The sequence below is a fragment of the Arvicanthis niloticus genome, chromosome 13 (genome assembly GCF_011762505.2).
Source record: "Arvicanthis niloticus isolate mArvNil1 chromosome 13, mArvNil1.pat.X, whole genome shotgun sequence".
In the NCBI taxonomy this organism is placed as follows: domain Eukaryota; kingdom Metazoa; phylum Chordata; class Mammalia; order Rodentia; family Muridae; genus Arvicanthis; species Arvicanthis niloticus.
In genome coordinates this window covers 72628237-72699175 of record NC_047670.1, presented here as the reverse complement: position 1 = coordinate 72699175, position 70939 = coordinate 72628237, and the positions used below count along the sequence as shown (strand labels likewise).

Sequence of the window (70939 nt, the reverse complement as noted above, 5' to 3'; positions counted from 1 at the left end):
TCTGGCAGCATTTGTAATATGCTACTCTTGTGCTGGTTAGTTTTATGTCAAGTTGACATATAAGAGTTGTCTGAGGGGCTGAAGAGATGGCTCAGGAGTTAAGAGCACTGACTGCTCTTCCAGAGGTCCTGAGTTCAATTCCCAGCAACCACATGGTGGCTCACAACCATCTGTGATGGGATCCAATGCCGCCTTCTGGCATGTCTGAAGAGAGCAACCATGCACTCATATAAATAAAATAAATGTTTAAAAAAAAAAAAGAGAAGAAGAGTCGTCTGAAAGGAGAAAATTCAACTGGGAAAATGTCTCTGTAAGATCTGCTGTAAGGCATTTTCTTAGTGATTTATTGGGAAGGGTTCGTTGTGGGAGAGGCCATCTCTGGGCTGGTGGCCCTGGGTTCTTTAAGAAAGCAGGCTGATGTTGATGTAGCAGAGGACGGCCTTGTCAGGCATCAGTGGGAGGAGAGGTCCTTGGTCCTGTGAAGGCTTGATGCCTCAGTGTAGGAGAATTCGAGCGTGGGGAGTGGGTGGGAGAACACCCTCATAGAAGCAGGGGAGGGGGAGTGTAATGGGGGTCTTAGGGGGTGGGGGAACTGGGAAAGAGGATAATCATTAAAAAATGTAAATAAAGAAAATATAAAAGAAAAGAAAGAAAGCAGGCTGAACAATTCATGTGAAGTAAGCCAGTAAGTAGCACTCCTCCATGGCTGCTGCATCAGCTCCTGCCTTCAGGATCACGCCCTGCTTGAGCTTCAGTCCTAACATCCTTCAGTGATGAACTGTGCTATGGAAGTGTAAGCCAAATAAACCCTTTCCTCCCCAGATTGGTTTTGTTTTTTGTTTTTTGTTTTTTTTTTTTGGCAGAAAGAGAGAGTGTTAAGGAGGCAATTTTACTGGGACAGTTTTACAGAGATAGGTTAGAGGTGAAAACAGAATGAGCCAGAGAATGAGAAGGAGCCAGAAGATTAGAACAAATTGCCAGAGTTAGTTTGAGGACAAGCAGAGCAATTCAGTGAGAAGCCAAGAGAAGCCAGATTGAATCAGTCGGCTCGAGGAGGAGTTTTGAGCCAGGAGAGCTGAATTGAGCCAGATAAGCAGAGTTCAGAAGGAGTTCAGCAGTAAGCCTCCAAGATGCCAATTACATCTGGTAATGGAATAAAAGTTACTTTTACAATGGTATAGCTGGATGTTGAGGCAGACAGATTCCCATCTTCCCCAGGAACTGCCACACCGATTTCCACAGTGTCTCTACAAGTTTGTTCTCCCATCAGCATTGGAGGACTGTTCCCCTAACTCTGCATCCTTGCTAGCATGAGCTGTCATTTGTGCTATTGATCTTAGCCATTCTAAGGTGTATAAGTTGAAATCACAATGTAGTTTTGATTTGTATCTGCCAGCTGTGACCACATGGACAAAATCTGCCTTCGGGAAATCCAGCCAAACTAGCATGCATCAGGAGACATTCATGAAGTCCTACCCTAGCGCAGGAGCCATTAACAACTGACAGAAGCTAGGGAGTTGTGGTGGTTTCAATGAGAATGGCGCCCATAGATTGATGTGTTTGAATACTTGGTCCCTAGTTAGTGGGATGGTTTGGGAAGGATTAGGAGGTGTGGTCTCGGTGAAGGAGGTGCATCATGGGGGCAGATTTTGAGACTTAAAAAACTTCCTGTCATCTGCAGTGTTCTCTTTGCTTCCTGTTTGTGGTTCAAGATGAGAACTTCATTTGTTCTTGTTGCTATGCCTTTATTCTGCCATCATGGACTCCAACCCTGCCCCAGTGCCCTGCTGAGACGGTAATCCCAATTAAACTCTTTATTTTATAAGTTGCCTCGGTTATGGTGTCTTATTAAAGCAGTAGAAATGTTTCTAAGACAAGGGAGGGAGAATCAGTTTTCTTTAGGGATGCAGCCCCCAATTCACTACCCAGGCACCGGTAGATGGTTCTACATCCATGTATTTGTAGGAAGCACTAAGTGGACTCACTAGGTTAAAAAAAGGGCAATGAAGTTGGGAGGTGAAGGTGAAGGCAGAGGAGACAGTAAAGGGCAGAGTTTGATCAAAGCACACCGTCTTTCTGTATGAAATTATCAAACAATATTTTTTTACTCAATATCTTGATATTTTAGCATATATTTACATTTCTCTGTTACTTAGTTAAGGTGATTCCTAAGTATTTTCATTGTTTTTAATGTACTGTAAGTGGTATTTCATTTTTCTTATGGACGGTGTCACTGTTAAGTGGAACCAAATTTAGTATATCGAGTTTGAATCCTGAAAGCTAATTAAATTTGTTACTATTTTCTAGTCTTCCTAGGAAGCCTTCAGTGTTTTCTACGTGTGAGGTCACAGTTCCTGAAAACAGATAATTTTACTTCTTCCCTTATGATTTACATGTGCCTTTTATTTCCCTCCAGTTGCTTTTTCTTCTCCATTCCTGTGGTGAACTGAAGCCACATGAGGGAGCATCTGTCTCATTTGTTGAAAACAAAGGGGAATGTCAGTTTTCACTGAGTGTGAACTTTGCTGTCCCTTCTAAAAATATGACCCGTTTTGTGTAACGGTAATTTACTTTTTAACTTCTTTTGCTCATATTTTTTAAAATTTCTCATATGAAGCTCTTGGATTTTGCTGAACACTTTTTATACATCTATTTTGTAGCCTGTACTTGTGGGATGAAATCTAAAAAAATTCATGACTAAGACTAATGCTGTGTGGTTTCCACACTGTTTTATAGATTTAGGCCTCGTATCTATGTGTCTAGTCTGCATTGACTTTGTTTTTGACTTAAAAATATTTGTTTATCTTTTTATTTGTGTGTCTGTGTGTATGTGGTGTGGTGCGTGTGTTATGTGTGTGTGGTGTGTGTTATGTGTGTGTGTGATGTGTGTGTATTGTGTGGTGTGTGTGTATCTCTGTGTGTGGTGTATGTGTGTGTGGTGTGTAATATGTGGTGTGTGGTATGTGTGTGTATATATGTGGTGTGTGTGTAGTGTATGGTGTGTAGTGTGTGTATCTCTGTGTGTGGTATATATGTGTGTGTGGTGTGTGGTATGTGGTGTGTGCATGTATGTATGTATGTGGTGTGTGGCGTGTGTGTGTGTGTAGTGTGTGGTGTGTATGTAGTGTGTATGTGGTATATGTGTATGTATGTGGTGTGTGTGTATGTGGTATATGTGTATGTATGTGGTGTGTGTATATGTATGTATGTGGTATATGTGTATGTATGTGGTGTGTGTATATGTATGTATGTGGTGTGTGTGTATGTGGTGTGTGTATATGTATGTATGTGGTGTGTGTGTATGTGGTGTATGTGTGTATGTCTGTTATGTGACTGGGCATTACCATAGCACATGTGTAGAGGTCAGAGGACAACCTGCAAGAGCTGATTGACCTTGGCTAGATCTTGTGTGGGCAACCATGGCAAGGCTGCTGGGAGATCATGAGTGTAGCCATCCTGTCATGTCCAGAAGACACTGTTTCCCTAGTCCTCACTGACTTCTGGCTCTTGGGATCTTTCTAGCATTTCTTCAGAGATCTTTTCTGGGCCTTGGGAAATGATGTAACATAGAAGTCCCACTTAGCACCGAGGACTCCTTAGATACTTGTTCTGTGCTTAGATTAGTTGTGAGTGTCTGTGTTAACTACTGTCTACTGTCCAAATGAACATCTCTGATGAGGTCAGAAGGCATAGCTTTGTCTCTAGTGCCTATGAGCTCCCAAGCCATGGGTTCTCGGCCAGATCTAGAGTACCAACCATGTGTTAGCGTCATCTCTAGTGCCTATGAGCTCCTGCACTGTGTGTTCTTGGTCAGATCTACAGTACCAACCACGTGTTCTTCTTGTAGATCACATCTTAAACATAATTAGAAAGTGGTTGGTTGCCCCCATAGCATAGTGCCCATGGAGTCTCCTGACATCATGTCCAACTCTTTATCTCTGTGCTGGAGGTCCAGACACAGGCTTTTATGCTTGCTCTATGAGTTCTCACCCACGGAGCCATTTTCCTACCCCTAAGCTTTAGTTCTTTCTCTCTTTCTTTTCTTTTCTTTTCTTTTCTTTCTTTTCTTCTTTCTTTCTTTCTTTCTTTCTTCCTTTCTTTCTTTCCTTTTCTCTCTCTTTTTCTTCTCTGTCCTCCTCCTCCTCCTTCTTCTTTTTCTTCTCTGTCCTCCTCCTCCTCCTCCTCCTCTTCTTCTCCCTCCTCCTCCTCTTCTTCATCCTCCTCCTCTTCTTCACTTTGAGTGTAATGGTTTTGGGTGAAAGTAAAACCAAAGTTAATTTCAAATAATAATTCCAACCACTTGCTAATGAACTAGAATAAAGGTGGAAAATCCAGGCCCAGAAAAGTCCACTGGTTTTTGTCCTTAAACATTTGGTTTTGGTCCACCACTTTCAAGGCCCAGTTCTATGCCCAGCAGTAGATGACCAACACAAAACAAACACAGTGATATATCTGGAGGCTCTTTTTTGTCTCATAATGCTTTGTCTGAGGATTCACCCCCTCCTCATTTTTTCTTACCCTGCAGGTCTTTGCTTATGTATCATAGTTTCCAATTTTGTGTTTTTATGGGATTTCTACATTTGCCAGTGTGTGTGCATCTCCCTCTGTATCTTCTATTTCTTCTGCTTTTTCTTTGACTCTTTGTTTCTCTTTTTGTTTGTTTATTCTGTCCTCTTCAGGTTTCTTCTTTTTTGTTTTATCTTACTTTATTTATTTTTCTTTTTTCTTTAGATGCCTGTTGTTTTCTGGAGAGAGAGAGAGAGAGAGAGAGAGAGAGAGAGAGAGAGAGAGAATGTAAACACGTAAATTTGGGTAGGTAGAAATGTTGGGAAAAATCTGGAATGAGTTGGGGGAAGAAGGACCATAATCAGAATAGACTGTATGAACAGACCCGTTTTTCAATAAAAAAAGAAATTTGGGTGGAAGAAAAACCCAGATAAAAAACATTTGGTTTGGTTAGAATGATGTCACTAAAGTAGAGATTCTTGGCTTTTTCTCGCTTGCATTTTTAATCCTTACTTTGAATGATGGATTTTTCTTTTTTTTTTCAAAAGAAGACCTGATTTTTAGTTAGGCTACTCCTGTGGATCTCTGACTATCGATGTTATCTATGTATGCAGCTACCATGCACTCATCATCTTCTCTGAAACCTCGAAGGTTGCTGTCAGGAATAGGAGAAAACCTAAACATTTTAAATGTCGTATCAGCACATCTCAGAATTGGAGCCTCTATCTATTAAGTACATCTGAGGCACACGAACTTTGTAGTTGTCTGCTTCAGACTCCAACCAGAAAACACACACAGGAAGCTAGATGAAGCTTACTTCTAGAATTATCTAATTAATTAGATTAATAATTAATAAATAGTTAACAATGAAATAGAATTAATAATCTTATATAGATTTCAAGATAATATTTATTGTAAAATAAAACGAATCCCAAGTTTTCCTTTCCCAGCCTCGGCTTCTGGAATGATGACTCTGAGACTAACTATTTATTAACAAATGCTTTGGCTATAGTCTTGGCTCATTCCCTGACTAGCTTGAAACTTATTTAACCCATTCAAACTGTTCTATCTCCTACTTGGTTAGTTACTGCTCCTCAGTCCTGACCTTCTTCCTTCCTGTTTCTCTCAGCTTCTCCCTCAAATCTCTCCTTATTGTCTCCCGAGTTCAGCTACTTGCTGGTTTAACTCTGTCTCCCCCGAGTTCCCAGGTGAGTCTTCCTTCTATTCTCTCACTATTTCCCAGAATCCTCTTTCCTCCTACCATTGTTCCACTTCCTATTTCCTGCCTCAGCTCATTGGCCATTGGCTTTTTTCTTTATTGACGGGTGTTGCTTATAAGAGATCCTCTCTACAATTTATACCTTAAGAAAAGCTTTGGAGAGTCAAATGGAAACCAAAGGATTGTGAGATTAGTGGCAATAGAATAGTTCCTTTTTTTTTTTTTGTTTTTCTCTGTCCCATACTATGTGGCTCTTCTGATATGAGACAGAGATTTTTGATTTTCCCTTAACAAGCATGTGTGGCTTTAGAGAGAGAGCCATGCTCCAACCCCAAAGCCAGCTTTAATTTTTTTTTTTTTTTTTGAGACAGGGTTTCTCTGTGTAGTCCTGGCTGTCCTGGAACTCACGCTGTAGACCAGGCTGGCCTCGAACTCAGAAATCCACCTGCCTCTGCCTCCAAAGTGCTGGGATTAAAGACTTGCGCCACCACTGCTCGGCCAGCTTTTAATTTTTAGTTGAATTGGGAAACATAAAGACCATTTATCACTTATGTCTACAGAGGGCAGCAGAGAAGAGCCAGAGGTGGTGATATCACTTGGTCAATTTACTCTTTTTCTTGGGACATTTTTTCTTGATGATCCGTCCTTTTTCTTCAGATGTTTCACTTGTCCGGGGTCTCTAGATTCCTTAGTTGGACGCTTTTATTCTCCCGGAAAGATAAAAGCAAACCCCTAAAAATTTAAGTTAATAAAGAGCTATATAATCTATCAACCAATGGGCTCTTACAACCTGGAGTCCCACAGCCTTCTTTATTGCCTCAGTGATGGCCTTTGATAGTAATTTATTTAAAAGATTGTGCTTCCACAATCCCTTTGCATAAGCATGATAGCAAAAGGCTTGTTTTTCAGTACCTACCTATAATAATAGTTGTCCAATAAGGAGATATTGTTGAAAAGCCTTACCACAAAAAATATTGTCTTACCTTGAGCCAATATTTTATAGAACAGCCACTAACATACAATTCATAAACAGTTTCCTCAGCCTAAATTTTACCATTACATAGATGCTGCCTTACTGGCTAATTCAGATGCAGATAGCTTAGAAAAAAATATTTGATGAAGTAAAGAGAGATTTGCCAGTAAGGCGGTGGTGGCGCGCGCCTTCAATCCCAGCACTTGGGAGGCAGAAGCAAGCAGTTCGAGGCCAGCTTGGTCTACAGAGTGAGTTCCAGAACAGTCAGGGCTACACAAAGAAACCCTGTCTCACCCCCCCCCCCCCCAAAAAAGAAAAGAAAAGAAAAAGAAAAATTTGCCTTGCTGGGAATTTACGAATTGTTCTTGAAATATACAAAGAGGAGATTGTGTTAATTATCTAGGATATAAGGTAGGTTTACAGAAAAATATGACCACAGAAAGTACAAATCAGGAGAAATCTATTACAAATTCTTAATGGTTTTCAAAAATTGCTGGGAGATATTAACTAGCTATGGTCTGAATTGTATTAACTACTCAAGAGCTAAGTAATTTATTTCAAACCTTACAAAATAATAAGAATTTGAATAAACCAAAAAAATTTTTTATCAGCTGAGACTGAGAGAGAGTTAGCTCCAGTAGAGAAGAAATTACAGGATGCACATGTGAACTCTGATCCAAAGCTGGATTGGATTTTAGTTAATTTGCCCTCTACTCATTCTCCCACAGGAATTCTTAGGCAGAGAGAAGATAATATCTTAGAATGGATATTTGTAGCACACAGAGTAAAAGATTAAAGACCTATGCAGAAAAGGTTTCTGTATTGACTCTGAAAGGAAAAATGAGACTTCATCAACTAGCAGGAACAGACCCAGCAGAAATTGTGGTACCCTCATAAATGCTGAAATTGCCTCATTATGGGCAGAAAATGAACACTAGCAAAGAGCTTGCAGTAAATTTTGGGAGAGATTAACAACAAATATCCCAAAAGCAAAAAAAAAAAAAAAAAAAAAAAAAAAAAAAAAAATCAGTTTAGAACTAATTGGATTCTCCCTCTTATAGTACAGGAGCAGCTAAATGTTCAACACGCAAAGAATCTACCAAACATGGAACTCCCCTGTGTCTGTGTAGTAAAAGGGACACCAATTTCTGGAGCCCCTACATTCTATACTGATGCAAATAAACCAGGAAAGTCAGGTTATAAGTCAGGAAAAAGAAGTAAAGTGGCTCAAAATCTTTAAAATGGTTAACTGACAAACGTGTGTGGGTGGAAAAATGGCCTTTGACATCAGAAAGTGAGAGATACTAGAACAGCTGGTACAGAAGCAGCTAAACGTTCAACACACTGATGAATCTACCAACCCATGGAATTCCCCTGTCTTTGTTATAAAAAATAAATTAGGAAAATGTTTGCAATAAACAGAAAGCTCTTAGGTTAAAGGCATGTCACGGGGCCGAGCCACACAGGTTTTTCCAGTAAATAACACAATCTTGCGTTCACCGTGAGATCAAACGTCCTGCAACGCCATCTTTGCTGAGCACTGTGTGACACATTAATTCATGTGTCAATGTGGTGAAGATTTAGTTGTTCTGCTGAATGTCAGTTGGCCTGAATCTGTTTTATAAATATTGTTAAAATTTTCGCTAACAGACTTTAATGAAACACATGGTTCTTCACAATCTGATTTGGCCTTATTGTGATTTTTATATCATGGAGCTTATGGCTTTGTAGTTTTTAGAGGTAAAATTTTTAATTATTTCTTTCATTTTGATATTATAATTACATTGCTCCCTGCTTTCCTTTCCTCTGACCAAATCCTCTCATTTATTTTCCCTCGTTTTCTTTCAAATTCATGGCTTTTAAATTACTTGTTACATGTATATATACACATATATGTACATACATATAGATTCTTAAATATGATCTGTTCAGTCTGGATAATGTTACTTGTATGTAATTTTTCAGGTCTGATCACTTGGTATTGGATAACCAGTTGATGTGGTCTTCCCCAGGGAAGACTATTTTTCTGGCTCTCAGAATTACAGTTGCCTGTAGTTCTTTGTGTGGAGCGGAGCCCTCACGGCCGCTCCCTCACCCATGTGTTTTCTGAAGGTAAATATTTTTATGCATAAAAGAATGACTTGAGTTTATATTAAGCAGCTCAGGTCAAAATAATTGTTAACTTTAGTAATAATAAGAATTAGATAATAGGGGCTAGAGAGATGGCTCAGCGGTTAAGAGCACTGACTGCTCTTCCAGAGGTCCTGAGTTCAATTCCCAGCAACCACATGGTGGCTCACAACCATCTGTAATGGGGTCTGATGCCCTCTTCTGGTGTGTCTGAAGATAGTGACAGTGTACTCATATACATAGAATAAATAAATAAAATATTAAAAAAAAAGAATTAGATAATAATATGAACATTTGATTCCCAATAAGAATCAGGAGGAAGAAGACCTGGATTCCATTCCAACACTCACATCCAGGGGCTCACAACCTCCCATAACTCCAACTCTGGGGGGACCTATGCAATATGGTTTCTGTGGAACTGCATTCATGTTCTTACCCCTACCCAATGCACACATACATACTCATAGTTTAAAAAGTGAAGAATATTTAAAAAAGAATTTATCAGGTGAGTATATGACTATTTCATCTAACCTACTGATTTTAAGAATCAAATCAGTAATACATTCAACCTGGTCGTGGACTTCATGCAGAATAGTCATTTTTCAGTACACTTTTGGACTAAATGAATTAATATTTTATTTGGAATTACTATTTAATATAGCCATTTGAGAATATTGATTTTTTTTTTCAGATTTTGAACACTAATTACTTTATCCCTGAAATGTCTAAGGTTCTTTGTTATTCTATTCTAGAAAAATATAAGTAGCATTAAACGTTTAGTAACGGTAACCTGAAAAATTGGCAGTGTGTCTGCTCTTTTGAATGTTGTATTATTTTTACTTTACTGTTTTATTTTATCTGTGAAAGGTCCTTGTTGTGAAACTCAGTTAGTGATGAACTCATGATCCTCCTGCCTCAGCTTCCTTTGAGCTGAGGTTGTAGGTGTTCACACCACACCCAGCTTCTTTGACCCCCATCTCCCTTCTAATGGCTCACGTTCACTCTCTATCTGTCTCTGTTTTCTTTCCTCTATCTCTCAGGGAGACAGGGAGGCAGGGTCTTGCTGCTGTACTCCACGCTAGTTTCCGAACCTGGAGTCCTCCTGCCTCAGTCTTTCAAGTGCCAAGAGTACAGGTTTGCACTACACCTGGCTAATGTTTATTTTTATCTCAGTGGTTTATAATTAGTTTCCCCATCTTTTTTCTTGAATACCATCGATAATAATATGCCAATTAACTGTTATAATTAAAAAAAATAACTGGCACCCAGATTTATTTTTAATACTTTGTTAATTTCACTTTTAATTATGTCTCTTGTTCTGTTTTTTATTACCTGTAGTTTGTTCTTTTTTGGTGTATGTGTAAAGTGAATGTTCACTTGTATGTGGCTATGTGTACTTCTGTCTACGTGTGCGAGGGGCCCAGAGTTCAATTTGGGTGTAATTCTTTATGGGCTGTCTACCTTGTTTTTTGAGGTAGGGTCTTCTCACTGTGATTTGGGGCCCCCTTGACTGGTTAGACTGGCCATTGAGCTTTAGTGGTTCACCTGTTTCCAATTCCCTAGAGCTAGGATTATAACTGTGCACTGCTATGCCAAGCTTTTTATGTGGGATTGAACTCAGGTTTTTGTGCTTGTAAACATGTTACAGACAAAGTTATCTCCAGGTATTCCCCTGACTTTTGAAATAGAATCTCAAGCAGCTGAGAATGGCCTTGAACTTGCTACCTAGGTCTGTCTTGGCTTTGACAATATAATCCTCTTGTGCTCTTGAGGGGCGGGATAACAGGTGTGTGTCATTGTGACATCTTGGGGATCAAACCTAAGGCCTCACAAATGCTAGGTAGGTACTCTACCAACTGAGCCACTCGCTGGGCTCAGGTTTTGCTATCTTTCCAAAGTTTGGAATTGAACATGTAGACATTTTAAGTTTTGTTTATTAATAGGTACTTAATTATACATTTTGTCTTTCCTGAAAACTTTGTTGCATGCTTTAGCATGCAGCATTCCTATGTCCACAATAGTCTACATACAGTTTTGAGCTTTTGTTGACATAGGGATTTTATTCCTTTTTAGTAAAGTTGTCATTAGAAAATTCACAAAGTCTTCACGGTTAGATTCAGAATATCTCGAGGTGACCATATTACATGCCCCCCCTCCCCGTCTCTCTCTCTGTACTTCTTTCCCCCTCCTCCTCCTCCTCTTCCTCCTCCTCCTCCTTTTTGATGGGGCCAAGGGAACTCTGAACCTAGGCCTGTGTACTTACTAGTCAAGTATTCTACCACTGTGCCATGTTCCCAGCGTCTGTCCGTCCACCTCTTTTGTGTTGCTGTTGTATTATTCTACTCCGTGGAAAACTAACTTCACGTTCTCTTCCAGCCAACAGACTATATAGACTTTCCAAATAAAAGTCCAAAATCAAGAAAAGCCCACTATACCTTGGAATGATGAGATTAGATGTTCAGGCAAGCCCCAGAAGAACGACACCCCCCCCCGCCCCCAATTTGACACTGTGTAACTAAAGGATGTATGATAAAAGGATATAATTAGACAATTTTGCATAGTTTACTACCTAAAGCAAATACTTTCTCAGGGTCCTCCTCACAGCAGCCTTCACCTCCTGGTTCTTCAGGCTATAGATGAGGGGATTCAGCATGGGCGTGACTGCGCTGTACTGCAAAGACAAGAGCAAGTCCAGGGAAGACCCAGAAGGGGGCATGAGATAGCAAAGAAAGCCGGATCCAAAGAACAAGGTCACCGCGGCGAGGTGGGAGGAGCAGGTGGAGAAGGCTTTGCTCCTCCCGGTGGTGGAGGTGATGCCCAAGATGGCGGAGACAATACGGGCATAGGAGAAGAAGATGGGGATAAAGGTTCCCAGCCCGTGCAATAAGCTGGAACAAAGCAGGACATCGACCGTGATGGAGATATCGGAACAGGACAGGGGGAAAAGGGCAGGCAGCTCACAGGTGTAGTGGTGAATGGTTTGAGCCTCACAGAAGTCCAGGTTCACAGCCAGGAGAACGATGATGGTTGCGTTGAGAGAGGCCACGCCCCATGAGACTAACACAAGCCTTACACACAACTCATTTCTCATCACCTGGCCATAGAGGAGGGGATGGCAGATGGCAGCATAGCGGTCATAAGCCATGACGGACAGCAGGCAGGCTTCAGTACCAGAAGAAAAAAACACCAAGAAGACCTGAGCCAGGCAGCCCTCTACAGAGATGCTTTTCTTCGCAGACAGGAGGTCCTTCAGCAGCTTCGGTACCGTGACGGATGAGAAGCAGAGATCTACAAACGACAGGTTGCTCAAGAAAAAGTACATGGGAGTGTGGAGGTGGGAGTCAGCCGTGATCACCAGCAGCAGCATCAGGTTCCCGGTCATGGTGAGGATGTAAACCCCCAGGAACAACACGAAAAGAAGAGCCTGGATCAGAGGGTCGTCAGAGAGCCCGGTGAGAACAAACTCCGAGATGACGCTGTGGTTGCTCCAGGCCATTTGTGATCATTTCCTTGGAATAAAGTGGAAAGCGGGGTGAGGTTTCCAATGCTTCTTTCCTCCTGCCATCTATAGGATCATCTTGTCTGTTCCAGCATGTCCCCCTGCCTTGTCTGAACCCGAGCAATGTCATGTGCATACACCCGGGGATGAGTTTCAGCACTCTTTGCTCGTGGTTCAGAGAATTCGATTGCTGCTCCGCTGGGTTTACCAGACATGTAATACGGTTCCTTGTACATTTTACTCTTCACTACGTGCTCTAGTGTAGCTCAGAGCTTCTCATTGTCATCATATCTAAAGAACACTGTACCACACAGGACAGTAGCTCTTCCAAACGCCCCACTCTCCTCTTCCCGGATCAGGAGAAGCCACAGACTCTTACTTACCAGCACATGAAATTTTGTTAACGTTAAAAAAAAAATTGTGTCCGGAGAACTTTCTTACTCTTGTTTGTTCTCATAACAATTCTGGGAAGTTTTTGAAGCCTGGAGAGTTAGTTTTATTGTACCAGTTGCAAAATATGACAATGAGTGGTAGAGACAGGAAAAAATATTCCATCCTTGTTTTTCTAATTCTTAGTCTAGTATTTTAGGTGTGTTCTCCATGAATAAAGACCGATTTTCCTACCACAATATTCTGGAATTTCCCTCGCTCAACCTAGCGTAGTTTTTCAGTCATCTCCGTCTCCTATTCCATTTTTTTAAGCTTGAGAAAAATTTTATTAGAATTTAAAAAGAAAAACTCTAGGACAGCAAGCTGTTTATCCCCGCAGCTCCCTAGAGGAGGGAGATGGAGGACGGCGGCCATGCTGTTTGAGTTAGGTATGGAGGGTAGCCACCCTGTGGACAAGCAGCCAACAGGGAGGAAAGATTTAGAGAAGATGGAAACCCCCAGTGTTAAAGATTGCCTGGTCCCTGGCCAGCATCAGAAGGAAAAAAAAGAGAAGAAAGAGGATTAAGTCAGACCTTTATGATTCAGGATTTTGAAAGGCGGGTGGACAGACTGACATTCGTTGTGGCTCTGGTTTGTTTTGTTTTTCCCTACCCTGCCTTTCCTTGCCCCGCCCTGCCCTGCCCCACCCAGCCTCCCTCCCTCCCTTCCTCGCTCTCTCTTTTTCCTCCCTCCTTCTCTTCTCTCTTCTCTCCTCTTCCTCTTCCTCCTCTCCTCTCCTCTCCTCTCCTCTCCTCTCCTCTCCTCTCCTCTCCTCTCCTCTCCTCTCCTCTCCTCTTCTCTCTCTCTCTCTCTCTCTCTCTCTCTCTCCTTTCTTTCAGACAAGTTTTGAAAGTTTCCAAGCAGTCTTTGAGCTCAGTATTTAGCCAAGGGTGACCTTGATCTCCCGATTCTCAGGCATTAATGCGGGACTTACAGTCACATGCCTGGCTGGACTCAGGTCTTCCTTTGAATAATAGGAAGCTTTTCTCTTATGCCTTGGCTCACATCGTCCATTTCAATGTCCTTTTATATTGTAGCGATCCAAACTAATATGTGCCTTTCAGTATCAACACATATCTTGTTATTTCTTCCCCAAATATAGCTTACGTTCTGCTCCCACGAGCAGATCCACCAGCCAAAGCTGAAGAGCGGCTTGGATCTCGGTCAAGGTTACCTGTGAGCGTGAGACTGCAGCTGGATCCAGAGACACCACAGCTTGGACACTTGTAGTCGCAGCTTCTGATGACCCTGCGTGAATAAGTTTATGAGCGATATTGAAAGCAAATGCTATACTTCACGTTTACGTAAGCAATGTGAGGTGATACATTTGTTCTATTGTTTTTAAGGATCTGGATATTTTAAAATTATTTGTGGGTAGAGCATACCTGATGATTACTAGTCTACTTTTAGTCACAAGGAGAAGCCGACGCAGGGTCTTTGGGGAGTGTGAAGAGTAATGTAGCATTTCTGGAGTATTTTTTTTTCTTATAACATGTTTGGTATGGGTGAAGGAATAATTTTTTTTTTTTTTTACATCATATGAATTTTAGAAGCATCACAAAGAAAAGATCCAGCCTTCCTCAACATCTTAAAGGGCATCTCAAACTGATCCCAGAGCTAATTTGTTTTATTGTAACTATGTTTGTGTGCATGTGTGTGTGTGTGCGCACACATATGTGAGTGTGCATGTAAAGGTCAGAAGTCACTAAGGGATGTCTTCCTCTACTGTTCTCTGATTTTTTGTTTTGTTTTGTTTGTTTTTGAGGCAGGATCTGTCACTGGACCCTGAACTCTCTGATTCAGTCAGAATGGCTGGCAAGTAAGACTGGGCATCTTCCTGTCTCCATCTCCCTAGCATTAGTTTTATGGCATGCACCACTGGCCTGGGATTTTAAATGGGTGCTTGGGATCAAACATGGGTCCCCCTGTTCACACAGCAAGCACTTTACTGAAGTAGCCATTTCCCCAGCACCTTGATTTTAGGGATTTTAAAAATTTCAAACAAATTTTACTCTACAATATATTCTGGCCAAGGTTTTTCCTTCTGCATCTCCTCCCAGATCCTCTCCTCCCCTCCTATCAGAATCCACGCCGTCTTTCTCACTCTCTCTAGAAAGCAATCAGGTAAACAAACAATCAAACTAGAATAAAACAAAGCAAACAACAGAGGAAAACAAAAAGAAAAAAAGCATAAGAAGCACATATGTATGTATCCACATACACACACATACACGCACACATATACACACATACACACATACACACACAACATGTGCACACACACTCACATATACACACACACACTCACACACACACACACACATACACGCACACATATACGCATATACACACATACACACATACACTCACACACACATACACACACAACATGCACACACACACTCACATACACATACACACACATACACACATACACACATACACACATATACATACACACATATACATACACACACATACACATACATAGACACACACACACACACTCAAACCCATAAAAATGCTCCCTGTCTCTCTCCCTCTCTCTCTCAAACAAACCCATAAAAGTGCACACACACACACACACACACACGCACACACACATACACTTTCTCTCAAACAAATCAATAAAAATGCACACACACACACAAATCCAAAAAATACAGACACACAGACACTCAAACCTATAAACATCACACACACACACACACACACACACTTTCTCTCAAACAAATCCATAAAAATCCAGACACATACTCACATACACAAACCCATAAAAACACAGACATACACATACTTGTACAAAACCCTTAGAAACACACAATCAAAACCATAATAAATAAGCAAAAGACCAATAAGTTTTTTTTTTTTTTTTTTTTTTAAAGAATGCCCAAGCAGGGTACTCTAAGAAAACGTCTCCAAAGGGACCGCTGAGTTCACCTTGTGCTGGCTGTTGGGGAACCACCAGGTTGCTGAGGAATGAACCAGCCCGTTCACATTCTAGGGATTTTATAATGACCATGTACTCACTATTTTGAGTAAAAGACTTTAGCCTAATTTTATACTGACACTTAAGACTCAAGACAGATTTACACAAAGATGAGTGAGAGCTAAAGACTGATGTTCAGTAAGAGATGATTAAGAGTAAAAGTTAGGAAAAGAGGAATTCAGAAGGGCCCTCAATAGTCTCTGGCCCACTGGTTGTTTGGAGATGTATTTGGAATAAGAAAGTAGGTGAAGTGTAACAATGTAACTTAGGGCATCTTTGCAGCTGGGAGCAAAATGTAGGATTTATTTAGGATGAAGGTATCTCCACCCATCTCCTATGCTCATTGTACTATTCACACCGTCTTAGTGGTTAATATATCCATGGTGATTTTAATCACAAAAAACCTTACTAGCGGGTTGCACACAAGCGCGGGGAGAAGCAATCAATAGTTTATAATATTCTTTTTTTGCATCCTAGAGGGAGGTTTTCTGCAATCTTTTGGAGTCGTAAAGTATGGATGGACTTAGGCAAAAGCTTTAAGATGTCTCTTCCCTGTGTCATGCAGTGAGGGGAGGGAGACCTTTCTGAGAAGCCTTCTAAAGCATTTGGGACTGTGATGTGTTTAGAAACAGACCACAGGGGCTAACTCAGGGAAGGAGAGGGCCAACCAAGGACTGAGATGTTTCCGTCTCTGGCTGCGGGAGGTAGGATAGACAGAGCAGGAGATTCAGTATCTAGTGCTATTGGGATGAATCAGGGTTGGAGGAAAAGATGGTTAGCAAAATTAAAACTCAGTTATTATATTTCAGAAAGAAAAATTAGGAGGAGCATCGGCTACCCGACATACATTACCACGCTTCTGGAGTCTTGGAGGAGGAAGCTTCTTCACACCCTGGCTCTCCTATGAAAGTCAATTCACTGTACACAAAGTCTTCTAGGAGAGAGAGAGAGAGAGAGAGAGAGAGAGAGAGAGAGAGAGAGAGAGAGAGGAAGGAGGAGAAAAGGGAGAGGGAAAGAGAGAAAAAGGGAGGGAGGGAGGGAGGGAGGGAGAGAGAGAGAGAGAGAGAGAGAGAGAGAGAGAGAGAGAGAGAGAGAGCGAGAGAGAGAGAGAGAGAGGAGAGAGAGCCTTGTCACAAGAGCATTGCTCTGGGAGAAGCAGTTATTTTCCTGCTGCCAATAAGTGTTGGGTTTAGAATTCCCTAGAAACACATGAAATGCTACAACATTAAGTTTTTCTCCTGGAGCAGATAATCCTGGAGTGAACCCTAGAATGGGGTCACTCTTCAGGGCAAAACACTAAGGAAAACTACTAAAGAGGCTGGTATTTCCTACAGGCACTCATGCCATGAAGATTTCATCACATGATCTCAGATCAAGTGAGCTGCCATCTCTCTGTGCTATTCTGAGTATTTATTCCCTTCATGATGTTCTGAATGCTGTTATTTTAAGAGTGTTAGTTGAGGAACTCTCTAGAAGAGCCAATCAGAAGGTCACCTGTGCTCACAACTATAGGTTGTGTTTGGCACCCAGGGGATGCTGGGCCCATCTCCCTGAAGTCTCAGACTGAAGCCAATGTCTGGACTCACTAATTACACAGTTCCTCATTAACCAGAGGGGAAAGCAGTGGGAAGAAGAATAGGAGTATTTGAACTCTCTGAATTATGACAACGATTTATAGCCTGGAAGAGAACTGATGGGAATTAGAGAGGAATAAGAAGGCATTTTTTTTTTTTGAAATTTATTCTCAATCAAGTTTATTTTCTTCCTGACCACACGGGAACTGAAATGCTCTTTAAGGATATCAAAGTGAGCTGAGCTAAGACAAATTACTGAACTCTATGCTCTTTTCTTATGCAACAACCATCATATAGACTTTCTTATTTATTTGGTTATTATTATTATCATTATTATCATTACTAGTATCCAATTCCTCTTATTAAAAAGAAAGTATGTTAAGCTCTATGAAAGTAAAACTTTTCCTGTTTTGTTTCAACATATTTGTAGTTTGGTTTATATAAGAAAAACCAAGTTAAGGTTATTGGATAAAAAGGACAAATTCAAATTATACATATCTATCTCTTTAACAAGGGGCATTAGTTTATCCTATCTATTTCAATAGCTATGTTATTGTATCTCACTATGTGGTGGGTAAATGGTGCCTGCCAAACAGTATGCCCAAGTCCTAATCCACAGAACTTGGAAAAGTTGTGGGAAATTTTATTAAATTAAACTAAAGATGCCGTGACAAGATCATCTTGGATTACCCTGTAAGCCCTAAATATAATGTCAGATGTTCTCACAAAGAAGTAGGCTGAGAAGATACTAGAAAGGGGATAGTGTGGCGGTGAAGGTAGAGATGGAGGGATGTAACCAGTTATCAACAGTTACCAGAAGCTGAAGAGGCACAGAACATACAGTACCTAGGGACCCTCAGTGGGAGTGAAAGCTGCTGATACCATGCTTTTGAACTCCAGGACCACAAGAGAATATATTTACATTGTTTCAAGAGAATAATACATTTACATTGTTTCAAGAGAATACATTTACATTGTTTCAAGTAACTGAGATTCTGCTAATTTGTTATGGTGGCTCCAGAAACTAATACAGAAAATTTTGCTATCAGATGTGAGGTGCTAATGTAAACTATTAGAAGCATTAGAACTGAGTAATGGTTAGATATGAGAAGAATTCTGAACCACAAGATAGAAAAGACTTGAATTTTTTAAAAAAGAATCTGAAATATGGATGATCAGAGAAATTCTTGTGAGGGTCAGTTTGAAAAGATAGCTTCTATTGTGTTAGAGAATTTATGTTTAATTTTGAACACTGTTGGTAGGAATATAAATATTAAAGTTGCTGCATGAGACATATTCCCCCCCCCAACTGGACACTGGAAAAAAAAGAAAATCTTTATATACAGTTCCATAAAGTTTAGATGCATTGTGTTCTACAGTTGGTAGAAAAACTGTAACAGTAAGTAATGAATTTGTCTACTTTACTAAGGAGATTCTAAGAGAGATGTTGAAGATAGGTCCTGGCTTCTTGTTGCTGATTGTTGTGGCTTACATATTTGTGTCTCCTTCAAAATTTGTACTGAGGCAATTCCAAATGCAACAGTTTCAACAGTTGGGGCTTTTAGCAAGCTGTTACAGTGTGTAGGATCATCTGTCAGCCTCACTAAAGATCTGGGAGAGCTAGCTAGGTCAGTTCTCGCTTTTATCCCCTTTTGTTATCTGAGGACAGAGTATTTCTTTAAATTCTTCTCTCATACATTACATCCCAACCACAGTTTCCCCTCCCTTCTCTCCCCCCAGTACACCCATCCCATCTCTCTGATGCCCCAGATTCACTTCTGTTCCATTTCACTTAAAAAAAAAAAAAAAAAAAGCCCTCCCAAGGGATATCAACTGAACATAGTATAGTCATAGTCTAGGCATGCACACTCATGTCAAAGCAGGACAAGACAGCCTAGTAGGAGGTAAAAGGGTCCCAAAAGCAGGCAAAAGAATTAGAGACACCCCCACTCCCACTGTTAGGAGTCCCACGAGGCCAGCATGTTACAAAACCATAACCTATATGCAGAGGACCTACCTCAGACCTATACAGGGTTCATATTGTCACATCTGTCTCTGTGAGCTCCTGTAGCCCTTCATAGTTGATTCTGTGGGACATGTTCTCATGGTGAAGGACAGAGCACTTTTTCCTCTTGGAAAAAACAGTATTCAAGGTGCCATGTTGGAATCAAAGAGCATACTGTTACCAGCTACTAAACTGGTTGGCATCTTTGACTTTTCATCTTTCAAAGATATCAGCAATAAACTTAGCATTGATTATAAATTACCCGTTACAAGGTATTTTTTTTAAATATTTTTTTATTATTTAGAGCAACTTTTAAATTTAAATACATTTTCATCATGTTTTAGTTAGGGTTTTACTGTTGTGAAGAGACACCATGACCAAGGCAACTCTTATAAAGACAACATTTAATTGGGGCTGGCTTACAGGTTCAGAGGTTCAGCCCATCATCATCAAGGCTCAAAGCACGCTAGCATCTGGCAGGCATGGTGCAGGAGGAGCTGAGAGTTCTATGTCTTGATCCAAAGGCAGCCAGGAGAAGACTGTCCTTCAGGCATCTAGGAGGAGAGTTTTTTTGTTTTGTTTTTTTAAGATTTATTTATTTATTATATACACAATGTTCTGCTTGCATATATGTCTGCATGTCAGAAGAGGGCCCCAGATCTCATTATAGATGGTTGTGAGCCACCGTGTGGTTGCTGGGAATTGAACTCAGGACTTCTGGAAGAACAGTCAGTGTTCTCAACCTCTGAGCCATCTCTCCAGCCCCTAGGAGGAGGGTCTTAAAGCCCATTCCCAAAGTGACATACTTCCTCCAACAAGGCCACACCTCCTAAAAGTGTCACTCCCTGGACCAATCATATTTAAAGCACTACAGATCATATTCTTTCCCTTCCCCAAGTTTGTTCAGATCCTCTCCTCCTTTCCACTTACCCAACTTCAAGTTCTTTCTCAAAAACCAAACAAACCAAAATCCCACTACAACAATAAAAGCACCCAAACATAGAAAGCAAAACACACCATTACCTCAAAAGAAAACAAAGAAACAAAAGCCCACCAAATAAAAGCCGCTCACCTCCCCACACACAGGGTGGAGTCCAGTATTTGTTGTTCAACTACTCAACTATTTCTGAACATGACATTTGCCCTGGAGTGGTTGATATGCCCTGCGTAATTCCACCGGAGAAAACTGATTTCTCCCTCTCCCAGTAGATATAAATAACAATTCTGTTGTCAACTTTTATCCTAGTGGCTAGGTTTACATTCATTCATTAAAATACATACATATATGTATGTATTATATATATATATTTATATATAATATATATTATATAATATATAATATATTATATATTATTTATATATATAATATATAATATATATTATATAATATATATTATTTATATATTATATATATTTATATATATAATATATATATATATATATATATATATATATATTATATATATATATATATCGCGAGATAACATAAAACAAAAACCAGCCGGGCAGTGATGGCGCACGCCTTTAGTCCCAGCACTTGGGAGCCAGAGGCAGGCAGATTTCTGAGTTCGAGGCTAGCCTGGTCTACAGAGTGAATTCCAGGACAGCCAGAGCTACACAGAGAAACCCTGTCAAGAAAAACAAACAAACAACTCCCCCCCCCCCCAAAAAAAAAACCATTGCATTGAAGTCAGACAAGACAGAAGAAAGTTCGAGAGGGCACAAGCGTCAGGAACCCACTTGTTTGCGTGCTCAAGGCATTCCATAAAAACACTAAACTGGAAGCCATAATGTAAGCACAGAGGACCTGTGCCGCCCCGAGCGCTGATCGTGTTGATTTAGAGGGTCTTGCTTTCTTGCTTTTCTCCATGTCTTTTGGCTCTTACATCTTTCCACTTCCCTTTCTGTGGAGTTTCCTGAGCTGTGAGGGGAAGGACTTGATGGTGACTTTCCTTTGGGATGTTCCAGGGTCTCTCACTCTCTGTGTAATGTGTGGCTGTGGGTCTCTTTATTTGCTCCCATCTGCTGCAGGAGGAAGCTTTTCTGATGAGTGTTGACAAGGCTCAGATCTATGAGTACAGTGAAGCAGCATTAGGAACAATTTTATCACTGCATTTTATTTTTCTTTAGACCAGTATTATTTGGTTTTACCCTAGGCCCTTGGTCTATCTAGTCTCAGGTGTTGGTCACCCAAGCAGTATCAGGTATGGGTTCTAGCTCCTGGAGTGGGCTTTAAGTCAGATTAGTTATTGGTTGGTTACTCCCAAAAGTCTCTGTTTAGATCTGCACTCCATTTTTAAATTGGATTATTTGTTTTCTTGAAATCTCATTTCTTGAGTTCATTATGTATTTTGGATAGTCAGTGATGACCAACCTATAATCCAAAGAACCACAGAGGATGGGTATATGGTAAGGGGCCAGAGGAAACAGGTAGATCTTGTAAGAAAAGAGAAATAGACTTTTTCAGATGTGTAGTTGGTAGAACTTTTTCCCCTTTCTGTAGGCCGCTGATCTGTCCTGCTGGCAGCACGCTTTGCTGTGCGGGAGCTTTTCAGTTTCCTAAGGTCCCATGTATTGATGGTTGATCTTCGTGCCTGTGCTACTTGTGTTCTGTCCAGAAAGTCTTTTCCTGGGTGAATGAGTTCAAGGCTATCCTCCACTTTCTCTTCTAGCAGATTCAGTGTATCTGGGTTTATTTTGAGGTTTTTGATCCATTTGGAGTTGAATTTTGTGCAGGGTGAGAAGTATGAAATCTATTTGCATCCTTCTACATGGAGCCATTAGTTTGACCAGCAGCAAGTGTTGACTATTCTGTCTTTGTATTTCCAGTGTGTATTTCTGGCATATATATATATATATATATATATATATATATATATATATATATATATATATCAGCTGTCCATAGGTGTGAATTTATGTCAGGGTCTTCAGTTGGATTCCACTGATCAATGAGAGCTGGTTTAATGGTAATGCCATGCTGTTTTTATTACTATAGCTTTGTAGTAAAACTTGAAGTTGGTGATGAGATATCTTCAGCAATTCTTTTATTATTCAGGATTGTTTTAGGTATCCTGTTTTGTTTGTTTGTTTGATTGGTGTGTGTGTGTGTTTCTATATGAAGCTGAAAATTGTCCTTTCAAGGTCTGTGAAGAATTGTTTTAGAATTTTGATGGGGATTGCATTAATCTGTAGATTCAAAATGGTAGGATCCAAAATTACTAGGTTAATTCTATTAATCCATGAGCTTGGGAGATCTTCCATCTTTTGATATCCTCTTTAATTTTTGCAATGACTTGAAAAAATCATACAAGTCTTTGACTTGTTTGGTAAGTGTTACCCCAAGATATTTTTGTATTATTAGAAACTATTGTGAAAAACATTGTTTCTCTGATTTCTTTCTCAGTCTGTTTCTTGTTTGTCTATTGGAGGGCTACTGGTTTTTCTGAGTTAGTTTATACCCAGCTACTTAGCTAAAAGTGTTTTATTAGCTCTATGAGTTTTCTGGTGGAATTCTTGGGGGTCACTTATGCATATTATAATATCATCTGAAAATAAAGATATTTCGACTTCTTGCATTCCAATTTGTATCCTTTTTTTTCCTCCTTCAGTTTTCTTATTGTTTTAGCTGAGACTTCAAGTACTATATTGGATAAGTATGATGAGGGTGGACAACCTTATTTTGTTCTTGAGTTTAGTGGAATTGCTTTGAGTTTCTCTCCATTTAAATTGATGTTGGCTATGAGCTCACTGTAAACTGCCTTAATTATATTGAAGTATGTCCCTTGTATTCATAATCTCTCCAGGACTTTTATCATGAAGAAGGATTGGATTTTTGTCAAAGGCCTTTTCTGCTAATGAGATGACCACGTGGCTTTTGTCTTTCAGTTTGTTTATATGGTGGATTACATGTATTGATTTTCATATATTGAACCATCTCCTCATCTCTGGGATGTGTAAGACCCCCACGAAGGGAGGACCTCATCCAAGCCTCAGGAATTCGTGGCCACCCAGTAACTCACAAGACACTGAACTCGATGCAAACAGCAAGAGGTATATTTCGATCAGCATGCTGAGATCAAGACCTGTAACCCATGCAGGGGCAGTGGGGTTTGACCCTGAGTTTGGAGGCAGAGGGAATTTAAAGGCAAAAACTACAACCCAGGGGGAAACCACAACCCAGGGGGAGTGAAGTGGGGGTTATTGGAAAGTACCTATGGAAAGTCCCAGTCTATTATTCAGTTTGTGACAGGGTTCAAGGAACAGTCAGGGAGAACATTTTGTATAGGCTATTCTCAAGAGCTTATTCATACTCAACCATCTATCTTGTGGTCAGCCAAGTTCCTGAAACACAGAGCTCACAAACAAGCTGACCTGCACTCTTGGTTCTGCTCAGCCTGTTAGGAGTTTTTGAAAAATTTTAACCCTTTCAGATGCAGCCTAGTTGATCATGGTGAATGATCTTTTTCATGTGTTCTTGGATTCAGTTATTGATCATTTTTGCATTTGTGTTCATAAGGAAAATTGGTCTGTAATTATCTTTGTTGGGTCTTTATGTGGCTTCATTAAATGGATTGGGCAATGTTACTTCTGTTTCTACCTTGTAAAATAATTTGAGTATTGTGATTGAATCTTCTTTGAAATTCTGGTAGAATTCTGTCCTAAAACCATCTGGTGCTGGGCTTTTTTTTTTTTTTTTTTTTTGATTGGGAGACTTTTAATGACTGCCTCTGTTTCACTAGGGGTTACAGATCTTTTTAAATTACTTATCTGATCTTGATTTAGTTTTGGTGAGTGGTATGTATAGAGAAAATTATTCATTTTTTAAAAAATATTTATTTATTCACTTTACATCCTGATTGCAGCCTCCTCTCCTCCCAGTCCCCCTTCACAGAGCCCCTCTCCCCATTTTCATAGGAGAAAGGGAAGGACCTCCTTTGGTAACCAACCCACCCTGGGATATCAAGTTATTGCAGGACTAGGCACATCCTCTTCCACTGAGGCCAGACAAGGCAGCCCAGTTAGGGGAAGGGAATCCACAGACAGGCAACATAGTAAGGGACATATCCTACTCCAGTTGTTTGGGAACCTATTTGAAGACCAAGCTGAACATCTGGTATATATGTTTAGATCCCCCAATTTAATGGAATACATTTTTAAAAAGTATGTTCTTATGATTATCTGGATTTCTTCAGTGTCTGTTGTCATGCCTCCCTTTTCATTTCTGATTTTGTAAATTTAGATATTATCTTGCCATCTTTTAGTTATTTTTGATAAGGGCCTGTCAATCTTAATGATTTTCTCAAAGAAGAAACTCTTTGTTTCATCAATTCATTTTTAAAGATTTATTTATTTATTTTATGCATATAAGTACATCACCATTGCTCTCCTCAGACATACCAGAAAAGAGCACCAGATCCCATTACAGATGGTTGTGAGCCACCATGTAGTTGCTGGGAACTGAACTCAGGGCCTCTGGAAGAGCAGTTGGTGCTCCTAACCACTGAACTCTCTCTCCAGCTCCCAATTCTTTGTGTTTTTAAAAAAAATCTATATGATTGGTTTCAGTCCTGAGCTTGATTATTTCTTGCCATCCATCCCTTTTGGATGTGAGGTTTTGCTGTTGTTGTTCTGAAGCTCTTAGGTGTGTTGTTAATTTGCTAATGTGAGCTCTCTCCAGTTTTTTTAGTGCCATGAACCTGGCTTTTAGAGCCGCCTTTGTCGTGTCCTGTAAGTTTGGGTGCATTGTGTGTTCATTTTCATTCAATTCTAGAAAGTCTTTGATTTCTTCCTTAATTTATGTCTCAGCTCATATGTTCCTTCAATGGAGCATTGTTCAGTTTCCATGAGTTGTACGTGTTCTGTTGTTTCTGCTGTTGTTGATACCCAGTATTAGACCATGGTTGTCAGACAGGAGGCAGGGTGTTATTTCAATTTTCTTGTGTCTACTGAGACTTGCTTTGTGTCTGAGTATGTGGTCAATTTTGGAGAAAGTTCCATTAGGTGCTGAGAAAAAAGTATATTCTTTTGTGTGTGTGTGGAATGTTCCGTAGATATCTGTTAGGTCCATTTGGTTTATAGCATCACTTAGCTCCAGTGTTTCTCTGTCTAATTGGTGTCTGGATGACCTGTCATTGGTGAAAGTCTGGTAGTGAAGTCTCCCCTTATCAGTGTGTGAGGGTCAATATGTGATTTAATCTCTAGTAGTCTCTCCCCCCCACTTCCTCTCTTCCCCCCCCCTTACAAACATAGGTGACCCTGTGTTTGGTGCACAGATGTTAAGAATTGCAGTGTGCTCTTGGTGGGTTTCCTTTGGTGAGTATATATTACCCTTCCCTATGCCTTCTGATTAGTTTTAGTTTGAAATCTATTTTGTCAGATATTAAAATGACACCAGCTTGTTTTCTAGGTTCATTTGCTAGGAATCTCTTTTTCTAACCTTTTATCCTAAGGTGATGTCTTTGATATTAAGGTGTATTTCTTGGGTGCAGTAGAAGGATGGATTCTGTTTTCTCATCCATTCTGTTAGCCTGGATGACTAACAAAAAGCTTTCATTTGGGGGAACTGAGAAAGCTGTTGACAGATATTAATGACCAGTGATTGTTATAATGATCTTTCTTGGCATTTCTGTCAAAGTGGTCTGATTCTGGGAAGCTTTTCTTTGTTTCTGAGTTATGATAGATAATTTTGCTGGGAATGTTAGTTTAATTTGGAATTTGTCTGCTTTCAGAACTTGGTATATATAGCATAATAAACCTTGTTTTTAAAGTGTCTGTTGAGAAAAGTTGTTTTTATTCTGATAGGTCTTTTATATGTGACTTGTGTTTGGTTGTCAATATACTTCCTTCTGTGTGTTTGTGGCTGAACTGTTATGATGGATGAAGAATCTTTTCTGTTAGATGTTATAAATGCTCCCTGTATCTTGGTTAGTATATCTTTCTATAATTTGGAAAGTTTGTCTAGAGGAGGAGGAAGACGAGGAGGAAGAGGAAGATGAGGATGAGGAGATATACTCAAAAGAGGAACAGGTAGGGCAAACAAGAGGGAGCTGAGGGAGTCTTGCCTGAAGGTTGACTGAAAAGCGAGAGGCAAAGAAATAGAAGCAAGAGACACATGTCAGTCTCAGTTCTCAGGAGGGTTAGGTACTGAGATCCCCAAACCAGGCCAGTCTGTGTTCTCTGGGAACAGAAAGTGAGAAGTGTACAGGGAAGAAAAAGACACAGGACAGGAACTGGGCAGGATTGAGTAGCCTTGCTAGATTGGACAGGAAATACAGGAAGAACAAAGGTGAAGGGAGAGAGCTGGGTTGGGGGATGGAGCAGGAATTCCATGTGACTGGATCCAGTCTGCAGTCTGAGTGCTCCCTGGTCCTAGAAGTGTGTGTCGTGTGTGTGTGTGTGTGTGTGTGTGTGTGTGTGTGTGTGAGAGAGAGAGAGAGAGAGAGAGAGAGAGAGAGAATGAGAGAGAGAATGAGAGAGAGAATGAGAGAGAGAGAGAGACAGAGACAGAGAGAGAGACAGAGACAGAGAGAGAGACAGAGAGACAGAGAGAGAGACAGAGAGAGATGCCTGGGCAATCTGTCCACCTCTGGACCGTCCTTTGGGAGACTGGGTTTCGGATGTGGCTGGCTGGTAGACAATTCTTCAAAGATGGCTCCCAGATGCTTATCCTGCTTCTGAAGGGTCCCTCAGTCTCCGGTTGCTAGTGCTGGCCCTGCCCTGTGCAAGCTGTCATTGTCTGGCGTTTTGCTTGGAACTGGTGTTTAAGTTTCCCTGAAGACTGGCTGCCATCAGGTTGTGTATGAAAAGATCTCCTTTTTGCAGCCTGGCAATCTGTTGGCGTGTGCTAACAGATTTAGAATGGGCTCTCGCCAAATGCTCTGAGCTTCCTGAAAGTTCAGTTCACAGAGGGTCACTGTCTGCTGAGCCGCCAGTTCAGCAGGGAGTTCTTTTCAAATGTCAGGCAGATGTCCTGTAGCCAAGTGTCCTGTGCAAACCCTGCCTTACTTCTGCCGCTTACTCCTTGTTGGAATCCTCTCTCTTTTCCTGCTTTTAAAAATGTCCAAGGCTGGACATACCATGCTGATTTTATGAGCTTATCTTGAAAAAAAAAACCCTGGTTTTGTTTTGGTTTTTTTTTGTTTTTTTTTTTTTGTTTTTGTTTTTTTTTTTTGCAAATATTATGTTTATTCCTTCTTTTTCCTCCCTCTGAACCATCCCGTATACCCCTTCCCACTCTCCTTCAAATTCATGGCCTCTTCTTCATTGCACATATGTTTATATGTCGACCTGCCTCAGCTCCGCCTCCGGGTACCTCCTCTTGAGGAGTTGGAACACTGGGAGTTTAGAGAACACCCTTTTTCGGGGGTGGGGTGCTGGGTTGAAGGGAAGCGTGCCCCCTCCCCCACCCATATACATATATGCACATATATTCCTAAATATAGCCTGTTTGGTTCTATAATGCTATCTGAGTGTACGTTTTCAGGCCTGACCATTCAGTACTCAACAATCAATTGGTGTGTCCTTCCACAGGGACAGCACCTCTCTGGCTCACAGCTCTCCTCCGTTGCCTTTAATCCTTTAAGGGCTTTCCCCCACCCACTTTGGGATGTCCACTGGAGTCATCCTTGCCCAGTCCATGTTCAGGAAGTCCTGTTGGTTTATGGCTGTAGCTTCTGACATCCCTAGGAGCCACAGTCTCACAGCAGGGTCCCTGATGTCTGAGCTGTCTGTCCATCTGGCTCATCTTTCAGCAAGTGTTCTGGATCGGAGCTACTTTGTCTGAGAGGGGGACTATCCCACATCAAACTAGCCCCTCTGGAGCAGCCTCTGGATTTCCTCTCCCGCTTTGTAAAATTCTCTCTAAATATTTGTATTAAAGATAGAATTTTTCATGCACTACCCTTCTGTTTTGACAGCTTTTATCCTCCTTAAAGGAACAGATGCAGACTGTATCTGGGTGTGGTCAATTGTCTTCCTTTTCAAGTCTGTACCCTTTATCACTTCCCTGGCTGTAAGGATTTTAATACATTTTTCAACACTTTCTGCTCCTTTTCAGTCTTTTGCAGAATTATCATCATATATCTTATTTTACACGCATGTGTTCATGTATGTATGTTTTTGTACAGTGGGTATGTATGTGTCAATACGTTGTTCCACAGATTACTGTTGGTTTACATTACCCATATGATTACAGTTTCATTTCTTCAGTCACTCTTGGACTTTGATACTTCCAACAGAAACCTTTCCCTCACACGTGCTGAAATCTTCAGCATCTCTGAATGTTGTGCAAGTGTGCTGGTGCCAAATGCTATTTTACCTGAAAATACATCTTTTCCATTTTTTAGAAGATACACTTCTAATAGCTGCTTTTATTGTCAAGTTAAGTCACACAGCTGCAGATTATTTTAGTTAGAAATTTATGAAAGCTTATGTCTAAGTATTTCATTTGAAACAGTATTCAGAAGGTGCTAGGACCTCCACACACCCCCCCAAAAAAATCACAAATTAGAAACTCAATCCAATGTTCAAGCTAGACTTTGTTAACTGAGCTGTATACACAGTGCTGGACTTTTGAAGGGAAAGAGATACAGAGCCAGGCAGAGTTGGGGGCATTGAAAACACTGAGACAAGTCAGCCTGGCTCCAGAGAGGGCTCAAGTAATTTTCCCTGCTGGGTTACACTACTCGAATTACTGCTGAATCAGGAAACATGTTAGATGCTCAAAATAAATGAGAGTTAAGATGAGAAGGATATTGCCACATGATTTGGATTATATGTCAAAATTATATTTAGAAATTTTGGAGAGTTTTAGCAAAGTAACTCAGTCATCTATGATCGTGAAAATAATTTATCGCCAGCCGGTGGTGGCGCATGCCTTTAATCCCAGCACTTGGGAGGCAGAGGCAGGCAGATTTCTGAATTGGAGGCCAGCCTGGTCTACAGAGTGAGTTCCAGGACAGCCAGGGCTATACAGAGAAACCCTGTCTCGAAAAACCAACCAACCAAACAAAAAAACTCTGAGCTTTTGGTGGATATCACCAGGAAACCAATAAATTATAAATGATACTATTTTGTCACAAATATTAGTTTTTCCACATATTTATAAGGATTTGCTGCTTGAGCCAAGGATAGGTTTGTTCAGTGGCTAATGGGAATTTTATTACAGTCCCATATATGTGATTCTAAACTAATTCTCTAGAATAGTAGCATGAACAGTAAGAAATGGTTCTTATTTTTGCACCTGTAAAACTGAAGCATTTTCTCCACTCAGATTCCTTCTTTGCAGACATGTTGATTTAATACAGTGTCTACGATGGAAACATATATGGCTGCATATAAACTCGTGGAAGGTCTCAGAGGTTACAGGTGAAGATGAGGCAAAGAAACAGGTTCTACTTACAGGTCAAAGCAGTTCCCAGGTGTACCCCGAAGACTTCCTGAATGCACATAGGCAACTTTTCCCATGGTCCTCCTTTGTAGCTGCGTGCACGATCTGCCTGGGAGCTAAACCAGAATGTGGTGTCTTCCCCACATACACCTAGATCACTACTGTGGGTGTAATGGGAAAGTTCTGGTGCCTTCCATTCTTCTCACCCCCAGCTCTTTTGAATAGACACGAGCCCTCAGACTTTCATACAACACAAAGCATGATGGAACCCAGCCCTGGACATGGAACCTGTGATGGACAGACACTCAGACCTTGGAACCCAGCATGCAGGCAACAGTACCCGCCAGAACAAGAACAAAGACCTAATCTATCAAAGTGCATAGTTCTGGGAAAGCCCCTAAAGGTACTGACCTTGCTCTTTTGGCTTCTGTAGTTCTGCTCCTGGCTAACCGTTCTTGCTAACTGGATTGTGTCAACCTAGGATGTAGTTTTTGCGCTTCAGAGTTCACCCTGAGAAAGGCTTGGGCTACACTGGGAGCCTGAATATCCAGTGTAGTCACCCGTTGGCTAACAAAGATTTCCTATTGGCCTAAACCTGTGTCTGAGTAGTCTTCTCTGGTGGACACCCCACAACGAGTGGTGGCTAGAATCTCTTTGATATTCGAAGGTCTGGTAGCCGTACCTGACATGACTTATATTCTTCAGCTCACTCAAATCAAGGTATTGTCACGTCTCCAACAAGAAAATAGGGGTCAGGAAGAGATGTAATGCTTCTCCTCAGAAATGCCTCAGCTTCTGGAACAGCATGTGCATTGGCAGCTTCAGCTGTGATCTTGGCTTTGGCTCTGGGTGCACTGACTTTGTTCAGCTGCTTCCTGGTGGCAGCAGGGATTGCTGTAGCACAGTCTGCTTCTAAAATGCTTCCTTTGTAGAGTTTAGCACTGAGGAAGCCAGTACTGATACATGTTGTAAACTGAGGTCTTCTAGTTCCTTTGGGCCAGTGCCATCAGGGTTTCACAGATTCCCATTAGATTCACCAACACTGGAGCTATGAACATATCCCATAATGCATAGGCCTATTTCACCGAGCCTCTGAATAAGAAATATGTTCTCTTTAAACTCTGGCATTCCTATAATGCTCACATAGGAAGGTCTGTTGAGGAAGTTTTTACCTCATGGAAAACCTTACAGCCAATAGCAGAGATACATCCCTGAATGCAACCCTGATTGAGGTGTTTATCAGTAAAAGCCATGTGCACTGATATCAAGGTACCCTGTGGGGATGGCATAGGTATCACCAATCCAGGCTATTTCACCTGTGTATGAGAAGGCACATCAACCCTAGGCCAATAAAGCCTGTTTTTGCTAGTTCCATGGTGAACCTCCTTGGGATCTGTTCTAATCTATTATCATATAGTTTTGGGGGGCTGATCTTAACACCAGCTTTATCTTCCACAACTGCAATAAACACAACAAGTCCACATGTCATCAGAGACACAAAGGTTTTGACTTCATTCATACTCACGCCATTGCTATATCAGATACCCTCCTCATAGGATGTACATATCTGGGAGTGCTGGACCCGATGGACCACAGTAATCTCTGAGGAACCTTTATCAGGAAGATGAGGAAGGAGAGGCATAGCACATGGTTTTGAGCTACTGTGGCCACCAGTACAGACACAAACACACACACACACACACACACACACACACACACACACACACAGCATACGCACACTGAGAGAGAGAGAGAGAGAGAGAGAGAGAGAGAGAGAGAGAGAGAGAGAGAGAGAGAACCATCTTTTAAGTGTCAGGTGTCTAGCTGTCAGTCTGGTTTCCCTAGCCCTAAAGGCAGTAGTTATTTCCCATGACCTCAGTATCACCAGACAGGCCCCTTATTTTGTATCTATCTATCTATCTATCTATCTATCTATCTATCTATCTATCATCTTTCTGTCCATCATCTATGTCTGTCTATTATCTATCATTTATCTAATCTGTTTATCTATCATCTATCTATCTATCATCTATCATCTATCTGTCTGTCTATCTATCTATATATATATATTTTCTGTCTGTGTATCTATTATCTGTTTGTCTATCTGTCTATTTATTTTCTTTATTTCTTTTTTCTCTCTTTTCCTTTCCTCTATTATCTATCTGTCCATATGTCTGTCTGTCTGTCTGTCTGTCTATCTATCTATCTATCTATCTATCTATCTATCTATCTATCTATCTATCTCAGCTCCTGTTTACTTTGTTCATATGAAATTGCATTTTTCTGTCCCATAGTCTATTCTGAGCCTTTAAACATGTTGGACTTCATTGTTTTCTAAAAGATTTTCATCATTGCATGTTGTATTCACTGACAGGTTTCTCAGCTTCTTTTCTTTTTGCTCCCAATCTGCTTGCTTTTTAGCTATTATACTTTATTTTTCCTGTATTTTTAGATATCAGGTCTCTAGAGAAATCCTCTATTTTGCTCTTTCTTAAACAAACCAGAGTCTAACTCCAAAATGAATCAGGTATATAGGCTACTGTAGTTTGTTTGTTTGTTTCTTTCTTTCTGGTCATTTGATTCTATTTTTAGGAATATTTTAAATTTTTAAATGCAACAGAAACACTGACTGATATTCTCTTACTGCAGAGAGACTAGTTTTGGATAGACCTCTGAGGCAGACAACCCTTTAACATCATCACTAGAGCATCTGTACTCACTGGATAATGAGTTTTATTATGGCGTTTGTATATTCATAGCGTGTACTTGTATCACGTCACCCTGTGACAGACTTTTTCTCCCCTCTACCCACTGCTGTTTCCTTCCTCCTCCTCTTCTCCTCCTCCTCCTCCTCTTCCTCCTCCTCCTTCTTCTTTTTTCCGTTGTCCTTTGACTTTCTGCTTTTAGAAATAGGATCAGAGCATATTTTAAATACTGTTAAAACTAATATGAAAACAGAATTTCTACATCCGGTGTTTGTTTTCAGCAAAACCCCAGCAGCTACCATTGACCGTTATGCAACTTCCCCTATTAATTCTATTTTAATCAGTGAGTTAAAATCTGCACTTAAACTAATACCAGGTCAGTATATAAGGAAGTGAACAATTCAAGAACTTACTATATTGCTCTAGTGAGTTATTGTTGTATTGGCTGTGAGACAAATTCTTACTCCTGGGATTATATGCTATGCCTCTGAGTTATTTATTATGCTGTGTTTATTTGTTCAGAGTCTGTTTAGAGAAGAAATAAAAGCTGTCTTTCCTGACATATGACATACGTATCTATATTTACAAAATTCTAACTGGTATACGGAATTCCGTTGGACTAGGCGGTCCTCCCATGGGTGGTGTGACTATGTTGGAACGGTACCTTGAGACTATTCAGCTCATGGCATGTTAGACATGAAGGCTTCCTTCATCCCTTACTCCTGATGCCCATTTTCTTCGCATAAGAGGTCACTGAACCCCACAAAGATAAGAGACAATGAATGAGCTTACAAGCTGTATCTCGGGTCTTCTCCCAGTGCAGAGCTGTGACTTACCAGCTCAGTCTTCACCTCCCACAACCCAGGGAGGACCAAGCAGAACGTTGTTCTACATCGCATTTATTTCTTTCACTGTTCATCTGCTGGATTCTTTGCTTGGCAGTTAGGATGTGCCTGGCTCCCAGGTGATGTCCAAGTTCACAGTTGCTGCTGGTGGATTCTGGCAATGATGATGTCTGTCTCATAGCCTTTGAGTATCAGGCAACTGAGCCGGGTCCTGAAAGATAATTTACCAGTCAGTGCCATGGAAGGTGTGCTCCTGGTGATGTGACCAGCTTCAGACTTCTATCCAGACACCCAAGGGGAGTGAGCTCTTACTATAGATGGTGCCTGAGCAGGCCCTGCACCAAAGAGAATGATTTCTGCTTCAGTATTAGAATCAAAAGTGGGTATCTGAGAGAACAAAAGCTTTTCGACTAATTCTTTTTGAAAGATGCAATCTTATTTTTGGGTATTAGAATTTTCGTATATGTGTATCATTGGGGAAACAGGATAAAATATTTGAAAGGGGACACTTAAGAAAATATAGTCACTCTAAGACTCAGGCAGATGAAGCCATTTTTTTTCCATCACCCATAACACAGGCTGTATCTTGAGGGAGATTCTCTATAAGCCCTAGAGTAGGCTGTGGAGAGGGCAAGCATCTGAGGACATCTTCTGCATATGGGGTTAGGGCAAGCATCCGAGGACATCTTCTGCATATGGGGTTAGGAGTCAGATGTACCTGAGGTAAAGACAGTTTAAGAGGGTTGAGGAAATGGCTTGTTGGTTAAATAGTGTCTGTGGGAGCTCATATACAACTGTATTATGAGAAAGAATCTGAAGGCTGCTGAGTGCCTTTAGATCTTCATGTTTTTACCCATAGACAGACACTACTCTCACCTTTAATCAGAGAAGTATCTCTGCAGGGCACGGTGGTGAATGCAAAGACACATGGCCACTCAGGGTGCTCAAATAGTGTGTGACAGTTGAGTGCTCAACCTAAGCAGGACATTTACACCACACCCCGATGAGGCTTAGGGAACATGGAAGGGAAGGAAAGGGAGGAATGTAGGGGCTGGAAAGGGGGAAGGGCTGTGAAGCACCATCTTATGGGTCCATTTGACACAGCCAATTCGGCCATGACTTCATGGCAGTGATGGCTGCCGACAGTGAACTTACACAAGACTGGTTCTACCAACTGTCAATCATGGATTGGGAAGAATGGGGCCTATCTCTCCCTACTGAACTACTGACTACTGATGGATTCTGGGGGAGAGGCAGTCATTTTCTTCAGTACCCACGAAAGAGATAATTCCAAACCTGCACTCACACAGATGATTCTGGTTAAACTCACTGGATCTCAAGGAGATAGCAACAACTAAGACAAAAGGTTGTGAATGCAGGAAGGGGGACTTTAAGGAGAGACAAATCATAAGGGGGCAGGAGGAAGATTAGGGAGGGGGTTGTTATATGCTGTGTGAAATTGTTAAAGAACAAGTTTCATAAATGTTAAAATGGAGCCCGTTGTGCATGTCTCCCTAGTGTCTCACTCTTGACACTGAATTAAGTCTCCCAAATAATATGAGTTCCTAAAATACCTTCTGTAAAGAAACTATGGGCTCTGTGTTGTTAGTGTTTGAACCCTTTCACCCTCCTGTATCTTTGCCTCCAATTTTTCTCTGATTCTCGAACACTCTTTCCCATACAGAGCCATCTATGCCTGGCACATTCTCTTTAGCTCTGTCTTGAACACAGAGATCACAAGAACATGGGCTGGCCCTGCCCTCATCTGTCTGCTTCTCCAACCTCATTCCTTTGCTCTGGACTACACCTGCTTGCCAAGATAACCCTCTGCCTTGTTGTACCAAGAGTACCTAGAGGAAGTCTGGGTTCCTGCTATACATAGCAGGATAGTCAGGGAGGGTTGACAGCGAAGGTGGAAGGGTATTTGAGTAGATACCTGGAAGAAACACAGGAGACATTCCTTGATGACAAAGTTTAGAGTCTAGGGTAGAAGGCTTGCTGGTCACAGGGTTGCATCTTTGGGGGTGTAGAAATGGGCTTCCGATGACTGCTCTCCAGAATTTGAGCTGTGATCCTTATTTGGAACTGTAGAGAGATCTGGAGGCTTGAAGCTTCTGTATCAAATAAGAGGACTGGTAGACCATAAAGGAGAGAAATACAACTCTTTGTGCCTCTGTCACATTTTCCACTGTCATTGGACCTTGACAGCAGCAGAAGCAGGCATCAGTGACTCCGAGGTTCTAACTCCATGATGGAAAAAAAAAAAAAAAACCTTGTTGGGTGTTAGGATTAAGAGTGATAACTCAGGCTGGAGAGATGGCTCAACAGTTAAGAGCAATGACTGCTCTTCCAGAGGTCCTGAGTTCAATTCCCAGCAACCACATGGTGGCTCACAACTATCTGTAATGGGATCTGATGCCCTCTTCTGGTGTGTCTGAAGACAGCTACAGTGTACTCATATAAATAAATAAGCTAATCTTAAAAAAAAAAAAAAAAGAGTGATAACTCAGCAGAGACAAGTGTTCATCAGGAAAATGCCTCTGGCTTGCTCCAGAGGAATAGTGAGATCAGATGACAGACTTGGAGGAGTTTTGGCCAATCAAAATTGCTCCATAGAGCAAAGCTGTATGATGTAATAACATTGCTTATCACTGTTCCTTACATGTTTAGGACTGACCGAGTTAAAGACAATCACCAATCTGGTTCAAAGATGCGCTTTTGTTGGTCTTGGTTGTGAGGAAGACCTGACACTCCAGCCACGTAGAAGGCTGAGGCAGGAGGATCCCGAGTTCAAGGCCTGCCCAGGCTACTATATGAGTTTAAGGCCAGCCTGAGCAACTTTTTGAGACCATGTCTCAAAATGAACAATCCCAAAAGAGAGCTGAGGATACAGCTCAGTGGTAGAGCGCTTGCCTGGCTCAGCACTTGCACAGAGTCCCAGTGAATCAATGGTAGCTGGGATGGCTTTATTTCATGAGCTCTAAGAGGAACAAGTTATGTTCAGACATAGTTCTGGGGGACTCACCTTTTCCAGTTCTTGGTTTAGGCAGGGTCATGCCTGAAACATGTCAGATAGATTTTTTTTAAAGTCTCTAAATTCATGGGAAGCCTGATGCTACAGTCTTTCTTCACTACTCCCTAAAGCCCTTCCAGCTGTTACGGTTGGAAGTCATTCCTGATGTTTAGATTAAGCCCCGAGCACGGTGGGTGGATCTTCCCCCCAGTCTGTTCTGTGGAAATGTGTCCAGTGTTGAGACACAGGACTCTGAAGCATCCATTATGTTCTTTATAACCCGTTAAGGAAGCCCTTGATTCTCCGTTGTTTTTCATGGCTTTTCTTTCTGACTCACTGTCTTTTCCTGTGTCTTTATCATCAGCCTTGGCTGCATATGAGAGACACAGAGAACCTTAGAATTCAAACCCGCTCCCCATTTTAATGAGGAGAATTTCTCAAAATCTGTTCTGGTGAGGTCTGGAGGAATTTCTGATGGGGCTTCTGGATGGAGAAAGAAGCCTTGTCTTTGCCATTCACCTTCAGTTGACATCAAGGGTGAACCAACACATGCTGTTTCAGGAGAGCATGGGTTACAACTCTAGGCTCCTGAAGGCAGGCTCATAGGTAGCTCCATGGCTGGCCACCACACCCATATCCAGGTAGATGTCATCCCTTTTGCAGGCCATTAGAATAGGGACACTTACCCAGTCCTAGGGGTTATAGATGGTATGAATCCCACAGAACGGTTGCTCATGCCTGAGGAAGGAAATTGTTACAGGGATTGGGAAATATCTCTGCAGTTGCCAAGCTCACATTTCTAGTTGAGGGTCAAGCCAGCCAGAGTGGGAGGAGCAGATTCATGGTTACATAGACCTGTCAGAGGACTGTAGGATGTGGCACCAGGTAGCTGTGGCACTGGCACACTCTGCTCAGCCAGTGGTCTCCCACAGTGCCATGTAGGAGTCAGTTTTGGTTTCTTACTTCTTAAAGCACTTGTTTTGGCTATGGGAAAGAAGTGGTGTGTGTGTGTGTATTAGACCAGAGTTCAACCTCAGGCACTATCTACTCTGCTTTTTTTGAGACAGGATCCCTTACTGGCCTAGAATTCATCAAGTAAGGCAAGGCCAACAAGCCTCAAAGATCTACCCCTCTTCACTTCTCCATCAGCGAGGTTACAAACACAAGCAGCTGCACACTGTGGGTTCTGGGGATTGAACCCAGGTCCTCATACTTGCATGACAAGTATTTTACTGACAGAATTCTCCTCAGTCTGTGGATTTTATATTATTTGGGACAGGATAGGACGCCATTAGTCTTCCTGACTCTACCTCCTGAGTACTTAAATTATAGGCTTTCAATGACGCTAAATATTGAACCCAGGGATTTGTGCATGCTAGGTAAAAACTCTTAACCATTAAGCTACAGTCTCAGCTTTGAAAAGAATGGGTAAATACTCATCACTCAAAATTGATCACTGTTTCTATTTAAGGAAATCAGAAGCAGTAGCAGTGGTTAAATCTCGAGTCCACTTTTTCACAGCATGGGTATATTCATAGAGAGATTCCCTCACAACGATCTCTGGGAGATCAAGTTTGCTTAGAGAAGATCCTTCAAGTAGGGGTAAGTGTTGCCCTTTGCCCTTTGACCTGAGAGGTCACTATCTAAGGAAACATTCCTTAGTGGTTCTACCAGACCATAGTTCCTTACTCTGGGGTGGGCATGATGGATCAGGCTTGAAGAAAGATCAGAAGGAATCTTTTCTGGGATATATTTAAATATTCCCAGGATTCGAACTTCTATGAGTTCTATTTTGTGGCCAGACCCCCCACCCCAAATCTTCAGGCTATTTCCCCTTTGCCTACCAACCCTCTTTCATGGCCTATGGAGGTGACTGAATTAATCTCATTTTATCCTGACAGACAGATCAGCAGCTCTGGTATCCCAGGAGAGACAGATCTGGATTCTCAGAACTCAAGCCCATCCTTGGACTCCTGCATATGATTCTGCACCTTTGCAAGAGACCTGGAATGATTGGAATACGTACAGAAATTGATAACCAACATAACTGATGGGTTCTCTTCCTGGCTGAGTAGAGGAAGAAACCCCAAGTGTGGCTTAGTTGATGACCCCAGATGCTTGTATATTTTGGGAACCAAAATTTGGGCTGGAGTGATAACTCTTTGCTGCTCTTTCAGAAGATCAGAGTTCCTAGAACCCACAGTGGGTGGCCCACAGACATCTCCAACTCTAGTTCTAGAAGATCTGATGCCCTCTTGTGGCCTCTGAAGGGATGTGCGCATGCATGCACACACACACACACACACACACGCACACGCACACGCACACGCACACGCACACACGGAGTGAAATCTTAAAAAGAATTGTAACTTGGTTCCTAATTCCGCACTAACCTCTTCACTCTCTCTTTTTTACTAAGCCCTTTGCACAGAACCAGAAAGCCTTTCTTCTCTGTGTATTGCCTCTCCTCTACTGGAAAGAACTAAGTCTGACTGAGTGCTAAGAGTTCTCAGTCTCTCAAGAGTCATTTCTTCTGTCTCAAGATCCTTCCATCTGTCTAAGGGCTACAGACAAAAGGACGTAGCCCCTCCACAATCAAATATTGACACCAAATCCCCATTGTGATGGTTTTTGGAAGTAGGGCTTTGGAAAGTGGTTAGATCATATGGCCAGAATCTCAGATTAGTAAGATTAGTGTCCTTATAAAAGACAGTGCTTATTCCATTTCCACTCTGCTCCCCCCAACCCCCCAAAATTGAAAGGAGAGCTATGATCCAGGAAGTAGCCTGGTTCTAGTCAGTAGAGGAGAGGCAGCTAAGACCTGCCTGGGCCCCATTAGACATTAAATTGTTTTCAACTACTAGAACCATGAGGAATAAATTTCTGTTATTTATAAACCACTAGTCTATGACAAGCGTCACATTCTGTGACAACAGACAGCAGGTGACCAGGCTGCATGGAGTGGAAAAAATAGCTTCATGGAAAGCCGGGCTCAGCCTGACTGGAAGGAAGCCAGAGTCCATCTGTGGTCCAGACAGCAGATCTTCAGATGAGACTCTGGGATAAACTCCTTATCCTCAAGTTCCACCCCTCATTCCCATACCCAGACCTTGGCATCTTTGTTTACCTCGAATCCGAGCATCTTCCTGAAGCTGAAAGAGAATGAGGGTTCAGCGGTCAGAGACTTTAGGTTGGTACCCCTGGATGTTCACTGTGCTGGGTACAGATTGGTCAGATGTAGAGGAGGTCAGCTGTGTACTTGGGGAACACGAACACGTGGGAATGAAGGTTTACATTCTCTAGCAGCAGGGGTTATGTTGTGTCTGTATCTCTCAAAGCTGACTGATGAAGATAATGCCTTCCATGCACCATGTGGCCAATGTGCGCTGAATACATAAAGCCCGTAGAGATGGGAGACACAGCCCATTACTTAACCTAGCAGCACATGGGGATGAGCTTAACTTATTTTTCTTCAGCTTTTCTGCTTCGACTTTTCTTCCCTCCCCCCCTCCCCCATTGCTTTCCTCACAGAGTCTCCAGTGACTGTAGACTTGGAAAGGGCTTTTTGCAAGTCCTTTCTACTTACTGTAGAGTATACAGCTGCCGGAGGTCCGTTTTGGTCCTACTGAGCTCATACAAGGCACCCAGATGGTTGCTCTAGCCTGGCTCTTAGTTTTGTCTAATAAGAAATAAGGAATGTCCCAGTTCCCACTGTTCACACTCTCTATTGCTTGACTTCCTTCTAAAAAAAAAAAGATTTATTTTTATTTTATGTGTATGAGTGTTTTCCAACATGTATTGATTGGTGTGTTTCACAGTGCCTGTGGAGGCCAGAAGAGGGCATAGTATCCCTAGAACTGGAGCTAACAATTTTGCTAGCTGCCTGTGGGTGCTGTGAACCCTCGAGGAGCACACGACTGTTCTTAACTGTGGAAACATCTCCCCAGCACTTTGCTTGACTTATCTTAGTATTTTCCTTAAAAAAATTTCCCTTATACCAGAGCTAGGATTATCTTGTCTGGACCAACATGAGGGAAGAAACTGCAAGAAAAAGAGAAAAAGCACCAGAGAGGCCTTCTGCAAGGGATGGGGAGCAGATGGACTGTTAACTTCATATACACCCGGAGAAGCTACAAGGCAACACACACAAGTCTCACTTCTGTGAAAAAGGTTTCTGTCTGCAGGAGATTGTGGTGAAACTCTAGGTAGGGAGAAGGTGTCTTGACCCCAGAGGCAAAACAAAACAAACGGAACACTTGGTGAGACTGTGAAGTATCTGATCTCCATCGAGAGCCCATTTTTACCTCAGTCAGAAGCAAAGCCTGCTGTGATTTTTCAAGAGAGAAAGTTCCAGACACTGTGACAGGACAATGCTGTGCCTACTGGGACACAGAAAGGGACACTGTTCTAGGGACTGGAACAGTCTTGATGGTGATGTAGAGGAAGTTTATTTTTAGTCCCTTCTCAGCCCCCTCGCCCATCATTCCTCTCCAACTAGGAGGTGAGGATGGTTATTCCTAAGACTACAGGGGGCTCATATCATGTTTAGAGTCTAATTTTAATGAAATTATGTCTTCTCTTCAGAGGAACAAAAGAGATGTGTAGGGAAGTTTGTTCTCATTTTATGATATTTGTTTTATAGACAAAACAAAATAATAGACACTCAAAATAATGTGTTTTCTTCTGATTATAGTTTATATAAACAGTCTGCTAATAGGTAATTGCATATATTTTATACACAAACACACACACACACAGAGGAAGAAGAGGGTCAGGAATAAGCATAGGAAAGGAAAGGGAAAAAAAGAGGGGAGGAAGGGAAGGGACACACAGCAGGGGACTCAGCAGGTCGGCAGGTCGGGACACCTCAGCATTTTGAGCAAGCTAGGCTCTGGGGAAAGGCCAGCGATATGGTGCTTGCTTCAGTATAATGTTTAAACACTTGATCAGTGTTTAGGAAAGAAAATGAACTCTGCATAAACAACACAAGTTTAGACCTGGGGGCTAAAATTTGCACCTCCTGCAGTTAATAGGCACACCGCCTCCCAAGGTGTCAAGCTACCTGGAGGGGTCTCTCCAATGCAAGCTCTGTTCAGCATTTCGTATAACCAGGTCAGGAATTTCTGTTGAGAGAATTTCTGATAAATTCACCTTTCCTCCAGTATTTTACTATCGTTTCTCAGAGGGAGTTGTTTGGCATCTTCTTGCCTTGGTTGCTTGGGATGACAAGTCAGTCATACTCTTTGAAATGAAAACCTTGGAAAGAGTTCACATCTCAGCAGGGCATTGGGGGTGTGTGGGGGAAGCAATGTTAAAATCCAGGGAATTTAGAGAATCAAAGTTAACCTCACCTCCTTTTGTATTCCTTTAAAGGCCAATAGCACCTGACAGGGGGAAAAGCATGCCAAAAAGATTAGCATTACAAACTATCACTTTGTTAGAGGGAGCTTTATCCCAGCTTATATTATAACCCAATTGTTCCACTGTGTGCAGTGAGTGCCGACTGACTGGAGCTTTCTAGTAATAACCCACAATGACTTCAACTCTACATAGATCTCTAGGCTACCATTTTTGCATGTGGTGATTGAATTTTTGTTAATTTATTTAAAAATACCTGGGTTGTAAAGAGGATGCTAATGAAACCGAGAACCAAACATTCAAAGACATGAGCCTTTAGGGACCATTCTCATACCACCACATGAGGTCAGTGGCAGGCACCAGGAAGGTGCTGTGTCCCACACCCCCATGCCCATGAGCATGCTATGAACAATGGCTTAGTTATTTTTATATTGGCATGATAAGACACCATGACCAAGACAACTTCTAGAAGAAATAATTTGTATGGGGCTTAAAGTTTCCCAGAATTGGAGCCCATGACCATCATGGTAGGGGCCTGGCAGCATCCATGGCTTTGGAGCAGTAGCTAAGAACTTACATCTTAATCTACAAGTACAGGCAGAGAAAGGGGAGAAGAGAGAGGAGAGGAGAGGAGAGGAGAGGAGAGGAGAGGAGAGGAGAGGAGAGGAGAGGAGAGGAGAGGAGAGGAGAGGAGAGAGAAAGGAAAGAGAGGGAGGGAGAGGGAGAGGGGGAGGGGGAGGGGGAGGGAGAGGAAGAGGGAGAGGGAGAGGGAGAGGGAGAGGGAGAGGGAGAGGGAGAGGGAGAGGGAGAGGGAGAGGGGAGAGAGAGAGAGAGAGAGGAATAGTATGGACTTTTGAAACCTCAAAGCCTGCTTCCCAGTGACACACCTCTTCCAACAAGGCCACACCTCCTAATCCTTCCCAAACAGTTCCACCAACTAAAGACCAAGTATTCAAATGGATGAGCCTATGTGGGCCACTGTAGCTTGTCTTTTCACTACTCTGGGGGTTCTTTTTTCCCACTCTTTATCCCTCCAGTTTCACCCCCTATCACTAGATGAGAGAGAGAGAGAGAGAGAGAGAGAGAGAGAGAGAGAGAGAGAGAGATTCTTGAGTATAATTTCTCTCTTCTTGTTTCTTCTTTGCTCTTTGATACTTTGTGGTTCTTCTTTCTCCCTCCCCTTATCCTCCCATCCCCATCACCCCCTATCACTAGAAAGGAGAGAAGATAGAAAGGGGAGAGAGATCTCTGAATCTAATTTTTTTGTTTCTTCTTTGGGCACAACTACAACAAATCACAACCACTACCCTCCCCCAACCATGAATGACCAACAGACACCTACCTCTCCTCTCAGGACCCTAGCACTTATATACCCTTTGAAAAGTTTCCAGAATTCCAAACATCACACAACCAATCACAGAATCTATCTGCAGCTGGTAAAACCACGCCTCTGCTAGAGCAGGAGGTAAATTATAGTCAGCTGCTGCAAAGTAGTTCCATATCCCATACCTGGGATTAAACCAAAAACATAGTCTTATATCATCTCTGTGTTTTTTAAAAGAAACCAAAGTTCTAAAGCAAAATTCTCACTACCTTTCCCCCTTTCTGCTTTAAGCCACTACTTATGCTGGGTTTAGCAGGAAATTATAAACACAGGCTTCCAGTGAAATCAGCACTTTTTCGGGTCAGTGGCCGAGGTTTCAGGTTTATCTGTTTTGATGGTGTCCACAGTGTTTCACTTCTGTGGAAATATAAACAAATCTGCATCTCCAACACCCAGCTTTCACTGGCTTCCATTCTGGTGTTAACACATCTCTATGGTATATAGGCCGATTTAATTATACATTTTTTTCTATTACCCAGTGTTTCTTGGCTGCTGTTGTTCCTTTCTCATTAACATTCAGAAAATTTAAAGTCGACAGGGCACCGTTTAGTCTGTCCCCGAGGGTCTTATTCTTCCTCTTTGTTTTATAAGCATTTCCTTAAAGGTGCAAATAGGCCTCTCTATAACTGGTTGTCCTGCAGGTTTGTGTGGTCCGCCTGTAATGTGCTTTATATTATAATATGTAAAAAATTGCCTCATCTTACTGGAGACATAAGCAGGGGTATGGTCAGTCTTAATTTGTACAGGTGTCCCTACAATAGCCATCACTTCCAGTAAGTGTGTAATTACAGAATCAGCCTTCTCAGAGCTCAAAGCAGTTGCCTATTGAAACCCTGAATATGTGTTGATGGTATAGTGTACAAACTTTAGTTTTCCAAATTTTGCAAAATGGAAAACATCCATCTGCCAGATTTCATTTCTTTTGGTACCCCTACGGTTATTTCCGGCACATAATGGAGTTTGGTTATACAGAGAACAAGTAGGACATTTCCTTATAATTTCCTTGGCTTGTTGCCATGTGATAAGACTTTTTTTTTTTTTTAAACCTTTTCTGTTAACATGCTGTTTTTCATGAAAATTTGAGGCTTCTAACACATTTTCTATTAATAATTGGTCAATGTCTTCATTTTCTTGTGCAAATGGACCTGGAAACCCTGTATGAGACCTAATATGGGTGATTACATATACATTACACACACACACACACACACACACACACACACACACACACACACACCACAGATAGTTTCTATTTGAGATTGCCTGTTGCAGTTGTATAAACGACCAAGTTAATCCTAAATCATCCAGAATAAATCCAGCAGTTTCTATATGCAGAACAACGCTTTCTGCACATTGATAGTAATTTTATTAAGAGACTTAGAAAAATTTAATAATACTGTAAGAACTACAAAAGGCTCCGGTGTTTGAACTGAAGTATACAGGCTTTGAATTACTTTGCTCATTTTCTCTGACTTATAGCCTGCCATTCCTAACATACTGGCATCAGTGTAGCACGTAGGTGCTTCAGGCCATTCTCATTTAAACCATCACCAATCTCAAGTTGGAGAGAGGCTGAGCATGGCGTGTAAACACAGCACCAGGCTGGGTACACTCAGGCGGAAAGATGGCTAGGACTCGTGGCACTTATAGACATAGCTTGCAACATTGTAGCGGACGGGGTTCTCAGTTGGCTAAAACTGTTGATGTCTTTCTCCCTAGCAGCCTGCACAGCACTTCCCAATATTATGAAAGCTAGCGAATCAGGAAGTTTCCTGGTGAGCACCAACTTGATATCCCTGTGTCATATGACCACAGAATGTGGTCTTCAGCAATGGGATTTTACTATCAGGTTCTGGGGTGGGGGCAATCCAGAGCAATGGCAATAGTTTTGTTTTGTTTTGTTTTGTTTTTAGGGGCTCCTTAGACATCTCTGACCGACAACTTGGGAGGTGTTATCCCACATCTAACCTTTGATTTTTATCTGATAATCTATGACCCCTGGGAGAATTATCCCCTGTGTAAGATAGCTCCAATTAAATTCTTCTATATAAATTGTTAGTGGTGGTGCACACCTTCAATCCTAGTGCTCGGGAGGCTGAGGCAGGTGAATTTCTGTGAGTCTGAGGGGCCAGCCTGGTCTACATTGAGAGTTCCAGGACATCCAGGGCTACTCAATACAGAGATCCTGTCTCAAAGGACAAAAAGAAAAGAAAAAAAAAAACTTTAAATATATAAGTATAAATTGAGTGGAATATGAATAAAAAGTCTTGATCTGGTTTTATTTGTCTGTTAATTTAAAAAAGATACCATTGCTGTATATAGTGACCTTGGTGGGCCGATATTTCCTTTCAGGACTTTAGAAGTACCATCCCACATTCCCCTGGTTTTGAGGATCACTAATGAGAAGTTATTGGTTTGAGAATAGCCCGGCGTGCATGCCTGACTGAAAAAAATAAATAAATAAGACGATAATTATGTAGCTAAAGGCAGAAACTCTGTGAAGGGACTCCAGCAGCACAGAAAATTGCTGCAGGAACTGACAAAGGGTGTTACATAAATCAAAGTCTCACAGCAAGGGAAAGGGTCTCGGGGCGCAGTGGAGGCTACAGAATAAGGAGAAGTCTCTGCCAACTACACAACAGAGGGGGCTGATAGCTATAGAAAAAAACTGCAAAACTTAAACACCACACCCTCCGGAATCTTCCAGTCAACAATTGGATAATAAGCTGAATGGATAATCCTCAAAGGAAGGAACAAAGTGTCTAAACAATTCAAACAGTGTTACCATTTTCAGCCTTCCGGGAAATTAAAACCATATTGGTTTCATCAGTATCCTGGCAGTGGTACCCAAGGATGCAGTTACACAGAACTCTGCTAACTGGAGTGCTTTCTATCCATGGTCCTGGGGACAGAAGTTGCCCATTCAGTCTGTATCTTGGAGATTGCTCTTCATGGGGTTCCATCTCCCTGTCACAGGGCTGTTGCAGGGAGAGAACACAGAACTGGGGCTCACCTGCAGTGTTCTCCAACCTGAGTTTTTATTTAAACCCTTGTAGATGGAGATTGTGGATAACATCTAAATCATTTAAACTGGCTTGGGAATGCAGTCATATCAACGTTTACTGTGGGGGATCAGAGCACAGCTGCATCGCATTGAGCCCACGGGAGAAGCCAAACCTGCACTTACCAGTCTGTGGTGGTCCCTTGGCACTGAGGGGTTCAACAGCTTGTGAAACCAACAACACAAATGGGACTTTTGGCGGGACAAGAATGGTGGGTGTTGGAAGTTGCACAGAGATGTAAAGATATGGGGTGGGGGGGGGCTTTGGAAGATTTGAAACTCAAAAAGTGAGAAAAGGACAGGCTGGACAAGAGTGCCTCTTCATCATCAATCTGCTTAAAGGAACAGAAATTAGCTCTTTCCCCCAACTTTCTCCCATGCCACTGTGCTGTCAGAGGAAACCCGTGTACTTACCTGCTCCCATAGGGTTTCAGTGATTATTATATCTCTTTCCTGTTGAAACAACAGACACATTTTGGCAACATTATCCTAACTCTTCAAGAATATGGCCTGACATAGTACATAAGCACAGGGTTAAGAGATATTTCTTGGAACTGAGGTGAAATTCTAAAAGATATTCTATTTTTCCCCCCAGGTAGCTCAGAGCCTTATAACAGCCAGTGTATGCTTACCTGCCTTATTAACATCTGATAGCCTGCCCTGAAACCATCAGGTACAGAAATGGCATTGGACCTGTGACCTGGCCTTGCTATTAGGTGACCTACAAGCCTCTCAAAGACCCAAACCACAAAGCCCATGTGCCCAAAGATATAACATTTGACACACAGCTTCTCTCCCCACACTCTGGGAGCCCCCAAGAAACCAACATGTGTGGCCGACTTACCTGTGGCTTTCTTGTCTGTTCAATGGATGTGCTGAAAAAAAAAAAAAAACGGATGAGAAGGACAACCCAAAGGTTTCTCTCAATTCCAGTGTACTAGTGAGAATTCATAAACCTTAGAAACAGCCATTATCCTCCATGTCATGCAGACACCCCACCCCTGCCGCCCCAGGACTCATAACTCCGTCTTCGTGAGATGCTAGGTTATTACACAGAACTTTGAGAACTCCGCAGGTCGGCAATACTGAAGGTGGTACCTACCATTCTCCTGCCTGTCAGAGCCGCTCCCCACTCTAGTCTTTGACCCGTCTAGGTCCCCTTGGAGGAAGTGCATGCAATTATAAAACTGCTGTCTTTGAGTCCCCAAGTGCCTTCTAGTTTTCCTTCATGGCTTCTGATGGAGTTGGGGTGGCCTGCTGAGGAAGAGCTGGAAAGACTTTGCTCATCCCGGGAGCAGAACTGAAGGTCTTATTCATGTTTTCCTCAGATGCCATTTATTAGGAAATACAATACCAGAGAAAGGCAATACAAGGGTGGTACAGTTCAGAGACCTCTTTAAGTCAGGGGCATAGTGTCAAAATGAAATGACAAATAACCAGTAGCACATCTATGGTCCAATAAGGCCCTATTCTTAAGTAACTACTAGAATGCAGCGTCATCCAGGAGGGAGAGGCTAAGGATAGGGCAGGTCATACCTGATGGAGGAGAGGACTGAGGATGGTTGAGACTTGGGCAATCAGCTAGCTACCAGTCTATTGTTCCTGAATAAACTCCACTCAGAGCTTTGGGCCACGTGTGGACTGTGTAGGAGTGACACTCCAAAGGAAACCAAGGCATTGGCAATGATCTGGAAGAGGCCATTGCCTCCTAGACCCGTTTCGGGCTCCTCTCGATAGAACGCCTCGGATAGGATTTAAAAAGAGAGGGGAAGGGGATGGAGGGAAAACATGTTTAAGAACCTGAGGGCCCTGCTGTCTCTTTTCATTTTAGCTAACATTGTCTAGGTCTTCTACTTAGCTTCTTTTGTTTAACAGAAATGTCTCCCCCCCCCTTTTTTTTTTTAACAGTAGTTTTTATTTTTAAACCAAATTTTTTTCTTAATTTATTTTATTTATATGAGTACACTGTACACTTCAGACGCACCAGAAGAAGGCATCAAATCTCATTACAGATGGTTGTGAGCCACCATGTGGTTGCTGGGAATTGAACTCAGGACCTCTGGAAGAGCAGCAAGTGCTCTTAACCACTGAGCCATCTCTCCAGCCCCAGAAATGTCCTTTTTGTTTTGTCTTTTTCTATCCTAGTCCAAGGGAAGCAAGATTTTTTTAAAAAATTGTTTTTATTTTATGTATATTAGAGTTTTGCCTGTATGCATGTCTATGTGAGGGTATCAGATTTTGGAGTTATAGACAGTTGTGAATTAGCAAGTAGGTGTTAGGATTTGAACCCAGGTCTTCTGGAAGAGCAGCTAGAGCCTCTTAACCACCAAGGCATCTCTCCAATCCAGAAGCATGGTTTTGAATGTCTGGCTTTGATTCACACTAGAAAGGACACAAAGGGCTCAGAGAACATTGGTTCTGGGATGATCAGTGTTTGAAGGATGAAGTGCCCCGCCAACATTTGGAGGGATGGCACAGCCAGCCCACCTTCTTGGCTAGAATGGAAAGACTGTTGTCCCTTCTATCAAGGAGATAAGGGGAACACAAGACCCCATTTACCCCACCCTAGGTGCAGCTAGACAGATATGGGAGCAGGGCATCTGTTTCTCCTCCCGTAGATAAATGTATGCAAAGGACCCTTTCAGGGTGTGGGTGGTGCAATCTACCTTCTTTGCTGCTTAGATGTCATTCTTGCCTATGTTTTTGGTATGGTCAGGCCTCGGGAGCTGAAGATGGAGATAGTTTCAGGCCCTGAAATAAGAGGAGACTCTTAGACATATGGTAAGAACATGCTTGTTCTCTGCACAGGAGCCTATGTCATGGCTTACGTCTTCAATAAATGTCCTTGTTTTGAGTGGGTCAGTGTGTGTGTATGTATGTCTGTGTATGTGTGTGTATGTGTGTATGTGTGTGTATGTATGTCTGTGTATGTGTGCATGTATGTGTGTATGTGTGCGTGTGTGTATGTGTGTATGGATGTGTGTGTGTATGTGTGTGTATGTGTGTATGCGTGTGTGTGTGTGTGTGAAGGGGAGGTATGTGTAAAGAGAGCTCTACTTTATAACCTGAGGAAATCATATTTAACAATGTAGGAAGTGGCTGCCCAGAGCCTGCTTGAACTGAGACAGGATCTAAGGCAAGAACAGAAAGGAGCGTGTGGTGAATTCAGAATCAGTCATCTGCTGAGGGTGAAACCCCGGGTAGAGGCCAATCAGCCTTTACTGTCAGTTGCTTTGAAAAGGGGGAAGGAAAACCCATAGTCAATATGCTTGTCAAAAGCAGAAAACCAGAAAGCCTGCCTCCAGTGGGGATCTGCTCTACTCTCCCTGCTGACACCCTTCCTCACCATCAGAACCCAGGCCACTCGCCCAGAAACTCACCTGATCATGCTTTAACCCTTCCCCTTAAGCTTTCTCCCCTTTGAACCCCATATCACAGCCTTCTCCTGCGGCTAACCCTTCCCCCCAACACTTTGTGACCTCAGCTATGACATCATAGACGTGGGGGCAGAGATGGCTCTCTCCTAGCTTACCTCAGGCCCTGTCACCTCCACATGATATCAGGGAAATGAAGAGACTACGTGAAATTTTACATTTAATTTTTGGAGACCTTGCCCCCTTCATTTTCTCCTATTAATTTTATAAGCCACCCATTGATCTTTAGAGGGAGCCCCGAAGCAGAGTCCACCTACTGTTCTGAGTTTCAAAAGAGGGCCTGGGAAACCTGACTTGAAGATTTCTGTAAGGGTAAACATTTTTGTTCTGAATTTCAAGAATTTCTGACTTAGAAAAAAAAATGGCCAAGAAATTGGCGAATGATGATGAATATTAACGTGAAGGTTAATGTGCCTAAAACTCTAAGCAGCAACAGGACCAAGGCCCTGCTGCTTCTGGGTCTAGACTCTCAGGAGGCTCAGCCTTAGAGAAGCACTGGGTCAACGTGGAGCATTGTCAGCAAACAGAACGCTGGCATGGATACAGGAAGATGGTCTGAGGTAGAACATCATTCCAGGGCCCCTAATCTGCCTAGGTGGTAGCGGGGGTGGGGGTGGGGTGGGGGGGGAGAGTCAGGAAGTCTCAGCAGTAATGACCAGCTATCAGGAGGCTACTGTTAACGCTGCTTTCCTCTGTCAGTATTTAGAAGCTCATGCTGTATACCACTGGGTTGAGATGTTGGTAACTGCAGAAGGTACCCACCACGAGCAGCTGCTTTGTAGCCATCAGTGAAGTTTGGGTAAGCCATCAGAGAACGCCCACATATGGGCAGTGATGGAGGTGCACACAGCTGCCTGTTACAAGAGAACAACAGTAGGAGAGCTCTCACACAAAGGAGGAACCCGTCCTCTCTACCACTCTGGCGATAAAATCCTGTACCTGGTAACCTCATAATTTGATGTTTATAACTCCTGGCTTTTCTGTTCTGATGTGTCTTCTATGTCAGTCAACAAATATCCTCTAAACCCATAAACCCAGTGTATTCTCCCAGTTAGAATCTGTTCTTTGTTGTCAGGGGCATCTCTGTCTATATACTGAAGGCCTGGAATCAGCCATAGGCCTGAAGACAGCAGCAGGCCTAACATACATGCCTGCTATCAAAAAACCTTGGGTCTCTGTGGAAAAAAACACTAGAACAGATGGCTAGAAGCTATTGTAAACAAACAGCTTTGGTAGATAGTTGCCAGGCTCTAGTCATAGACCTTGTAGATAGGTGACCTTGGTAGATAGTACCAACTTAGATTAGGTCAAGTGAATCATAGGCGGAGTCATAGTGTCCTGTCCTCTGAACCTTCACCCAGCTGACACTCTGTTCTGGAAAATATCTGTACTCCCCCTGAACACCTACGCTCCTGCATCATCCCCTTCCCCACATCCTGCCTTTTTGTGTATATAACCCGTGTGTGAAAAAGTAAAAATCACGGTTTGATCAGCCTATATAGACAAGCGTCTTCTTTGCGTTCGCCTGCTCCCCATCTTCTCTTTCAGGTGACCTCCTCGGACCCCTGTTTAATGCCCTGCTGGTCAGGACACTTTGTTAGTCTGTTTGTAGTGATGTTTATCATCATCTGGGCACATAATGGTGATTCCATAGACTGAAATTAACGGAATCTGATCAACACGGGGAGCACTTGAGAAGATCCTTAGGGCTCCTTATTAGAACTCAAAGGAACATGCTATAAGCTCGGTGCTAAACTAGTGCCAGAGAAAAGTCCCTGCCTGGATCTAATTGCTAGCTCCCCCCGACCCCCACACACACTTGCACATGACAATTCAAAACAAAGAACTGTAACATCAGAATCATCACACTGTGTAAGACGTCAATCAGAAAGGCAAAAATCTCAGGCTCAGTCCACGTAGGACCGTGGAAGACAGCCTGGTTTCTGATTGAGCACAGGTTGGAAACTGTCGGAGACCCCAGGTGATCCTGAGGGACGTCATGAGTCTCACCATGCTCCCAGACTCCAGGCTCCTGTCAGGAGGCTGCAGGCCTCCATAGACTTGGGTCTTTTCATCACGTAGGACAACGCCCCTCCACAGGTAGAGGATGTGACTACAGGCCACAGAGCCTCAAGACAGATCTTCATTTTAATGAGATACCTAAAGGTCAGAGGGGCGTGGCCAATTAAGCATTCCTTCCCAGACCCTCCTCCCTGCAAAAGCTATTTAACCTCAGGCCTGCCCTTAGGAAACTGGGGTACAGCTTTCATCTACTTTCCACCATGACAATAAACATTTTAAGACCATGGACTGTTTCTCTTCTTTGGGATTCGCCGCGGGGAACAGTGGAGCAAACCTTTGTCTACAGAGCCTCCCTCTAATCTCCTGCAGACGATCTCTCTGCATTCCCAGCCACAGAGACCACCAGCCACCCAAGCCAAGTGAGCAGCCGTGACCCAGCCAAGTGAGACTCTCATCCCTGCGGGACACAGCCAGAACTTCTCTCCCTCCCCACTTCGGCTGCGGGCCAATCCAGTTTGTATGCCCCCACTTTGTTCTCGGCCCTTTGGAGGCACCCCAGCGGCACCTGGGGACCCGGGAGCCTGAAAAAAAGCCTGTCCCCGGCATTTTTTGGCCTGGGGACTCCCAAGCCAAGAGCTCTGGGTCCCTGAAGGACCTCAGTCTTCGGTCTCCCACTTCTGAGTGAAGTCTTAAGTCTTCACATAGCTCGACGCCCGCCCCACACCGGCGTGGGGAGAGTATAGTCAAACTTCCTGCGCCTCTGTCTCCACGAGTGGCCCTAGCCCCATGGCGGAGACAGACGGAACCCACACACTCCAACCCAACAACTCCAGACCTATTAAACCAAGAACTCTAGGGCTAGGGTGCAGCAAACAGGGTCTGACCGTGTGCTCCAAGTCTTAGATGCTTCCTAATGACCTCCTGGGCAGTGCTGCAGCTGCTGGCTCAAGACCCACAGCCAGAAGCATTGACCCCGTCGGCCAGGGACCAACAAGTACTTGGCTTATGCCAGAGTCTCTCTAGTGAGCTAGGCAAGCCTGCCTCAGATCGCTGAGATCATGACCCTCCGGGCCCTGCTTCTGGCATTAGTACAGATTTCGGTTGACGCTCTCTCCAGCCACAGTGGCACTAACATTCTGTCCTAGAGAGAAAGAACTGTGGTCCCACCGAGCACTATTAAGGCAAGAGAAGGTTAGGTGTGTAGGAGTGCAATTCTGTCTAGGTGTCTTGGGGTCTTGTTACTGCCTTGGCTGGTAGGTCTCAGGAAAGTTATGTGGACACACCTCCCCAGGGTCTAGCCCAGGAACAACTGCCAGGGACATTCTATTCTCTCCGTCATCTAGAGACTTCCAAAGAAGTTGGCCAGATGCCCACACTGTCTTCAGAGTCCACTTATCAAAAGTTGCAGAAATGCAGAGAGGAGGAAGATGCCCCAGGGGCTTTGAGTGAGCTTCCGTTTTTTAAAGGCCACATCCAATTACCTGTGCAAATTGCCTTTAGCCTCAATCTGAAATTACTCACCCCCAGTATCCACACTGGTAATCTCTAACATTGTACACCGAGTTATGGTCTCCACCTGGATGGTTTTTCTTCGGTCTGCCTTACACTTGCTCGTGCCCAGAGGGCGACACAGAATGATCTGTGAGATTTCCCTCACCGTCCGGTACAGCTTGACTCTTCCTTCCCTGAGCTCACATGGCAGTCTTGCTGCACGAGTGTAAAACAACTCCTTCCATCGCATCATAGCTGCCGGCGGACTTTCTCCTGTCGCTGTGTGACAGGTGTTTTAGAAGCAGAGTCTGTCTCGTTCATCTTTATATCCCAAGAACCTGGGGGGGGGGGAGGGTACGGAGGGGGGGAAATCATTGTGCTTAAACAAATGTGTTTTGTCCTTGATTGAGATAGAGAACTTCATAGACTTCAAAATCTGTAACTCAATGAGTAGCAGCCGCGAACAGTAGTGCCTGAGAGCTTTGTGTGCTTTGTAGATATGGGCTGAAGTGAAACACTGAAAATCTACATGGTAAAAAACTCAAAAATGTTATTTAAATGTAAAACTCAGGGAGGTGCTTGTTATGACTGTGGCTATTCTAGAAACGAGAAAATGACTGATGGAAGGCCAGCAGCTTACACAGGGCCAGACGGTAACACACACAGACACACACACACACACAGACACACATAGATATAGACACACAGACACACACACAGACACACACAAACATAAACACACAGACACACACACACAGACACACACAGACATAAACACACCCACACAGACACACAGACACACACAGACATAAACATACACACAGACATAGACACACAGACACACGCAGACACACATACACAGACATACACACAGAAATAAAGACACACAGACACACAAACACACAGACACACAGTTACAAGCACACAGACACACATACAGACACACACAGTAACATTCATAGATACACACACAGAGACACACAGAAACATGCAGATGCAGACACACACACACAGACACATGGCTAGACAGTAACAGACATGCAGACACAGACACACACACACACAGCCACATGTTCAGACAGTACCACACACACAGACACATAGACCCAGACACACACACACACACACACACACACAGACATACAGACACACAGACACATAGACCCAGACACACACACACACACACACACACACACACACTGACACTGAATTTTACGTAGCATGTGAAGAGCAGAGTCTGTTGTCCAGACTTGATGCAAATGTCTGTCAGTCTTTCTGTACAGTCACATGTGACCTGCTCATTATTCATTTGGGTGACTTCTCAACTCCAAGTCCTCTCACTACTTAGGTGACTACCTCTGTCCCTCTATGTACAGGTCTGTGTTCCTGACACAAGGTCATCTTCAATGCTCTGACTGTGTCTTGCCTCTGCCTCTCTAAGATTGTCGACAGTTTTTTTTTTCAGTGTGCTATGGCTTCTGTGATACTGCCTGTCAAAAAAAAAAAAAAAAAAAAAAAAGATTTAAACTTCAAGTAATGGAAACTTGTCATTCTGAAGATCTGCCACCAGGGGGCAGTGGGGGCCTAGAAGGCTGTCTGAAAGAGAAGGAATCTTTACTCTCCCGGGAGCCACATTTATGACCTTCACTTTGCAGTTCTTAAATCAGTAACAATGGTTACACAACACTGTACTTAATAAATGATTATTTTTAAATTTTGAGATTATGATCACATTTCCCCTTCCCTTTCCTTTCTCTAAGCTCTATATCCCTCCATACACTCTCTCTAATTTATGGCTTATTTCATTCATTTTTGTTTGTTTGTTTTTTCAAGACAGGGTTTCTCTGTGTAGCCATGGCTGTCCTGGAACTCACTCTGTAGTTCAGGCTGGCCTCGAACTCAGAAATCCGCCTGCCTCTGCCTCTGCCTCCCAAGTGCTGGGATTAAAGGCGTGTGCCACCACTGCCCGGCATTTCATTCATTGTTATTACATGTATATACGTGCATATATGTGTTCAATGTTATGTTGGGTTGACCACTTGGCACTGTGTGCTCTTCCCTGGGGAAACCACTTCTGCTCTCAGATTCCCTGGTTCTCTCTGTGTTTCTGTAGTGAACATGGAAGGCAGCTACTGACAGCCAGGCTAGGAGAAGCAGCTAGGAGAAGCAGCTAGGAGAAGCAGCTAGGAGAAGCAGCTGACATCCGGGATAAAAGATAAGACCAGCCCAGCCAAGGCTGGGAGGAGATAACCAGCAGAGGAGCCCTGCGTATAGATTAAGAAGTGTGACGTTTGCAGTAAAGTGTTAAGGATGGATAAGGGTAGGATAGAGTATAAGAATCCTGATCAGAGAAGGAAAGTCGGTCCAAAATGACCTGCCTGTGAACTCCACGCCGGTCTGGACTCCACTCAGCCCGACGAGTGAATGAACGAGATACAGACCACCAACTGATCATCAGTGGGCCCAGAGAACTGACCTGAGCCATCAGAGCAAGACTCGCTGAATGCAAAGAGGTGATCCTGAGAGACGTCAGAGCCCGAGCCTGAGACGCGCTGGTCAGGTCTTGTAATGACGTGTTATCTATCCTTCTGTTTGGAATACTAGCCACAGCAGTTACATTCTTTTGTCTGTGTGTGATAGTGGAAGAGGAGGTCCGCTCCTCAACCACAACAATTGTGTGTGACCCCGAGTGTGGAATTAAAGCATTAGAAAACCAGTCTGACGGCTGCTCGTTGCCTTATTGTCTACCCCAAGGGCACCTCCTGTCAGAACCAACTGGCAGTCTAGGGGAATAAGTGCTCAGGACAGTTTCCATCCACAGGAGCAAACCTACCATTGTTCCTCTTGTTCAGCTCACCTGTGGGCAGCCATGTTGGTGAGACTCTGGGCGTAGCTTCAGACGCCACATGCTCACCGTAAGTTCCTTGGTCTCTGGCACAGACTTGATGTTAGAAAAGGTGATGTAAATGTTAAACAGGAAATCAAGACATTTATGTATTTTTTTAAATTGATCCTGAGCTTTTTCTAAGTACATCTCACCCTTCCTGATACTAAAAAGAGATAAAGCAGAGGGGAGTGGCCTGGCCATTTTACTCTCAGCTGAGGAGGTTTGGTCTGTTGCTGTGTATTGTAATGCTAAACACTGGCCCCTGGGTCTGCTTGCCCCCAGGGGATGAGGAAACTCCTGCACACCAAGTGATGTTTGTTCTTGCTCCTTAGTTTTAAACTATTGGTTAATACAGATGTCTACAGACCAAAGCTGGGTAGATGAGAGGTAGGGGGGGCTTCATTCCAGGGCTCTGAAGCAGAATCCCGAGGAAGAGAGGAAGGAGGAGAAGAAAAAGGAAGACATGGGATGGGTGGATGGTGAGAACTGGCCATGAGGGCTGTTCAGTTGGAGTAAGAGCAGCTCAGGCAGAACACGGCAAATCATATCTCAGGGTTATACAGGGAGGTAGACAGAATAGCATAGAGCCTGATATCTGCCCAGCTCTAGTTCTGTAAGGCTTATTATAAATATAAATTTTGTGTCTTTTATTTGGGAACTGAATGATCTAAGGTGGGGTAGAAACCCCCAATTAATATTTACCACAACAGCTGTCAGATGTCCTTGGCCGAACCTCTCACCTCCCAGCCTGCCTCACCTGCCCACAGTTGCTGCCCCCCAACCCCTGCTTCCAGGGCAGGGACAAACGGACTCTGCAGACAGACAGGTCTGATCTTATGGAGACACCATACTGATTTTGCTTTCTGTCACTTAGAACTCCGCTTTGCTTCTCTACAGTGACAGGAATTCCCTGGCCTCACAGCCTGTAAGTCTGTCTTAATTCAACTTTTTAAAAAAATCACTCCAGGTGTAAAATCTCTCTTTCTGTTTTTTTTCTCATATTGGCTACAAATGATTATATGCAGACATGTGTGATCTGGGATGTAGTGTATTTGTGGATAGATACAGATATAGGACATAAAACTTAGCTTTCACGCATGAAATGTGTGTGTGTGAGGCAGGTGCCACACAAAATACTTTAGATGTGAATGAAATTGAGGACGAATCCTGACTCTTCACCGGCTGTGAATTCCCACTGTGGGGCTTTGGATAAATAGCTTAGTTTCTGTGACCCTCTGAATCCATATTTACATGTGTGTATATGAGGCCGACGTCAGCACTTCCCTCTTCCAGGCCAAGGCTCTGCTCTGCTGCTGCTGTTTGTCTACAGCTGTACTGGTTTACTCGGTTCACCAACATTTATATCTGCAGTGGTTTGAATGAGATGCCACGCTCCCTCACGCCCCCATAGTCTCTGAACACTCGGTCCCCCAGCTGGCTGTGCTGTCTAGGTGCTAGAGGAAGTGCATCACTGGGTGTGGGCTTTGAGGACAAAAGCCTCAGGCCACTTCCAGCTCAGTCTCTCTCTCTCTCTCTCTCTCTCTCTCTCTCTCTCTCTCTCTCTCTTTCTCTCTCATGTTCTCATGCACTCTCTCCATCTTGCTCTTGCTCTCTCTGTCTCTCTCACTCTGTCTCTGTCACTTTCTCTATCTCTCTGTCTGTCTCTCTCTGTGTCTCTGTCTCTCTTTTTCTCTCCTCTCTGCCTCTTTCTCTCTCTCTCCCCTCGTGCTTGCTTTTAGCGTACTCTCAGCTTCCTGCTCCAGCTATGATGCCGCTTGCCACTGAGCTTCCCATCGCAATGGACTCTCATCATGGCACTGGACCCTCAAGCCAAGTTAAACTCCTCCAATGCGTTGCTTTTGGTCACGGTGTTTTCTCACGGCAACAGAAAACCAACAGACACAATACCATTTTCATTATTGAGTTTAATCTGGACTCCCCCATTTCTGGTGGAACCCTCACAATCTCCCCTTGAGCAGAGGAAAATTGGAACAATGCCACAGACAGAAGGTAACAGAATAAGGACACCAATCCCTACAGGCACTGCAGCTACTCCTGGGGTTACAGATGATAACCACAACTCCAGGCAGTTTATACCATGGGCCATGCCCAGGGTCTTTATCTCCTGTGAAACATCCTTGCCTTCATATTGTAATCGCTATGCCTCCCCCCAGAAAGGCCAATGACCATGTCATGAATAGCAATGCCTATAAGGTGATTCCCAAGGAGAACCAGCAAGGCTTCCCAGCTGCTGATGGATTTTCTTCTTTCAGCTCCATGGCTGCCTGTCTCATTCCCAAAGTACACCGGGAAGACTTAAATAATCTAAACGAGAGATTCATTTCATCAGCAGCCAATATAACTCACAATCACGACAACAGGCTATATGATTGCTGCTACCGTTATTCATGCTCAGTACACAGCACATTGCGTGCATGGCTTACAGCCTCAGCTGCTGCTGACCCTTGATTGTGGTTCATAGATGAAACATGTAGTTCTTCAGTGTAAAACCTGGTCTCTTGTGGAGCAACATCCAAGGGCTTACTTGGATATCAGATCTATTTACAGCGGCATCTAAACTCTGTTCCGGTTGTCTTGCCCACAAATGAATTCAAGTGACTTTTGAGCAGCTGGTATATCAAAATGCTAGATCCAATGTAGATCCATAAACTGGAGCTGGATGCCACTTACAATGGTGGCTGCAAAGAGCCACCGTCTCATCATAAATGTTTTCATTGTTTAGTCAGGAGGTCATCAAGTGAGTGTCATGGAGTGAGACAGCTCAGTATATTCTGAACAACCGATATGTGGTTTGAGTGAGAAATGTCCCCCGCAGGACTGAGCATTTCAGTACTTGGTCACTAGTTGGTGTTGCTGTTTGGGGAGGTTTAGGTGGGACAGCCTTGATGGTAGAAGTATGTTCCTGACAGCATTTGAGAGCAAAAGCCTTGTATCGTATCTGTTTCCTGCTCATGGGTGAGATGTGAACTCTTAGCTTCTGCTTGCTGCCATGCCAGGGTGGACTCTTACCTTGAAGGAACCATAAGCCCAAATAAACTCTTCCTTCTATAAATTTCTTTTGGTGTTGGTGTTTATTACTATAGAAAAATAAGCAATGCACAGCTTTCAGAGATTTCTATCCTTAGACACAATGTCTGGAGGGGTGGTTCCCTGGAGTCTGTACAGAACACACCCAGACACCAAGCTCTCAGCATGGAGGAGGATTATTACCTGAGAGGAACAAGCAATGGAGGTGGGTGGGCTGCCTGGAGGAGACAGCAGCAGCAGGTGTCTCTGTAAGAGTGGCTTTTAATGAGGAAAAAGGACGTCTATGCTAGAAAGAATTGATGAGTCCTGATTGGACAGGCTAGACAGTGTAGCTGAACCATGAGTTTTGATTGCTGGACCTTGATGCTTAGTCTCAGGAATAAGTCAGTGGCCAAATAAGAAAACAGACATTGGGGTAGCTGGAGGGATGGAATTGAATGGTTTAGCCAGGGAAAGAGAAGCGGTTTGGGCCAGATCTGCCTCACCGTGTTTGCCAGGCTCAGGCCTGTCAGTGAGTCCTTCAAAATCTGTGATGACAAGTCACATCAGAAGAGGTCTTCACAACACCACAACACATACACAGGGCACTCTCTAAAGGTCTCAGCTGATGTAGAAGTTAATTCATTGCCAGAAGAGGTTTTGTAAAGAAAAGGGAATTCTTATCGGGTCACATTTCCCGATGTAGACTTCTGATACTCGAGTTCTGTCTACCTTGCCATAGTGAGTTATATCTGTTGTCTGTTTCATAAAGTAGAAAATCGAAGACAAGCACTCACAGATGAAGAAAGAGATGAACACCCTCCGTTGACTCCACCTCTCTATGTAAACATGTCTGAAGTTAGATCTGGTCAATATTTACACACAGCCTATCTTTATCTTTAGAGATAACACCAACTTCTCGTCCTTGCATTCAGATGGAATCCTGATGTAAGCAAGTCCATTGGCCTTCAGAGACTCCTGAAGAGGCCTGATACTTGGAAGGACATTATAATAGATGCCTTTAGCTTCCTAGTGCAGCAGTGGCACAGAGAGCAGCCTCACCCCGTGCCCTGAGACAGAAGGGAGGACAGGCTGGGGAGCACTCAATGTCACTAACAACCATTTCATCTTGGGCTACAGAAGGAAGGAAAGTGATCCCAACAGCTTTCCTGGACTTCAAATTCCGGCTGCCCTTTGGTTGGCTGGAGCCTGTGTGCGGCCGCCATTTTCCCTCCTTCAGTCTGTAACCTTAACGCCATCTGCAACGCCTTTTCCCAGGGCAGGTCCTTTCCCTGCATGTCCAGAGGTTTCAGAGATACTTTGGGAGGGCATCCTGTTGCCACAGAAGCTGCATTCTGACTTCAGTATTGGAGGGAAGTCAGTCAGGCATGGTGCAAAGAAACCTCGGGACCCGAATCGCTTATTTTGGAAAAATAACCTGAAACAAATATAGCAGATATAGAAGAGTTGAAAATGTCCACATTTGATGATAATCAAGTGTGGTTCTAGGAAGTCAAGTTAGAAAACATTGAAAAAGTAGTGAGAGACTATGAAAGGAAAATTAACTCCAGAGAAAGTAAGATTAACCTACCAAACTGACTTCCTAAGAGAAACGACATTAGGCGAGAAAACAGCTTTGAAATAGATGTTTTTAATTTATTTATTCGGTCAGACATGGTGGTGAACAGTACTTGAAAATCAGAGGCAGGTAGGTATCTATGAGTCCCCCGTCAAATAGGGTTATATAGTGAGACCTGGTCTCAAAAATAAAATTATCTGTTGGGACTGTGTCCTTTATTCATTATACACCGTGCATGTGTGTCATCACCTATAAAAGATTACAACATGATACATAAACAAAATGATAAAAACCATAAAATTGAATCTGCATTATAGGGTCTTAAAATGCAGAGGTGACCATCACTGGAAGGAACTCCATGAACAGAACCCTGAAGAGACACTTTCAAGATGAAAAGAGACTCTCCCCAGGGGTTACTCTCCAGCCAGACGCCCTCTTCAGCTGGGTCTAATTGGTATCAAAGCCTTCCACTGAGATCTCTTGGTTTAGCTCCTGAGTTTTTCCAATTCTGGATGCAGATCAGCTGAGTATAAAGTAAGTGAGTATGTTGATATAAGTGCAAATTATCACCAACTACACAGTAATTATGATATACAGTACAGATTATTATATATAGTAGATCTAGAAGTACAGCATTAGGGAGAGGATTTAAAACACACCGTGACTCACTTAACCTCAGTGGGAATCCCCAGGGGAATCATTTAGTAACCCTTTTAAGCCGAAGAGCACAGCTTTGTCCCAGGAGGTGCTTTCTAGCATCCAGGAGGCACAGCTGTCCCCTGGGCTTTCAGGTCATTGCTTCTCTGTCCCATTGGCCACAGTGGCTCATCTAAATGGCTGGACCTGAGCCTCCTTTGTTAGGACGGTGCCCTTAGCAGTATATTAACAGCCAGACAGAGACGGTTGTGTAACTGTATGAAAACTTCGCTGCAACACTGTTTAGGAATTTGAAGTCTAAGGTTTTTCCTTTTCTTTGTAGTTAAATCTACAAAGGGGTCACCCATGCTGCCTAAGTCCAGAAGGGCTTATTGAGGGGTGAGTGCTCCTCTTTACACACAAAAGATTTTTAAACAGTCCCTGAGATCGGATGGTCGTACAGTTTCTTTTGAATTTCTCCTGCACTCAGAGACATGCCAAACACCCTAGGAAAATGGGACACATCCGCACAAGGACAAGATGGAGCACGGTAATGCCTGCCCCCTTACCCCCCACGATTTTCTCTGCTGCTTCCCCAGTGTCCACCACTCTGGATTTTCCTGACGTGACTTTCCCTGCCCTCTCTCCCTCTTGTCTGCAGTTTGGCTCCTGGGCTAGCAGGCTCTTCTCTGGTATGGAAAGTCATCTCTGTTATGTAAGAAGTTTGGTTTGCTCCTCAGGATAATTCCTCCTCTTCTTCTAAAGAAAATTCAACACGAGTTAGAGGTGAGGAGAAGAAAACTGTGTAACCTTCGCACCTCTGCTGCTTTTAGCACTAGACTCAAATCAGTAAACCCTGCCTCCCCCCATGGCCTTCCAGAGTGGTTAGCTCTCATTTTCACACATGCAACGGTTGTGATGCTGTCTGCAAGTTTACGGGGACTCGTAGGAGAACGCCATGCATGTACCAGGGGTGGGGTAGATGCGGACACCTGTGGGAAGCTTAGCGATTCATAAAGAATTCCAAACACACAAGGCGCAGAAAGTACCCATACATTTAACTATCCGTGTGCCTGCTAGTTGTAACCCCGAGGTTTGCGGCAGTACAGAACAGCGTACAAACCTTTCCAGTTGACAGACTTCTGTCCGTTGCCTTTGCTACATTTGCGCAAATGTAAGCGTGACTGTGTAAAATGCTCTGTTGGTCCCTAACTAGGCCAGCTCTCTGCGTAGTGAAGCCACAGGCCGTTCTCCCTGGCTCATCCATGTTGCCCATCTGCCCATCAACACATCAATTTTTATTTTGATATAATGCATCTTGAGCAACTTTGAGCCATTTACCAAACTAGATACTTTTGTGTGTCCCTTTCTGAAAATGCTTTTCCCAGCCAGGTCCATTCTGGAAAAGAGCCACTCACACTATGCGTAATTGTGACAACAGATGAGCAAACCGTGGCTGTGTTCTCAGAGTCATTTCTCCTGATAGCTGGGACTCGCAGTCTGAATAACCCAAGAAGCACTGAGAGCAGCGAACTCCAGCACCAGGTTACAAAAAAGTGATGCCTTTAATCCTGCGAATTTCACAAAGCTGTAATGTAGTGCGCATGCGCTGAAGTAGCTTTAGTTCAGGAGGAGCTCAATTTCAAAGTTGTCCCACTTGAAAAGGTCCTTGTAAGATTTTTTTTTTACTCTGGCCTTGATTATTTTTTCTTTCTTTCTTTCTTTTTTTATAAAAATATTTACTTTTATTTTATGTGCATCGATGTTTTGCCTGCATGTGTGTCTGTGTGGGGGTGTTGGATTCCCTGGAACTAGAATTTTGAATAGGTGTGAGCTGCTGTGTGGGTGTTGGGATTTGAACCTGGGTCCTCCGAAGAGCAGCCAATGCTCCCAAAAAGGGAGCTAGAGGCTCTGCTCCAGTGACTCAGGCAAGTAACCATTTTTAAGCACGCATTTTTAGGTGGTGCGAAACTCTAAGAAAGAGGGCCAGACACACGTCTGCTAGGTAAAGGAAGGAACAGCACCAATCTCTCATGTTCCAAAAGAAATGTCAAAGGCAATGAGGAACCACAGCACCGTCCCCGAGTTCATCCTGCTCGGGCTGTCGGCTGATACCCAGGTCCAGGCTCTGCTCTTTGTGCTCTTCCTACTCATTTATCTCCTGACCCTCCTGGGGAACCTGACGCTGCTGGTGGTGGTCAAGGTCGACCGCCACCTCCACACTCCCATGTACTTCTTCCTGGGACAGCTGTCCTTCCTAGACCTCTGCCACTCCTCGGTCACGGTGCCCAAGCTGTTGGAGAACCTCCTGTCTGTGAAGAAGACCATCTCAGTGGAGGGCTGCCTGGCTCAGGTCTTCTTTGTGTTCGCCACTGGAGGCACGGAGTCCTGCCTGCTAGCCGTGATGGCCTATGACCGCTATGTAGCCATCAGCTCTCCTCTGCTCTATGGTCAAGTGATGAGCAGGCAGCTGTGTGCAGGGCTGGTATGGGGCTCGTGGAGCCTGGCTTTTCTGGACGCCTTCATCAATATCCTTGTCGCTTTGGATTTAGATTTCTGTGAGGCTCAGAATATCCACCACTTCGTCTGTGAGCTGCCCTCTCTCTACCCTTTGTCTTGCTCCGACGTGTCTGCAAGCTTCACCACCCTCCTCTGCTCCAGCTTCCTCCACTTCTTTGGAAACTTCCTCCTAATACTCTTGTCCTACGTTCGCATCTTGCTCACCATCCTGGGGATCAGCTCTGCCTCAGGGAGAAGCAAGGCCTTTTCTACCTGCTCGTCCCACCTCACTGCGGTGAGCTTCTTTTACGGCTCAGGGCTACTCCGATACCTCATGCCAAATTCCGGATCAACTCAAGAGCTGATCTTCTCTCTGCAGTACAGCGTCATCACCCCCATGCTGAACCCCCTCATCTACAGCCTGAAGAACAAGGAGGTGAAGGCAGCCGTGAGAAGAATGGTCAGAAAATATTTGCAGTGTTTCAAATAAAAACAGAATCGTGGGGATGTGGGTAGCACAGTGCTGCACGGTGCCTGGTACTGACACTCCCGGAGAGCCCTCTCTGCAAGCCCTTTTCTTTTTTCTTACAGGTGGAGAGTTACTTCTCGGAATAATATCAGATTTGTCATACTCAGAGGATAAGATAAACTCGTAATCTAACAATTGCTCTTGTAAAGCACTGTATTTAGTCCCTATACACAGTCTGGTGGATACTGGTATTTTCTGCTCAGTCTGTATTCTTCCAGAAACCAAACTCGTTCAGTGTGGCTTCAGAAAGACCCTTCATCTTGGTGTCTCAAAGTTCTTTCTCAGCCCCGGTTGATGTTCACGCCTTTGGTCTGTGAGGTAGTAGAAAAGTAAGTGCAGAGCCGGTGCTAGATCACTTACGCGCTGAGGAATTTGGACCTTGAGGAGAGATTCTACGATGCAATGACATGTCTTCATCCCCACATGCTCACATTATGACATGTACTATGCTAAACGGTATGTCATCCCATGTAAGCTGTCCCAGCAAATGCATTGAGTAAATATGAGGAAGAGAAAACTGTCTCAGAGAGGTAAGTGATGGGCCTGGAATTTTGAGCCAAGCAGACTTCTTACCTGTTTCATTGCCGTATTGCTAATGGACCCTCCTGTGATCCTGGATCAATGAATGAATTGAGCTTTTTAATGTTCAACACTGTTTTCAATTATTTTAAGTCAGGATAAGATTTTGTCATTTTCAAAACAAAGGACCCAAAAGAGACATTGATGCCACAATAGACATACATGTAGACATCCGGGGACAGCCAGGACATCTGAAGTTGCTTATTAGACACATCCATGTCCCTAGAGACTACAGATGACACCTTAGGTTATTAGCCCGATGGTCAAACAACTGTGAGAAGCCTGGTGAGGAGAAATGATCCCCCAGTTTATTCTTGTTGTTAGACAAACAGCTCTGCCTCTCAGCTCAGCCCTTCCGGTGTCGGTGTGGAGGTGTCTCATTGTGAGACTGCCAACAGCCCAGCAAGTGACGGACAGAACCCATGTCACTCACCTGGAAGAAAAGGACAGAATTTCAGTAAAGACACCTTAGGCTGTGAAAGGTGATTGTGGGATAAGAGTTTCTGAGAGGTGTAGAGATGAAATAACTTCTTTCTCAGATTGCCTTTTTTTTTTTCTTTTTTTGACTTATTTACAAGCTGTCACTTGTCACCCCCCTCCTCCCTTTCATGTTGTGTCCCTCAGCAGTAAAGAGCATAGATCACAACAGGACAAAAGAAAACAACACACAGAGTGAGGGGAGGATGAGGAGGGAGGGAAGAACAATACAAAACCAGGACACTTTCTTGTGTCTTTATCACCATTTCAAGAATACTAAAATGGTCGATGAAGAGCTAAAGACAACTAAGAGCTGTCCAGAGGAGGTGAGGGGGAGATGGAGTCTTCTCTAGGCATGCACCCTCTCTATGGTTACTTGATACTGAGTGGTTGGCTGTGGAAAAGCTAATACAAGTATCACAACATCGAGTGGACTGAGCAGGTTGTCTTTACGTAGTCATTTATGTAATGACAGCATTGAAGGAAAAAAGAGGCCACAGGTTTGAAAGGGAGTTGGCGGATGTGAGAGGAGCTGGAGGGAAGAGAGGGAGAAATGACGTAGACACCATACACATAAGATGAAACTCAAAAGAGGCTTCACCCTGCTTATTGTCCAATGAATGTACTTTAAGCGTGGAAGTTATGAGTTGAGAAACTGAGAATATATTTGCAGTGCGTTCTTGTCACGTGTGCCCTTTCCAAATCATAACTACACAAACATGTCTGTCGCACAAACATCAGTCTCTTCCTGGTCAGCCTCAGCCCAGCCCTTGAGCTCAGTAACACTGCAGCCATGCTGGGTGGGTCTCCAAGGCCGATCTGCACTCTCTCGGTGAAGAGCGCACATGGGCTTTTGTCAGCTGTGTTGCTATGCACCTTCTATCTTCTGTTGCTGTGGTAAAGAGTCAAGCATACTCACTGCTTGATGATTTCCAGTATATAGGGTGTTGTGGTATTCTGTACATTTGTTTTTATATCTGTTATTGAACTGTATTCATGTCTTATTCATAGATACTCTTGAATTTTTAAAGTACATTTAATCATTTCATGTCTAAGGGTGAGAAGTTTTACATAATTTTGTATATCTCATTTCAAAGTTAATTTAGTGGTTAGGACCTTGAGAGTTGTTTTCTCCTGCCTGAGACGGATCAGAAAGCTGCTTGTGCTTCAGCAGTATGGATGATGGTTTCGCTTTGTGTTTGGATGAGCACCTTATCAGGAGAATTCTGTTTTAATCAGAGTTTGCTAAGAATTGGGGGGAGATTTTGTCAAATGTTTTTCTGCTTCTGTTGAGATCAAGGGTTATTTGTGTGCTTTCTTGCTGTGTAGCAGCCGTCACAGAGGAGATACAGAGGGAGCGTGTGTTCAATAAAAGTAAACTCACTGAAATGATCATATGAGTTTTTTTTTTACTTATGAACAATAAATTGCACAGTATGCGTTCTACTGTGCAGTTACTGCATTTACCCCGATCAGAGCACTAAAAGCTTAATTTATATTTTCCCTGTTAATGTTTTTCAACTAGCACACATAGTAACATGTGTTGTCACAGTGTTTTAACATAACATGCTCTAGTTTATCCCCCGCCCCCACTACTCTTCCCATCCCTTGATTCCAGGCTCCTTCTTCTCCTCCCCAATAGCTCCCCTTCTGATTTCTCTTTTTAAAAAGAAAACCCTTACACGTGTTGACTTATTTAATTTGTGTGCATATGCACAGAAGTCAGATGACCACTTGTGAGAGTTGGTTCTCTCCTTCCCAGGACCAGATGGTGGTCCGGCTTGCCAACAGAGCCTTCGCTGGCCGAGTCATCCCATGAGTTTCTCCATCTGCCTCCACATTCTACTGTAAGCATCTGCATTTACCAGGCCAAGTTCACCTGATATGACCCCGAGGAATTAAACTATTCCAGTTGGCGGGTCCACAGCAAGGCTGAGGCTGTGGCCATTTTATTGACAGCAGTCAGACTTTGTACGCCTTTATCAGAAACAGAATATAATGGCAATCGAAGGATATGCAAAGGTTCAGAAGATTAATGCCCGAGACCAATGGTCCCGTCAAACTCCCATGTTTCCTTGACCAAATATCACAATTAGTACATTTTAAAATCATGTATTTCACCATGAGGATGAAAAAAAAATTGAAAACATATATAGAGCTGGACATAGTAGTATATGCCTGTAAGTTCAGCTTTTGGGAGACTGAGGCAGGATGATTAAGAGGTTTAAGTCAGCATGGGATGCGTGGCAAGAGCCTGTCTTAAAAAGAAAGTGAGGAAGGGAGGGAGGGAGGGAGGGAGGGAGGGAGGGAGGGAGGGAGGGAGGGAGGGAGGGAGGAAGGCACAAATGCTTCACTGTCTGAAGAAGCACATTGTGCTGGGGAGCAATGGACTCTAACCTGAAAACCTATGATGCAGGCTTCGCCTCACATGGCAGCCTGGCTGGCCTTTCTCTTCCTCCTCTTCCTCTTCCTTTTCCTCCTCTTCCTCCTCCTCCTCTTCCTTTTCCTCCTCCTCTTCCTCTTCCTTTTCCTCCTCTTCCTCTTCTTTCTCTTCCTCTTATTCTTTCTCTTCTTCTGTCTCTTCTTCCATATCCAGAGTCCTGTTTCTAATTTCTTGTTCTACATAGCCACACCCACCTAACAGCCACCCACACATTTCCATTCAGGTTTTGTGTATAGCTGTCTCCTGGCGGGTTTGTTATTGGTATACAGAAAGGCTACTGGTTTTTGAGCAGTGATTTTATGTCCTGCTATTTTCTTAAAAAATGTTTATCCAAGCTATGAGATTTTTGGTGAAATAATCCAAACATGAGTGTGGTTTACTTCACTCGCCACCACATGCCAGTTCCATCTTCCTGCGGATGCAGTAGTGCCATTTATTACAGATGAAGAACCTTCCTTTGTGTCCAGGCACACTCCTTATCCATGATCCATTGATGGATGTCTACACTGGTTCTTTTCTTAGCTGCTGTCACCAGAACAGCAATAAGCATGTATGTGTAAATATCTCCATGACAGGATGCGGGACATTTGGTTGAATATCAGGAATGGTATAGCTGGGTCATGTAGCAATTCCACTCTTAATGTTTAGAGGAACCTCTGCACTGACTTCCATAATAGCTGCATGAGCTACATCCCATCAGCAGTGCCCAAGGCTCTATTCACCCACATCCATTTAGCCTTTGCTGCTTATGGTTTTTAGAAGATTCATTTTCTTGTATGTGTATATATGTGTCTGTATGTGTGTGTCTGTGCAGGGAGCCGACAGAAGGTGGCTATCATCCTTGCAGCCATCTTGAGCCATATACCCTGACAAGAGACTTGATTACATCAGCCTACAACTACTGAGCATACTCTGATAACATCTTGCTTTAGATACCTGGGATCTTCCCTTGGGTGTGTGAGACTTAAAGGTGTGATTTAGAGCTGAGGCTTAAGGGTGAGATTGAGAAATCAGATTTAGAGACAAGCCCTAAGGGCATGACTTAAAGGCGTGACTTAGAGGCATGGCTTAGAAGTGAGACATATAAAAGGTGAGAGGCAGACAGAAGAGTTCAGTACAACTTGAAACTGGGAATTAGGTTAGAGAGTACAACAGATGAGTAGGAATTAGGCATTGAGGAAGAAGACACTTAGACTAGAGAACTTGTAAGAAGAATTATTATTATTAGACATTAGGCACTTGACACTTAGAAGAAGTAACTTGGAACTTGGAGGCACTAGGGACTAGGGACTAGGGACTAGGAACTCAAGACTTGGGACATGGAGAGAAGAAGAGAGACTGAAGAAAAAACAGAATTAAATCACACTCTGTCTGGTCTCCATTCCTCGAGTCCATTCTTACTCTCTCTCTCTTGCTGAACCCCCCGACCCGTGGACCAGAGCAGCCTGGGGCAGTACGGGCTCTGACAGTTCAGCCCCCAAGGTTTCTGGCAGTGCTGGTTCCAACATTGATAGAGTGGTCCAAGACATTTTGGCCCCCAAACGTGTGGTAGTGAGGTTCTCAACATTTTTGGCCCCCAAACGTGGGGCAGCTCGGGCTGCAACATGTATGTGTGTGTATGTGTGTATGTGTGTGTATGTGTGTGTAGGATGAGATATATGGATCTAGCTTTAGTCTTCTGCATGTTGATAACCAGTTTTTGCTGTGCAACTTGCAGAAGACTTTTTTTGAATGTATACTGTTGACATATTTATCAGAAATTATATGACCATAGCTATGTGGGTCTTTTATGAGTCTTCTATTCTGTAGTTGATCTCTGTGTCTGTTTGGAGCCCAGACCATACTTTATTTTATTACTGCGACTCTGAGATATAATTTGAGGTCAGATACTTGATACTTCTACCATTAGTTTCCCAGTTTAAGTTTTCTCTGGCTATTTTGTGGTCTTTATACTCTCATAAGGATTTGGGGGTTGTTGTCTCTAGTTCTGTGAGGACACTTTGTTAGCATTTTAATGTGGCTTGCTTTGCATTTTTGCACTGCTTTCAGTAATATAGCCATTTCCACAATCCATGGGCATGGAAGGTCTTTCTCTTTTAGTGCCTTCAATGTTCTTCATGTCTTAAAATTTTCATTGTAGATGCCATTTAGTTCCTTAGTTAGGATTGTGTCAAAGTGCCTTTGTTTTTTATTCATTCTTTAAGAGCTGCACATGGTATTTTGTTTATTTGTTTGTTTGGGATAAGGTCTCTCTACATAGCTCTGTTTTGTCCTAGAACTTTCTATGTAGACCAGGCTGGCCTACATCTCACAGAAATCCTCCCTGCATCTGCCTCCAGAGTGCTGGGATTAAAGGTGCATGCCACCACACCTGGCTCATATACTATATTTTAGACATGATTTCATCCCTCAACTCCTCCCAGATCCTTCCCTGTCCTTATTCACCCAATGTTTTTTCTCTCTCCCAGAAGAAGAAGGAGGAGGAGGAAGAGGAGGAAGAGGAAAAGGAGGAGGAGGGAAGGAAGGAAGGAAGAAGGAAAGAAAGAAAAAAGGAAAAAGAAAAAAAGCTATTAAAACTCAGAGTTTGTTTGTGTTGGCCAACTACTCCTGAGCATGGGGCCTGCCTCAGATCGTGGTTGATACACCTCCTGTCTTCCACTAAAGGAAATGGATTTTCCCTCTCTCAAAAGCTACCATTAGAGACTAGCTTCTTGACTAGGGTGGAACTTTATACTCACTTCCTCTCCTGTGCTGGGATTTTGTCTGGCTTGAGATGGATCAGCTGTTATACACGCACTGACAGTCTCTGTGAGTTTATGTGTGCATCTGCCCTGTTGTATCTGGAAAATGCTTTGTGCTAGTTAAATTTTACATCGACCTGACACAGCCTAGGGTCATCCGAGCAGGATGAACCTCAACTGAGAAAACAACCCCATGAGACTGGCCTGTAAACACACTTACAGGACATTTTCTTGATTGATGATTGGTGTGGAAGTCCCCAGCTCACTGTGGGCAGTGCTATCTTTGGGCAGGTGGTCTTGAGATGTATAAAAAGCAGGCTGAAGCTGGGTGATGATGGTGCAAGCTTTTAATCCCAGCAGTCCAGGAGCCAGAGGTAGGCCTCTGTGAGTTCAAGACCAGCCTGGTTTACAGAGTTAAGTTCTAAGACAGTTAGGACTACATAGAGAAATCTTGTCACGAAAAAAAAATCACCACCACCACCACCACCACCAAAACCAAAAACCAAATCAAACCA

The 70939-nt window shown here is 43.0% G+C and overlaps 3 protein-coding genes and 1 long non-coding RNA gene across 8 annotated transcripts; 2 read left to right on the top strand and 2 right to left on the bottom strand.

The window, feature by feature from the left end:
* Positions 1 to 11034: 11034 nt before the first annotated feature.
* Positions 11035 to 17367, bottom strand: LOC117719231 (olfactory receptor 8S1-like). 2 transcript variants are annotated; one of them, XM_034517388.2, is made up of 3 exons: positions 16593 to 17367; positions 13931 to 14004; positions 11035 to 12337 (listed from the first exon to the last, which is right to left on the bottom strand). In XM_034517388.2, the coding sequence occupies exon 3, from the start codon at positions 12322 to 12324 to the stop codon at positions 11398 to 11400; it is 927 nt and encodes a 308-aa protein (XP_034373279.1). In that variant the 5' UTR covers positions 12325 to 12337; positions 13931 to 14004; positions 16593 to 17367; the 3' UTR covers positions 11035 to 11397. The 2 variants fall into 2 exon arrangements, with proteins under 2 accessions (XP_034373279.1, XP_076768126.1); XM_076912011.1 differs by having other exon boundaries at positions 16598 to 17367.
* Positions 13983 to 37873, top strand: LOC143434158 (uncharacterized). Its single transcript, XR_013103453.1, has 3 exons — positions 13983 to 14069; positions 23213 to 23377; positions 37749 to 37873. It is a non-coding gene; the product is annotated as an uncharacterized LOC143434158 (long non-coding RNA).
* Positions 33302 to 49554, bottom strand: C13H12orf54 (chromosome 13 C12orf54 homolog). Of its 2 annotated transcripts, XM_076912012.1 has the most exons (9): positions 49461 to 49554; positions 48747 to 48831; positions 46925 to 46955; positions 46495 to 46533; positions 41629 to 41661; positions 39405 to 39429; positions 36964 to 37015; positions 35201 to 35378; positions 33302 to 33475 (listed from the first exon to the last, which is right to left on the bottom strand). In XM_076912012.1, exons 2-8 carry the CDS (start codon positions 48767 to 48769, stop codon positions 35267 to 35269), a joined length of 315 nt encoding a protein of 104 aa, XP_076768127.1. In that variant the 5' UTR covers positions 48770 to 48831; positions 49461 to 49554; the 3' UTR covers positions 33302 to 33475; positions 35201 to 35266. The 2 variants fall into 2 exon arrangements, 1 of the variants encoding a protein (XP_076768127.1); XR_013103452.1 differs by lacking the exons at positions 33302 to 33475; positions 46925 to 46955; positions 48747 to 48831; positions 49461 to 49554 and adding an exon at positions 36290 to 36322 and having other exon boundaries at positions 35206 to 35378; positions 46495 to 46529.
* An 11816-nt stretch (positions 49555 to 61370) lies between these two features.
* On the top strand, positions 61371 to 66632 carry LOC117719237 (olfactory receptor 8S1-like). 3 transcript variants are annotated; one of them, XM_076912010.1, is made up of 4 exons: positions 61371 to 61706; positions 61818 to 61942; positions 62545 to 62701; positions 63117 to 66632. In XM_076912010.1, exon 4 carries the CDS (start codon positions 63204 to 63206, stop codon positions 64143 to 64145), a length of 942 nt encoding a protein of 313 aa, XP_076768125.1. In that variant the 5' UTR covers positions 61371 to 61706; positions 61818 to 61942; positions 62545 to 62701; positions 63117 to 63203; the 3' UTR covers positions 64146 to 66632. The 3 variants fall into 3 exon arrangements, with proteins under 3 accessions (XP_076768125.1, XP_076768123.1, XP_076768122.1); XM_076912008.1 differs by having other exon boundaries at positions 62549 to 66632; XM_076912007.1 differs by having other exon boundaries at positions 62545 to 66632.
* The last annotated feature ends 4307 nt before the right edge of the window (positions 66633 to 70939 follow it).

Bases quoted from the DNA above. Each gene is read 5' to 3' on its own strand.
- LOC117719231 (XM_034517388.2), bottom strand. From the start codon at position 12,324: ATGGCCTGGAGCAACCACAGCGTCATCTCGGAGTTTGTTCTCACCGGG.
- C13H12orf54 (XM_076912012.1), bottom strand. From the start codon at position 48,769: ATGACATCTAAGCAGCAAAGAAG. The intron at 41,662-46,494 runs GTAAGTACACGG...TCCCCCTGTCAG, and splicing joins CTGAAACCCTATGGGAGCAG to GTGCTATTGGCCTTTAAAGG. The intron at 35,379-36,963 runs GTAAGTGTCCCT...TATTTGATACAG, and splicing joins TCTATAACCCCTAGGACTGG to AAGCTTCAAGCCTCCAGATC.
- LOC117719237 (XM_076912008.1), top strand. From the start codon at position 63,204: ATGTCAAAGGCAATGAGGAACCACAGCACCGTCCCCGAGTTCATCCTG.